General features: G+C 37.2%; 6 protein-coding genes, 1 long non-coding RNA gene and 2 pseudogenes across 8 annotated transcripts; 3 read left to right on the top strand and 6 right to left on the bottom strand.

Moving 5' to 3' along the window:
- Positions 1-2,462: 2,462 nt before the first annotated feature.
- LOC143580233 (IQ domain-containing protein IQM2-like) lies at positions 2,463-5,053 on the bottom strand. Its single transcript, XM_077063325.1, has 8 exons — positions 4,536-5,053; positions 4,326-4,440; positions 4,176-4,241; positions 4,001-4,089; positions 3,823-3,913; positions 3,499-3,738; positions 3,308-3,409; positions 2,463-3,231 (listed from the first exon to the last, which is right to left on the bottom strand). Exons 1-8 carry the CDS (start codon positions 4,826-4,828, stop codon positions 2,701-2,703), a joined length of 1,527 nt encoding a protein of 508 aa, XP_076919440.1. The 5' UTR covers positions 4,829-5,053; the 3' UTR covers positions 2,463-2,700.
- Positions 5,054-10,791: 5,738 nt separating this feature from the next.
- LOC143580224 (uncharacterized) lies at positions 10,792-12,501 on the bottom strand. The gene is made up of 3 exons (XM_077063320.1): positions 12,382-12,501; positions 11,985-12,094; positions 10,792-11,144 (listed from the first exon to the last, which is right to left on the bottom strand). The coding sequence occupies exons 1-3, from the start codon at positions 12,499-12,501 to the stop codon at positions 11,000-11,002; spliced, it is 375 nt and encodes a 124-aa protein (XP_076919435.1). The 3' UTR covers positions 10,792-10,999.
- Positions 12,502-14,985: 2,484 nt separating this feature from the next.
- LOC143580231 (dirigent protein 22 pseudogene) lies at positions 14,986-15,672 on the top strand (annotated as a pseudogene).
- Positions 15,673-17,082: 1,410 nt separating this feature from the next.
- LOC143580232 (dirigent protein 22 pseudogene) lies at positions 17,083-17,720 on the top strand (annotated as a pseudogene).
- A 25,571-nt stretch (positions 17,721-43,291) lies between these two features.
- Positions 43,292-49,092, top strand: LOC143580223 (casein kinase 1-like protein HD16). 2 transcript variants are annotated; one of them, XM_077063318.1, is made up of 16 exons: positions 43,292-43,688; positions 45,287-45,415; positions 45,507-45,580; positions 45,681-45,750; positions 45,816-45,871; positions 45,956-46,027; positions 46,100-46,194; positions 46,288-46,348; positions 46,385-46,544; positions 46,621-46,839; positions 46,915-47,057; positions 47,454-47,628; positions 48,173-48,263; positions 48,345-48,502; positions 48,572-48,760; positions 48,848-49,092. In XM_077063318.1, exons 1-16 carry the CDS (start codon positions 43,380-43,382, stop codon positions 48,905-48,907), a joined length of 2,061 nt encoding a protein of 686 aa, XP_076919433.1. In that variant the 5' UTR covers positions 43,292-43,379; the 3' UTR covers positions 48,908-49,092. The 2 variants fall into 2 exon arrangements, with proteins under 2 accessions (XP_076919433.1, XP_076919434.1); XM_077063319.1 differs by having other exon boundaries at positions 46,288-46,354; positions 46,415-46,544.
- A 1,064-nt stretch (positions 49,093-50,156) lies between these two features.
- LOC143580221 (GTP-binding protein BRASSINAZOLE INSENSITIVE PALE GREEN 2, chloroplastic-like) lies at positions 50,157-53,690 on the bottom strand. The gene is made up of 3 exons (XM_077063317.1): positions 52,388-53,690; positions 51,424-51,591; positions 50,157-50,669 (listed from the first exon to the last, which is right to left on the bottom strand). The coding sequence occupies exons 1-3, from the start codon at positions 53,594-53,596 to the stop codon at positions 50,310-50,312; spliced, it is 1,737 nt and encodes a 578-aa protein (XP_076919432.1). The 5' UTR covers positions 53,597-53,690; the 3' UTR covers positions 50,157-50,309.
- A 1,010-nt stretch (positions 53,691-54,700) lies between these two features.
- Positions 54,701-58,896, bottom strand: LOC143580220 (E3 ubiquitin-protein ligase SINAT2-like). The gene is made up of 4 exons (XM_077063316.1): positions 58,604-58,896; positions 57,924-58,173; positions 57,444-57,830; positions 54,701-55,266 (listed from the first exon to the last, which is right to left on the bottom strand). The coding sequence occupies exons 2-4, from the start codon at positions 58,125-58,127 to the stop codon at positions 54,943-54,945; spliced, it is 915 nt and encodes a 304-aa protein (XP_076919431.1). The 5' UTR covers positions 58,128-58,173; positions 58,604-58,896; the 3' UTR covers positions 54,701-54,942.
- A 1,485-nt stretch (positions 58,897-60,381) lies between these two features.
- LOC143580230 (uncharacterized) lies at positions 60,382-63,064 on the bottom strand. The gene is made up of 6 exons (XM_077063324.1): positions 62,882-63,064; positions 61,949-62,145; positions 61,584-61,664; positions 61,276-61,494; positions 61,108-61,185; positions 60,382-61,032 (listed from the first exon to the last, which is right to left on the bottom strand). The coding sequence occupies exons 1-6, from the start codon at positions 62,994-62,996 to the stop codon at positions 60,766-60,768; spliced, it is 957 nt and encodes a 318-aa protein (XP_076919439.1). The 5' UTR covers positions 62,997-63,064; the 3' UTR covers positions 60,382-60,765.
- Positions 63,065-65,350: 2,286 nt separating this feature from the next.
- Positions 65,351-66,580, bottom strand: LOC143580229 (uncharacterized). Its single transcript, XR_013143605.1, has 3 exons — positions 66,465-66,580; positions 66,131-66,172; positions 65,351-66,037 (listed from the first exon to the last, which is right to left on the bottom strand). It is a non-coding gene; the product is annotated as an uncharacterized LOC143580229 (long non-coding RNA).
- Positions 66,581-70,895: the final 4,315 nt, after the last annotated feature.

Genomic DNA, 70,895 nt, shown 5'->3' with positions numbered 1-70,895 from the left:
GAAACCGTGAAACCGTCCAAACCAGCCATAGGTTTGGTTTCACGGTAGGTTTTTTCCTTTTACTTTCGGTCGGTCGGTCGGTTTCAAAATTTTCAAACCGTAATGAACGGTTTGGTTTACGTTTATATAAAAAACCGGCCGTATAAAACCGGACCGAACCGTGAGAATTGGTGTATATTAATTTCTTTTAAAGATGTCTTATTAAGTATTATTAATTGTCTGGTTTGAAACATATATGTATAGTTTTGAAGCACTTGGATGGATCTTCACATAAATAGATTAGATGTTTGGATTTGATTAATTCTCTTAACTTTTGTTTTCATTTTTTACTCCTCTTGTTCTTTTGTTTTCATTTGACACATCGTGTTTTATGAGCATATCGTTTTCAGGTAGCTTGTTATGTGTATTTTTAGATAACATTTTTTAATATATGATGCACTTTTAAAAAGAAGCCTAACAAAGCCCAAACCGTGAAACCAAACCGAAACCAAACTGCTAGTGACAGTTCGGTTTGGTTCGGTTTCATTTCTCAACAGTTTGGTTTTGGTTTTGATTACTAAAAACCGTTAGTAACGGTTTGGTTCACGGTTTGATCTAAAAACCGTGAAAACCGGACCGTAAACACCCCTACATATAACCATATGGGGTTTTGCAGTACGTTCATGCAATTTGCCATAACACTAGGTGTGTTGTCAATCCAACTATTCAAGGTATATTTTTCAAAGAATCACTTTTTTTGCTACCATTCTGGTCAATAGCGGGCTATTGACCGACCTGATCTTCTTTATTCCATCCTTATGTGGAAACTCACCATAGTTAAGAAGACGCTCTTGCCCAACCCGAAACCCCTTATTTATTTATTTATTTATTTTCACATATGAAACTTGAACCCAAGACCATATTAAATTGAAGTCTTTAGGTACCTCATCTTAACTCCCCAATCACTTGAGTTACGAATAATTAGCAATCACTTTAGTTGGAAGTTGGAACGTTTTTAAGCACAGAGAATTTTCAAAATAACTTATTTTATAACATTTGGACTTAAGAAATCTCGTATGTTTGAGATGTAACAGGAAATTTGACAAGTAACCTGAGACTTGTCATTTAATATATTAGTATCACTTTAGAAATATATTATTAACGTTCTCCGTAGACTAATCTAGAAAGGTGGTGGCATTGTAATTCTGGGTGACTTAATTAAATAGTATCCTCTTAAGAATACAATCTTTATATTTTTTTTAAAGAAAACAATATATTTTATCTCTTTTAATAGGAATCAGCTTACTAGCTTAGCAATGTAGTACTTAATTTTTATATAAGGGGATTATTGTTTAATTAGTTATGATATCATCTAATTGTTAAGTGTGGTCTAATTAGTGAAACAATAGTATGTGTGATTCGATAATCGATCTGGTTTACAAAACATCATTGCCGGCTTTGAAGAGGGAGGGGGACGCTCCCGCCTCGATAACCCATGTAGGCCCAAAATTCTGTTTACAAATTTTTATATATATATTCTTTTTAATGTTTAAATGCAATTACTCACTTCATTTAAACTAATTTTTATATATACAAAGTTCAAATTATACTCGATAAGACAACTTAAAATTTTAATTGTTTAAATTAAAGAAAGAAAATCTTTTTTACTTAAGTCTCAAATCTTTTTCTCGTATTCGGCCCAAAAGTTTTTAATGATTTTGGGGGACGTACATGAAAAGCATCATATAAAATTTTCATATTACATAATCTATGCCATATACTTATATAGTCATATATCTTATCTATTCATATTACTTACTAAACAAATAATGCCGCCCAAACTTGTTAAATTAGGTGAACAAAAGGTCAACAATATATAAATAACAAAAATGATTCAAATATATAAATTGATCTCTCACAGTCACACGGTTTCCACATACTGGTGAAACCAGCATTTCCAAATCAATTACAGACAATTATAAGGTCAACCCACAAGCAAACTTAATCCAATTTCCATGAATATTTCATGAAAGTCCACTGCAATTACTTGGCTCATGATGATCTCATTGATCTCAAGTGTAGATTCAACCACATTTGTTTAGTAAAATTTACGACAACCCGACAAACTTTATAAATATAATATCAAAACACCGACATTTTTATAATAAAAAGTATGTGCCCGTCAAACTTTATTAATAAAAGAATACAAAATTAAAATTTATTAGTAAGGGGAGATATGATACAACCATACTTGCATAGCGTACAACCATAATTGCCTACATTACAACTTCAACTGGACTACAATCTTTGCACATGTTCTTTCCTTTGAATTCTTGCATAAAGCTTCCAACTTTTTGGTTAAAAGATTGTTCATGTTATAAACATAAGAAAAATGGCTTGTGCAGGGTACAACAACACTAGCATAGAGTACAAGCCCGGTTTACTTAGGAACATAAATCACAATCAAAGAAAAACCACAAAATTTGAATCTTTTTTCATTTAATGGTAAAAATAGAGTATTTGAAATAAATACTCATTTGCATAATTGCATCTACAACTTCTATACAAATTTGTATCTATACACTATACAGAACTCTTACCTCTATAATCTATATATGATTTAAATAATTTAAACTTCAAAAGAATGCCTAAAATACCTAAGTTAACTTACTATAAACACTATTAATTAACAGATCAATTAAACAAATCTGTTAAGCCACCTTATACAGTAGCCAAATTCATCGGTCTCACGCTCAAAGGAGACGGTTGTGTTCTATATTTCCAACTGTTTCTTCTGTTTAAAGACTCTAAGCTTCTTGGAGACAGATTAGCATGTTCTAATGCATGTGATTGCAGCTCAGAAGGGTAATCTCGTAAACAACCGATTCTCGGTCCAGCTCCTGTGCTCCATTTGCATGAAATCTGTCTTCCCAGATTAAAAGATTCCGTTTCTTTATGTGAATCTTTAGAAACTTTATCTTTAGCCTCTAATTCGTGTTCTTCGTCTGAGTAAAAATCTAACATGGGTTCTGTTGTGTGGTTCTCTGTCTTGAAATTCACAAACAAATCGTTGTTTTTCGGTATTTCAAGAGCGCTTAACTTCCTAGTGGAACTACTTAACGCTTTCGACTTCGTTTTTTCCTCAACGGGCTTTTCTGAGCTATCATTTTCTTCCGATGAGGGAATTCTTATACGGTTTATACTATTTTGTTTGCCATAATAGTCTTTATCATCATCATCGATTGAATCCATCTGAGATCATAAAAGAAATGTAAGAATCAAGAATAAAAAATCAAGAATCAAGAATCGACTAAGATGTCGGTTTTACCTTAACACTAGATGTATCCACATCATTTTCATGGAGAAATGCAATAAAATCTTGAAAGTTTTCTTCTGTGGGCCGATAATGACCGCTGTGAGGCCAAACTGCCTGTTCAACAAATCATTTGATTCATTATTTTCACATTGGATACTTTCTTGAAATAAAGAAAAGGCATCATTTTTTATATAAAAACATACCTTTAGAACACCTTTCTCAGCAATAATTCTCCCAGCAGCCAATGCAGCCCCACCGGACAAAAAACTTGAATGTTGAAAGTAGCCTTTTTTCTTGATCCCCACATATAATGTCTTGGTTGTGCTAAGAACAAAGATCCACTTAGCACCTTTTGTTTGACCGGTTGTATCGATCAACTCACCGGTTTGTTTGTATAAAAGTTTCCCGTTTTCGATCGCTACTTCATAATCTTTCCTTTCCACCTACAAATAGTTTTATAAATTCTTAAAAAAAATTGAACCTTGGTAAAAAAAAGAATCAATCAAGAAAGCGGGAAAGACATATACCGGTCCGAGGTATTTGATGCATTGTTGTTGAAGTTTTGATCTTGGACACTTATCAACAAGATTCACTTCTTTACCTTCTCCTATATCCAACCTGGTTTTATAAAATAATAAAAATTCGGTTCATAAGTTATGAATATAATTCTTCGCTAAACACATAAGCTTTGTAATATGTCCTTACCAGTAAAAGAAAGGTTCTTTGCTTTGAGAATGCAGCCATTTTAGGTAGTAAAAGTGAAGATTATGCCCGTAACGATGTCGTGGATCGATCTGCATAAGTGCAAGATAAATATTATAAGAAAACTCGAATTTACGATAATGATGTTATATTAATTTATCATTCTAATTTCACTTACTGCTTCAAGCCAATGCTGCAATGCAAGCTTCTGAGCTTTACAATTCTTTGACAATCCTTTTCCAACCTGCAAAAGTTTTTAAAAAAAATTATTAGTAATCTTATTTTATATAATTATAAATATTAATTTGTTTAATGGTATTGAATGTACCCTGGCAGCTCTTGTTCTTGCTCTAGCCCAACGCGAAATAGCGGATTCGTGTTTATCAATATCAAAATATGATATGGAACTCCTTCTAAGCTCTGCAGAATCCAACACTTCCCACCTAAAACAAACACATAAAAACTGGATTAGCAAAATTAAAAATCCTAATATAAAAGTTAAACAAATCAAATAACTCAAACAGGTCAAAACACCAACCAGATTTGTTCAATAAGAACTGCACAATCAGCCAGTTTTCGTCTAGTTCGAAAGCTTTTATAAACTTTTTGCAACTTGATAGCCGCCTCATGTTTCGGACTCAATTCGGGTTGGTATTCTTCTTCTGATGATGATAATTTAAAAGATTCTTGAACCCTCATTTTCTGAGGGGTCACAGAGTATACCACATCTGATTTAATCAAACTTTTATCAGCTTCTTGAAAACCAATGGATGACAAAATGGTTTCCAAATCTGTGCAGGCGGCAAACGGGCACGAAATCGATAAACCCATGCAAGTTCAACACAGCCTATGAGTCTTTAAATCCTGTTAGTTAAACCAATTCATTAGTCAAATAAAAAAACCCATTTGAACAAATGACACAAATTAGCAAAATTAAAGTTTTAAACCCACTTGGGCATTTCATCGAACACCTTATATGCATGATCAAAGATTGCTAAAACTTTATGAAATTGACATGAAAAAATGGGGAAAATGAAGGGAAAGAAGTGGGAATGTTACCCTTTTGATGAATTGGTGAGTAAAGATTGAGAAAGTTGATTACTTGGTTGTTTTTTGTTGGTTTCTTGTATAATAAAATGTTGATAAAAACAGAGGAAGTTGGTTTGCTACAGAAATGGTAAGAGTACTCTTATATAGAAGGTGTTGGTGTATGCGTGTGAAAGGGGTAACGCAGGAAGAGTTGATACGTGGGTCGAGTGACTGACTTTTGGAGTTTAAAATTTTATATAATATAATATTATTATGTGTGTAGGCCGGCAATTCGTGTCTTAACAGGTTTAACAGGTAACAGGCGACGCACGTGACACAATTATAAAACTTGGATACGACTCGTTTAACTACTTTATATGCCATACTATAAGACAGTTTTAAGTTTTGTGTACCAATAAGGGATAATGAGGGTGTTTAGCCTACTAATTTCAATTATTTAATAAAATAAAAAAATCACATAACGCACTTTTTTCAATTAACAATTCTCACTGTGATTATTTTGGTATTTTAAATAGGATGGAATTTAGTATGTATTTTACAAGAATGCAATGTTAATTATGTATCTTAGTTGTTTGTGACGATCTAATCACATAGGATTTGTTTAATAACACTTGAAATTAGGAGGATAGAACGGTGATTACTTTAACTACAAGCTAATGGCTTAAACATAAATGAAATAACAGTGAAATCAAAAGAAAACTGACTGATAATCATTAACTTTTGGTCATCTTTTTTTGTTGGTGGATTGATGTTTGAGACTATGTCAGCGTGTTCTTGCACGTATTGATCTAGTGAAATGTCAAGGCTTCTAGTTTGACGGTCTTTATGAATTTAAAATATTAGGTTTAGTGTCTCACATATTAATATTCTATACGTATAAGTAATTTTTCTTTTAAATTTATTAAATGATCTCAATGGAACCTTTCACATATAGATGTTAGGTAGGCGCTTCGAGGCATGACCATAAGAATGTGCACTACCTCATCATTCCTTCTTTTATAGACTCCGTCCATAGATGCTTGTACCCACATATGAGGCTTGTCCCTCTTTTTACCATGTCGTCACATTCTTCACAGTCCTTTCTATGTTTTTTCATGTGAGCTTATAGACAGCTCCAATAAGCAATCGTTGATGATGTTCTTATGCACATATAAGATTTTAAACGTCTTTTCTAAATAAGTAAACAACGTTCTAGAAATAACAATAACCCAATTTTTTAATCATGTGTCTACAAGAATCAATATTTTATTTACATTTAAAACTTTTTAGAAACATAAGAATTAAAAAATAACAAGAAGCAAAAAAAGGCAATGCGATTGCCATAGAATAGGAAGTGGTCAAAGTAAAAGTCAAAATTGTCCAAGTAATGTGCAAACAAAGGGACCCTTTGAATTGACCGTTTCGACCATCGCCACTGCTTATGTCAATTCCGGTTGTACTTTTCAATGCCTTATTTTGCCTTAACTCCCAAGATTACTTATCCATGTTACATCTACTATTTAGGTTTTAAATAGAAAAAAAAAATCATTATCATAGATATTTTAATTTTGATTTTTTAGATAAGAAGTAGCTAAATGTAGCATATTATATTTTTAGTAAGATTCGGTTTCAGGAATCTCTACCAACACGTGACTACGGAGCATATGAAATGCATTACATGTGAGAAAGCTATTGTGCGTTGTGGAGGAAACGTGGTGGAAAATCGGTCGGCATTGGTTCGATTCATTATGGTAAAATTTTTGTGGCAAAATTTCATTACCAAAGTTGAGGAGCCAAAGATTAAATATGTGAAACTAAAGTTGATGAGCTAAATATTGTATGTGAAACTTTTATGGCATAAATCCAATTAACAAAGTTTGTAAATAAATGTAAGGGGTCAAAATACAAATGTTCAAAACTTATGTGGTAAAACTATAAGAAACTAAACTTTTGAAGCTGCATTTTCAATTTATATAACTATTCATGATTTTCGTCTAGAACGAAGATAGTATCATAAAAGTTATTTTTTGTGTTATTCATAGGACGACCGATGATATGTTTTCTTTGTGATCATTAAATATGTGAACAACTTTCACTTATCCGTTCAGATATAGTAAAAACTATCGCATAATTTACAAACATGATGCAATATTTTAAAGTTGTTTCCTTTTTTTAATAAATCATATTTATAAAAAAATGTAGTAATCTGAGCACATTTATAAAATTATGAGACATATTTTATGATATATGAATAAAGATAATACGTGAAATCATTTATTTGTATTACAACTACACGAATAAAAACATGTTACTCACAACATTTAACTTATAAACATAAAACAGAGAAAATAAAATGTCAAACAAATCTGTTTATATTAATGAATTTAATGGCATTTTAGACCAGCCATGTAATCTACTTCTAGTCAAACATGATGCATATTTACTAATATAACCCTTTCAGTGTTAGATACGACACTACTAAACTTGTGGTTGTTTGAGTGATATAAGTGATGACGTTAAAATTCTTATAATTGACTCATAAACATATATTAATTTAATATTATTGGTTCTAGATTAATGTAAATTATATTGTTATTAGTTTAGGTTAGCAATATATTATAAAAAAAGTAATAGTGCATTATGGCCTTTTCCATTTTGAGGACAAGTGATTAGAGTGCGAATATGAGATCAAGACAATCTCTTTAAATTGTAACATTTAGCTATTAAATAAATATAACTTTATAATTGTAAGGAAATCTAATTTAGCTATTAAATAAATATAACTTTATAATTGTAAGGAAATCTAACTTGACATATATTATTAATGATGTTCTGTTAACGATCGATTTCTTGTGTAAACTAGTGACCAAAGTCTATATTACAATACTAGTTTTAGAGCTCGTGTAGCACACGAGATAATCAAAATAATTAAGTTTCAAATAAAACTTACATAATGTATATGAAAAAATGTATTACATCTATGCTTGTATCATTATACATAAATTGATTTTATTTATATCACAAAATGATTTTTTTCAAAAAAATAATAAACTTAATAAAAAAAATAATACACCTGCAAAAACATACCAAATAACACTCCATCTATTGAAAATTTATTTTCAGTGTCATATATGTATAATTGAAAGAAATTTGGTTAAGAATCGATTTCGAAGAATACTTCTCATATAATAATATTTTTGAGTTACACTATGAAAAAGATTTTGATAAGTTTAAAGGGTTTCTCGACCTTGCCAATTGACAAAAAAAAAAGTTCACATATTCAATTTTGTGAATGTCTTGCTTCAATTGAGCATATTTGTACGACATGTTTCACATACAACATGTTAATCGCTATTCAAGGAAAAGTCAATGCTGATACAGATGTTTATAATTTGATAAAAGTTAGAAGCATTGATAGGTCTAGAGGTGACATGCCGGAAGGGTTTGTCATTTTTTCTTAAATTTTAATATTAATGGGAAAAATTCTCAATGTGCAAAATCCAGAATCTTTTAACTATTTTCAAAAAGGTCTTTAAAAATAAATTTGAAACCCAATCACAATTAAAATTCTAACTTTCATTTGTTTTACATTTTTAAGTCAAAATTTTAAACTCGTAAAAAGTTTGACGAAAAATCTATTTGCACTCTCAAATTTTTAAAAATATTCACATTACCCCTGTTTTACCTGTAACAAATTTTAGCCAAATGTAGTTAATTTGTATCAAACGATATATTTACCAACTTTTAACCCGTAACATCAAATTTAAGTTTCAGGAAAAACCCTAAGCAATCCTTGATAAAAAATCTAAGAAACTAAATATGATAAACTTTATTGTATTTGAAAGTGATTGATATATACTATCATTACAATTTAACACATATTTTATTATATTTGAAAGTGATTGGTATATACTATCTTTATTATTTAAAACATATATGTATAGTTTACTAAATTAACCGAAAAAAATAAATAGATGGATTTAAATCATATATTTATAAATATAATATAAATGGAGTGTAAAAGAAAAGTGAATAATTATTGATATATGACATATATTAGTTTTAAAGGGAAAAAAATTGTAAGGATTAATCATAAACTGACACGTGTTACAATTATTTTATTTTATTATAATAGAAGATATATATAAAAAAATTTAAATATTTATTTAGAAAAACCATAAAAATAAGAAAATGAAAAAAAAAAAAGTATAGTTTATTGTCAAAACATATTGTAAATTTGTAATATATTAAAGAAACTCACTTATTTATAAAAAGAATCGTTATGAAGTAATATTTAGTGATTGGTGCATTATTAAAAGGTTTGTCTTCCAAACTGAAAAGGACAGACACAGACATTTAAATTGCAACTTGCAGGCTCCAGAATGTAATGGTTTTAGGATACAACTTATATTATTTAATCAATATTTTATTATTAATTATTATTATTTTATATATAAATCATTATAAATTAATATGTGTTTTAGCAGTATTTGATGCCAACTATTTGCCACTAAACGGTCACGGCGGCACCGACGACAGATCGCTTGTCTCCTCGTACGACTTCATCTTTCTAAGTTCAATGTCGTCAAATAATTGGCACCAAACATACATAAAGCATTCCAACATATCAAATAAATATTTACATTTTTTTTATTCGTAAGTATGCATTTGCCTTAATATCGTCAAAGATCTTTTATCGACTCGATGCTGAAAAAATTGTCGTTCATAGCCTTCCTTATGAATCACATTGTATAATAGCTTATATCACATTGTAAATTTTGAATTCACATCTAACGACAGTTAATGACGGACCTAAAATTATTTTTTCTCATAGGGACAATTGGGAAATTTTTAGTAAAAATAACACTATTTTTTTTATGCATGGCTGCATGTGGGTATGCCATTGCCCACAACCACTATGTTAATATTGTTTCAAACTCTTGGGACCGACACAAGTTTGTGCATCCTTTTTTTATCGACTTCTTCTTCTGTCATTTATATATCAATCTGAGGCTTGTCTCACTTAATATATGAGACGAAATTATAGTTTTCTTCAAATTTTTGTAGCTATGGTATTTCTAACCACACAACTCCGACCATCACTATCTCATTATCTTAGATAGGTTTTGGACGCAATTTGATTAGTTGCAAAATCCTCACATAGTAGAATGCCACTGATATTTCCAAAAATAAATCATTTGCATGTACTTAATTTTTTTATAAACCAAACACATCTCAGTATTTAACTCATTTACAAAAGATTTTATCCGCTGCTTGATAACGGTTATATTTCAAGGTGGCCCACACGGATCATCCGTCACGTGACGGCGTACCTTTGAGAGCCCACGTCACTTCTAGCCCGGATTCTAACTTAAACGTCGTAATCTTAAACTTGAACATAAACAAATAAAACATATTTTTTAATCTATAATTAGAGGTGAATTTATCAATATTTTTTCCGGTCCCATTTAAAAACAAAGATCACATATATTATTACATAAACACATCTCATGATTCAGTGATACGTTTCGTATCCAATATTGGTCGCTGTTACAATTATTTTATTATTTATAAAAATATATTTCCGGTCAACTCGAAAGATAAAACAACCGTAAAATAAACATCGGTTGTCACAACTCACAACACGTGACGGCAGTAATGGGTTTTCATCACAATACATAGTGGGCCCAATAATACCCATTCACATCTACTAACCGCGTTTAGAGCTTGTTGAACAAGCTTTAGATATAGCAAATATTGCAAATATAAGAACTTGTCAAACAAGTTAGTACTTGTTAATTTCATCACATTTTCTACAAAAGTTCTTTTATCTGCAAGAAACTTATAGCATTAATAAATAATAATATTTATCTCAAAATCACAAAATATATTACATAATTTTATTTAAGTTTGTTTCATTTGTTTTACATCTTACATATGTTTTAAGTTTTCTACCGAGGAATAATATTATTATTACATTGAGTCATCGGAGTCGTCTGAGTCACTTCCTTCAGGCTCTCCAGCATTTGGTACAGCCTCTGAAACACTCGGTTTTGCAACGGGTGCGGGCACAGGCTTTTTCCCAGCGTTTTCCGCATGTAAAAACATGTCAAGGAATAAACAGGGCCGAGAATATCACATAATTATTTTATGAATGAGTCAAGTCGTGTTATATGTTATCTCTAATGGGTCAAATAGGTAACATAAAAATAATAACTAAAAAAGAAATTAGTCACAGTTAAACAGGTTGAAATTTGCGAATGTGTATTTATAACACACCAAACCTACGGTAAATGCTTTTATTCGAAAATCTTGTTATAATGGTCTTGTGGTAATTCTATAACTTTTTAATCATGTCTAACGCAATGTATGTATCCAGTTTCAAGCATGCCGAATAAAGAAAAACATGTTTAATGAAGAAAGTACCCATAAACAAACATTTGAGTTCCATTTAGTTTCATAACAAACATTTTAAACAAGTATCAATCATGCATTTTATTAATAGGTACTAGGGGTTTAAACGAGCCAACCCAGCTAGTGAGCTACTTGAGATCGGCTCGTTGAAAGCTCAAATCAAGCCGAGCTTAAACGAGTTCGAGCCTTAAAATCGCTCGTTCTAATAAACGAGCCCAAGATTCACTTATCAAGCTCGAGCCGGCTCGCAAGCCAATTATTTATACAACTTTTATCTAATATATTAAATATATATTAATATAATTATAATCATTATAAATAAAATTATTATAAAAAATAACTAGGTAATACATATTATTTAACTTATGTTATATATAACAGTTATGTAAAAATAATTACAAATGCATATAAATTAATATTAATAAATAATAATATAAGAGGCCAGCTCGAGCTTGAAAAAACTACTCACGAGCTGAACTCGAGCTCTCATAGGTCAGAGGAGTCGAGCTCAAGTTCATCTCGTTTACACCCCTAAATTATGTACCTTGTGGAAAAGTAAGCAAATAACCAACATGAAAGGATATCATACTTTTCAGCTGTTCCACCATTCATGATATTCAGCAGATCTTTCTCTACCCGCCGGACAAGCTCAGGCTGCAACCGACATCATAATCAAATGGTCAAAAAAACTGTTTGTACATAAGTGATAAGACCAAAACGTGAAAATAAATTTCATTTTTTTGTGTAAATGTGTAATAAGTTCGAAAACTAAAGTAACATAATTTTATTATTAGAATCATATCTGACACACAAATTATTTACAGAAAATAAAAGTTCCATACACATTAAGCGTTTCTGGTCAACCCAACATGAATCATTTCATGTTTTGACCGGTTACCCAACCCGCCCATTCAAACAAAAGTGATAATCTTTAACCATACATTTAAATCAGGTTCCCTGCGAAATCTACGCCTTCGAGCGTCTCTCATTGGTGGGGTAAGACCATGGCGATACTCCACCACCTCTGGAGCGGGATCACCCTCTTCTCTCACCATAATCATCTGTCATGATAATATATATCAATCAATCAATCATACCCAGTAAAATCCCACCGACAGCAAAGCTATAAGTAGGGTCTGGGGAGGGTGGGATGTAGGCACACCGTACCTCTATCCAAAGGAATAAAGAGGTGGCTTCCAGAGAGACCCTCGGCTCTAAGTACATGTGTATGAAGCAAAATAAAGGAAATCAAAGTTTAACAGCTATATAAAAACTACTACTAATTATAATAATATTAATAATAATATTAATAATAAGATCACAGTTTAACAGCTATATAAAAGCTAATAATAATTATAATAATAATAATATATGTAAGGGAAATACCATTATGGTATATGACCTAAATAAGTTAAGTCTAAGCCCTAAGGTATTCAATTCTCTCTAAAAATCCTTAACTTTAATTCTACTTCTCCACGAATTCCTATCCTCAACCATGTACTCGGAGAGGTTTAGGTCTATCAAATCATGCCTAATCCCCTCATCCCAATTCAATTTCGGTCGTCCTCTACCCCTCCTCCCCTCTATAGTAATGTTGTCTACGGATCTAACAGGATTCGTCGTCAGTTTTCTCTTTACATGTCCAAACCATCTCAATCTCCACTCTCTTATCTTGTCTGCTATGTTCGCCACCCCTAATCTCTCGCGAAACACAACGTTTCTTATTCGGTCTAGCCTTGTGTGCACACACATCCAACGTAGCATTCTCATTTCTGCTACCTCCATCTTCCGCACTTGTGCCTTCTTGATGGCCCAACAATCTGTTCCATATAGCATTGCAGGTCTAACTGCCACCCTATAGAATTTTCCCTTTAGTTTAGTCGGGAAACTCTTGTCGCACAATATACCTGTGGCTGCTTTCCATCTACACCATCCTACCTGAACTCGGTGGGTCACATCACTGTCTAATTCCCCATCGCTCTGTACAAAAGATCCTAAATACTTGAACTTCGTTACCTGCGGAACCACCTGCCCTTCAATTGTGATCTGTGCGTCTTCATTGTCGTTTATCCCACCAAAATCACAGTGGAGATACTTCGTCTTAGATCGGCTAATCTTTAAACCTTTTGTCTCTAAGGTTGTTCGCCACTCCTCAAGCCTCATGTTTAGATCTTGTTTTTTCTCAGGAAGTAACACAATATCGTCTGCGAACATCATGCACCACGGGAGAGTCCCCTGAATCGACTTTGACAGCTCATCCAAGACTACTGCAAAGAGAAACGGGCTCAACGCTGACCCCTGGTGAAGACCTACCTCTACAGGAAAGAAATCAGTATCCCCCACTGGCGCACGGACACTTGTTTCACTCCTGGTATACATATCCATAATTATCTCTATGTATTTCCTGGGCACTCTTCTACTCTCCAAGCACTCCCAGAGCACCTGTCGTGGCACACTGTCGTAGGCCTTTTCTAGGTCAATAAACACCATATGTAGATCACGCTTCTTCTCCCTATACTTTTCCATTAATCTTCTTATAAGGTGTATTGCCTCTGTGGTGGAACGCCCCGGCATGAAGCCAAATTGGTTGACCGTAACCTGAGTTTCTCGTCTAAGTCTAACCTCAATCACTCTTTCCCATAGCTTCATAGTATGACTTAGTAGTTTGATTCCTCGGTAGTTACCACAACATCGGGCGTCTCCTTTGTTCTTATAGATAGGAACTACAACGCTGCTCCTCCACTGGTCTGGCATCTTACCTGATTTGAGAATACTATTGAACAGAGTAGTTAACCACATGACACCTTCCTCCCTCAGACACTTCCACACCTCGATGGGTATGTTGTCTGGGCCAACCGCCTTAGACCTTCCCATCCTCCTCAGTGCATCCTTCACCTGTTCTCGTGTGATCCGTCGGCAGTAGCAGTTATTCGATTGTTGTCGTTGAAAGTTTGTGTTGTCATGTTCTTCTTGGTAAGCTCTCCCATTGTTAAAAAGATTGTGGAAGTAGGTTTGCCATCTTAGCTTGATGTCCTGCTCCTTGACCAGTACATGCCCATCTGTATCCTTTATGAACTTCACCGGTCCTAGATCGTGCCTTCTACGCTCCCTGGCTTTGGCAATCTTAAACATAGCTTGTTCCCCCTCTTTTGTTTGTAGACTTTCATACATCCGTTTAAAGGCCGCCTTCTTTGCTTCCGCCTTTCAACATATCTAATTTCATTATACTTAAATTTGATATTTGTTTTAAACAATGTTTATTTTTATATTTTTCTAAAATAAAACTTTTTAAAATTTCTCAATTTATTTTTAATCTTATTTAATAACTTTATCTACCATTAATTTTGCTTGAGTTTATAGTCATACACATACTCTTACTTCACAAATCGAAAAAATAGTTTGCCAAAATTTTGTCACTAAAACTTATACTACTATATTATAGTGTTAATGGGTAGGTATAATTTACTATTTTCCTTAGTTTTCTTGCTATATTATTATATGTTTAACGTCTAATATGGGGTCACATAAAATGATAAAAGTATTCGTTATGAAAATAATGGGTGGAGCCTGCATTATAAATTATGTAACCCCTCAAGTCACAACACACATCTTTTGTCACATCCTTCAACTCAAGTACTCTTCCAATATGGCCGGAAAATCAATGTGCTTGCTCTTCACACTCCTCACAATGTTCACCAACACTTTCCCTACAGCCGGAGAAGATCACGCCTTTCTAAAATCCGTAAAACGAAACCCGATGAAGTTCCAAACCGAAAAACTAAGCCACTTTCGGTTCTACTGGCACGATACCCTTAGTGGTCCCAACCCGACCGTTGTAAACATTGTTAGACCACCAAATAACAATATATCAGCCACAGGGTTCGGTATAATTAACATGATCGATGATGCATTGACTGAAAAACCCGAAGCGGGGTCAAAGTTACTAGGGAGGGCACAAGGGTTTTATGGTGTGGCATCACTAGAGGAAATTGGGTTGTTGATGGCTATGAACTTTGTGTTTTGCACTGGGAAGTATAATGGGAGTACGTTGACGGTTTTGGGGCGGAATTCAGTGTTTGAGAAGGTGCGGGAGATGCCGGTGATTGGTGGGAGCGGGCTGTTTCGGTTTGCTAGAGGGTATGTTGAGGCAAGTACACATAGTTTGGATCTTAAGACAGGAGATGCGGTAGTTGAGTATAATGTTCATGTTTTGCATTATTGATGATGTTGGTGTTTTTGTTGTGTTTTGGAATGTGACGAGTCAAACATTTGGTTTTTGTCTTGTCTTTAAATTATAGTGGCGTCAGGCGTGTACTTCTTTAAATCATGGTGTCTCTTGTATGACTCATAAATTTGAAGTTATTTCTTTTTATTTAATAAAACAAGTCTTGGATGGTTAGACTTAAAATGCAACTAGGGAGGAGAGTAGTGAAGTTTCTGTGTTGCGGATGGTCTTATATTAATTTTCATGATAATTTAAACTTCTAATAGTATGCAATTTTAGCAAATTGTTATTTCTATCTAGAAAGTTTACATTGTTGTTGTAAATGAGTTGAGCTGACTAGCCAATTAACAAGTGAACTTATCTTGGCTCGAGGCTCTGTTCGCTTACAAACGATTTTTCTTTTTATCAAACGAGACTTGAGCCATGAACTTTTTGAATAACCCTAACCTAGTGGAATGAAGTACTAAAGTTACATTTCACTTTTAGGTTTCTTCCAAATGTTTGCTCGACCATGACGTGTTTGACCATTTTTACCAAGTGACATTAAAGTATTACTCAAAATCCTACAATATGGAGTGTGGGATTTTAGGAGAATGTTTAGAGATGTTAACAAAGTGGATGAATGATCTGGAGATGAATTTTTAAACAAAAGGTGTTGAAGACTAGTACGAAGGACGCGCGAAACACTTGGTAAGGTTCACGTCAAAATTTGGCATATTTGATCTGGCATCAATAGGTCCATCATATGATCCGTATGGATGGTACCATTGGCATCAATAGGTCCATCATACGATCTGTATGGATAGTACCATGGGCGTTAAACCACTGATTCATCTTAAACGACGAACAACTTACAATACTGACCATATCAAACCTTACACGGTCTGTCGGTCTGTATGGTCATCTTTCCAGAAATTATAATTTAGATTATGGATTTTTATACATTGTAGCTTTTGCAATCTTAATCCCTCAACTTTCAAAAGTGCATTTTATCATAATAGTTAACTGTCTTTATTAAGCATATAAGCCTTTCATAATTTCGATTATATAATCATTCTCCTCGAAACCGACTGAGTTAACCTATAACACGTGCAATATTGATCCCTTCTAAACAACTATATTTTTTAGGTTTTCTTTTTGACCGACTAAATTCTCACCCACCACATGGCACGAGATTAATCCCACTAGTTACTAATAAATATGTCACAAATTAAAAAAATAATATACTTCATAATACCCAAGTGTTAAAATACTTTAAAAGAAAAACAAAAGAAACTTAATATAGTCTAGCCTTGTTAAGACAAACATAGTCTAGTTAGAGTGGTCAGGCTCTTCAAATTCAAAGAGTACAGTAGATTAAATACAATAAAGTAGTCGTAAAAAAAACTTAATATATAGTTGGTAGATGTTGCATTATAAATTAGGTGGCCTGGTGCCTCCTAAAACGCACCACTTCTAGCACACACCTCACCCTCCATGGCCAAAAATGTCCTATGTCTACTTCTCACACTCCTCACCATCTTCACACAAACTTTTCCGGCAGCCGGAGAAGACACCACCTTTCTAAAATCCGTAAAACCAAACCCAATGAACCACCAAACCGAAAAACTTAGCCACTTCCGGTTCTACTGGCACGATATCCTTAGCGGATCCAACCCAAGCGCATATAAAATCGTACCACCATTGGCAAACAACAAAACCGCAGCCACTGCCTTCGGTCAAGTCAACATGATCGATGATGCATTGACCGAAAAACCCGAGGTAGGGTCAAAGTTACTAGGGAGAGCACAAGGGTTTTATGCATTGTCATCACTAGAGGAAGTTGGGTTGTTGATGGCCATGAACTTTGTGTTTTCAACTGGGAAGTATAATGGGAGCACGTTGACGGTTTTGGGGCGGAATCAGGTGTTTGAGAAGGTGCGGGAGATGCCGGTGATCGGTGGGAGCGGGTTGTTCCGGTTTGCTAGAGGGTATGTTAAGGCAAGTACACATAGTTATGATAATAAGACTGGGAATGCGGTTGTTGAGTATAATGTTTATGTTTTACCCTTTTGATCTTGTTGTTTAATTATGTGTTACTTGAATTATTATTGGTCATCCCAAATAATGATCTATAGTTCTATACGTTCCACTTTTGTTATGTTTATCTTTTGTTAGTTTTTATTTCATGTATAGTTGGTGGCAAATGATAATCGTGGTGTCATGTCATGATTCATGATGTGGCCTTACTTTATTAACAAACAAATAGAAAAAAGTTTCTTTAAACATTTGCAAATGTTTATTTGAATTTCAGGTTTTCAATACGGGTATACACTTACTATGATAAAATCTGGTTGTAATCGAATTTTAACTTAAGATTTTACGGCTGTCTTCTCAAATTTACACTTTCACACTCTAATAACATTTAAGATAATTTCATATTATTATGTTAAAAGTTTGTGTATTGAAAGATGGAGTAAGTAATTACGTAATGACAAGATTTTTGAGAACAAACCGATCTTGGTGGATGAAATAAAAACTACTTCTTTCTTTTGGGTGTGAAGAATATGAATCTTGACCGGAAGGATTTGTGCATGTTTATTTTTGTTAATTTTTCTTTGTAATTGTTCGGTTATTTTGTTTGGACTTCTTTTCTTGTATGTTTTGGGCTTTTTGCATCTTGCAAAGTGTCTCGGTTTTTCGTTTCTATATATTTGACCTTTTTAAAAAATAAGTATTTATTCAAAGATTTAGAATTTTCGTTAATAAAAAAATTAGAACAACAAACTCATACTATCTAATTTTATTTATAAAAATCATTAAATAAAATCATCACTAGGTGTGAAAATAATCAAAATATTAAAATAAAAATATTTTATAAAGATAATAAGAATTACTATATAACAACATCATCATCGTATTCAGTAAATTTCACTAATAGCAAAACTATGATAGGGTCTGAGGAGGGTAAGATGTAGACAGTCTTACCTATACCCTGTAGGAATAGAGAGACTGCTTCCGGTGAGACCATCGGCTCGGTAACAACATTAATGTTATAATCCCCTAAGTTTAGTTAACATTGTCTTTGTTAAGTTAATAGTTGTCTTGCAAACGAAGACAGCTTAATTATTTCACTTTAAGGAAAATAAAGGATCATATGAAACCGATTAAAAACATCTAAAATATGACCGGGTTTTAATTTTAAGTTTCTATTGACATGTTTATAAAGTTTTATTTTTTGAATGACGCGCATGTGTCTTTTAAAATCTACTCCTAAATCCATCTACAATCTACCTTTTTGTTTACTCAAACCCATCCAATTTTGATAAAGATAAACGTCTTATTATGTCACTAGGTGAAGAAACGTGGATCGACTCACTGGTAGACGATCTACTTTCCTCGGGTGTGATTATGCTATTTCACCGATGTTCTCTGGGATCTGGGTTCTTCCACCTACAAAATGAACAGCACCGTAAACTTACCCCTCAGAAAGGGACAAAGGGGTCCTCTTTGGGGTAACCCTCCGGTGTGAGAATAAGTGCTTGTAGGAGAAGATAATAATATGAGAGTAAGGAATTTGGAGTGTATTGCTTAAAGTAGCTGAATACTCTGTAATTGGATGATATTGGATCATCTCTCCTTGTGGAGTTGATGTGGTATTTATAGTGCTAGGGTTTCCCATGATTGGGCTCAGACCTAATTAGGGCCTTGTTGGCCTCCTCCAATTGCTTTGCGCCACGTGTCCTTGGGACACCTGGTGCTTTTTCATTGGTTATAATCACGTGGTAGCACATGGGTTTTGCTGAGTTGTCCACCTTTCATTGGCAGCTGTCAACATCAGCATATTCTTATTCCTTAAAAAGATACATTCTGGAAGGTTGTCTGACGTGCACAATCAAGGTTGCCCTAATCCTGATTTGGATAAGGACGAGGTTGATTATGTGCATGTGTGATATGCGCTTATCCTGAGGATGCGCGAGGTCTTCTCTTTATTCTCACGCGTAGATGTTTCATGCGCAGATGTGATATGCACAAGCATGTGATATGCGCCACGCGCGGATGCGCCACGCGCAGATGTGATATGCGTGAGCATGTGATATGCGTGAGCATATGTGATGCGTGAGCATATGTGATGCATGAGCATATGTGATGCCTGAGCATGTGATGCCTGAGCATATGTGATATGCGTGAGCATATGTGATATGCGCCATGCGCATATGTTTTGGCTTCGTGCCTTCATAATATCTTGATTTCAAGCCTCTTGTCTATATTTTGTGGGTTGACCCGCCTCGCTCGGTGTTGAGGCGGGTACATACCTCTTCAAGCCCCCCAGTCTAATGTGTGTCTTGTCTCGCGCGAGCGAGGTAAGATAGATATTAGACTTAATATGTTGCTCTTTTAGTAGGGGTTTGTCTTTTTCTTCTTATTATTCATTGTTGCGTGAAATTCTATCCTTTTGGTTGAAAACGAATCGTCCCTGTACGTGGTTGGTTGTTGCTGACATGCGTCAGTGATGGAGACGTGTCAGACCTTTCGTGTGCTCGAGGTGCTACAGTTGCCTTTCGTGTCCCCTCACATAGTGTCAGGGACACGTGTCGCTCTCGCGTTGGTCCGTTCCTGCGAGTGGTGGCGCGTGAACTCTGGCAGCACCTGTATAGTTTCTTTTCGTGTCCCCTCACACAGTGTCAGGGACACGTGTCGCGCTCGCGTTGGTTTACACCTGCGAGTGAGGGCGCGTGAAGTCCGATCTGCACCATTTTTTCTCTCTCCTGGGCCTATAAAAGCCAGCCCTTAGAGTTTTTATTTTCATCTTCTTTGTTGATTATTCGAAGCTTTCCTTTCTTTCATTCTATTCCGATTACGTGTCTTCTGCTTCCAGATCTCTGTTCTTTAGGAGCATCCCTTGTTCGATTTTACAGTTGTATGTCTGATAGCTCAGACAACACAATCTCCCCTACCCATCGCCGTGTGAAATCGTTAGTGATGTCTACGTTGAAGAAGACCGGCAAGGGGAAGAGGGCTGCTGAGGCCTCATCGGAGGAGGTAGGGAGGAGTAAGGCAGTGAAGAAGTGGGATGAGATCCCCTGCAAACTGAGGCAGGCCGATCTTGACAGCCTTATCGCCTCTCAGGGTTTTCTCCCTGAGTATGGCTGCATGTTGCCGGGTCCCGGGCAAACGGCGGCGGACCCGCCTACCGGCTATATATCCCTTTACTGCCATTTTTTCACCCACTGCAACCTTCGTCTCCCGATGACAAGGTTTGTGGGTGCGGTGCTTAGGTTTTATGGGATTCATATATCCCAAGTCCATCCGTTTGGACTCGTGCGCATGACTCACTTTGAGTTCATGTGCAAATCTCAGCGCGAGGAGCCCACCCATCGGCGCTTTCAGTTTTTTTATAAGCCCAAGATCCAAGATTCTTGGTTCTCGTTTATTCCTCGCAGTCACAAGATCAAGTGCTGCACTGTTTCATTCAAGAGCCTTCATGACTGGTCTGAGAGGTTTTTTTACATCAGGGCTGGTGTGATCCCCATCCGCATGACCATGCGCGCGATCTCTTCTGCGCCTGCGGATGTGGGTGTCTTCAAGAACCCAACTGGCGCCTGGGTTAAAAGTTGACTGCCGAACCATCCCCCGCCAAGAACATTTGTGAGGAGGCGCTGGTGGGGGTTGGTATGAGCAGGAGGTGGGCCGACAGCGCGACTGAGCCCGTTATCCAAGTTGACGGTTTGTGTAAGTTAATTCAATGCCTTACTTCTGCGCGAATATAATTCGTTTTGCTGATATCATTTGACTTGTTTTTGCGCAGTCAGCAAGGAGTATGTCCACGCCGCCTATGATGAGCATATGGAGGGTGGCTCCGTCGCGCTGGGCGCTGGGGAGGTTGGCTTCCCCGATCGCTTCGATGACATGTTCATCCCTGTTGATCTGGAATTTCTCTTTGACAGCGATGCGCCTGGTAAGCCTTTGTACTTATACATTTGCCTTTATAATACCAAATTTGGCTAACACTTCTTTTGCACGTATTGTAGACGCGCTTGAGAACTACGAGCTGGAGCTCGCGGAAGAGGAGGAGGAGGAGGAGGCGCCCCAACTAAAGCGTAAAGCTAAGGGGAAAACTGGCGCAGGGGCCAGTAAGAAACAAAAGAAAGATGTTGCCCCTGTTGCTCAGGATCCTCCTACTCAGGCGAGGGGATTTGAGAAAACCCAGGAATTTCCCCCCAAGTTTTCCTTGTCTTCCCTGCCTCAAAAAGTGGGCAGACCTCCTGTCCACACGAGGTATGGTGCCACTACCTCCTCCCTTCGCGCGGTGGAAAAGGGAAGCGGCGTTGCGCCTTCGACAGGTATACTTTGCTTATCCTTTGCTTAGCTTTTATGGTTCTATGAGCGCGATTCTGATAGAATTACTAATGAATATTTGCTCACTCAAATGTTTGTAGAGCCGGCGACCTTGGTGGATCAACCTCAAGCGCAACAAGATGCCGAGGCTGCGCCGGAGGTCGCTTCGAAGTCCCCTGTTTTACCCTCGAAAAAGGGTAGAATGGACTTCATGGCGATGTTTGCCTCGCGAACGGAGTTGCGCCAAGGTACGTATTGTGCTTTTATTTTCTGACTTTTTTCTTTTATATCAAGTCATGAACCATTTCTTTTTGTTGATTTTTTCATAGGAGTCATAGCTGGCGTACAAGCTGCTGGCGGCACTCTTGGCGCAGGTGCCAGCGCCGTTGGTTCTGCTCCTGCTCCTGCAAGGGCCGAATCTCCCCTCATCGGGATTACTAAGGAGCAGGAGGCCGTTTTATGCGCCGACCTGGCGGCGTCGAGACCTCCCTCACCTCCTCCTGCGCACAGCCCTCCTCGCGAGACTGATTTTGGTTCTATGTCGCAGGAGAAAAGGCCTGTTTCAGAGGAGGATGAGGAGTTTGAAGTTGAAGACTCCGACGCCGGCCGCGCCGGCCCTGCAGCGCCACGAGATTTTCCGACGCAGTCTTCTTGTGGGGCTGGCGCTGACTTTTTTGCTTCATCCACGCAGGTATATGTTCTTGTTTTCTCCGCTGCGCGGACTTCCATATTAGTGTTTTGATGACTTAGATCATTACTTTGTGTTTGCAGGAAGCCGATCACATTTACTGCCCGAGATGGAACATTACTGAGGACAGCTCATTTCAGTCCATGGGTGTGTGTGAGGACTTCTGGGCTCATTCTGTGCCTCCAGCTGAAAGGAGGTTTCAGGAGGGCCGCGCTCGCGATGACTTGCTCAAAGATCATCTGTTTGCTGGGTCGGCTTTCTTTGTTGCCTCCCAAGAGCTTCGCTATGATTACGTAAAGGTACGTGATGCTCTTGCGGAAGCCAAGCAAGAGGCTAAAGTGTCCGCTTGGCATATTTCTGATGCTCGAGAGAGAGCTGAGAAGCTCCAAGCAGAGCTCAGTGAGAACAGAGCAAGTGCCAACACGGCGTTCGTGAAGCGCGGGCACGAGCTACAGGCTGCGCGGGAGAAGCTACAGGCGGCCGAGGCGGACGCGGCCAAGTACGTACGTAGAGTGCGCGACTTGGAGCTTGATGCGGAGGCGCGTGACCAAGCTCTTGTCCAGTCTATAACTGACAAATCATCACTGGAGAGTGAGGTTGCCCGCCTGAAGAAGGAGCTGGCGGCCGCGCAGGCCGAGAAAGATGAAGCCTTTGGCGACGGCAGCGTCTAGCCAGGAAGCACTTGATGCTGCGCGGGCGGAAAAGGAAGAAGCCTTGGCGGCAGCAGCGTCCGAAAAAGAGGAGCTGAAACAGACTAAGGAAACTGTTGAGTTGTTAAACTCTCAGATTCCTTCCTTCGAGACGTCTGTTGCTTCCCTCGCGCAGGATCGCCAATGGCTAATCTCACAGGGCATGACTCGTTGTGCTTACGCGATGAAATACTCAGACGAGTTTCAGGCCCTTGTGATGGATTGCAACGCTGCCGCGCGCTTGGTTGGTCGAGCTGAAGGGTTTACGGATGGCTATGAATATGGCATGTTGAAGAAGAACCCATCCGAGTACCCTTATCAGAGCGACGTTGCTTGCGCGGACATGGCCGCGATGGGGGAGAAGTATTTGAATACTCCCATTCCCATCCTTGCGCAGGTATTTTAATCTTAATGAGATAACCTTGACTTATTTTCCAAGTCTTTTTGTACTCATATTTTTCCTTATGATTTGCAGATATCCGCGCTTGCTGACCAGCCCGATCTCGGCGCGCTAAAGAAATTACTTGACGAGTGCGAAGGGGCTGGTGGCGGCGATGATGGCGCGGGGAATGCTGCTCCTGCTAGCGTCTCTGGCGTGGCCAAAGGATCCGCTCCTGACACTATTGTGATAGAAGACTCCATTCAGGATGAACAACTTGACTATGGTCAGTTTGGAGATGACGAGGAGCGGGTTGTGCCAGATGCTGAGGGCGGTGATGAGGACTATGAAGAGGCTGACGTCGACATGGAGACTTGAGAAGCCCTTCATGTTTTTTATTTTTATTTGTAGTTTGTATCTTATCATCTTGTAAACTTGTAAATTTCAGTGCTTTGGAATGAAATTCTGTTTTTCCCTTCTTCGCATCTTGCGCATTCCCCATTCATCTCTTTATATTGCATGTTTGCTTGGTGAATATAAGATATGCTTGCACGTTGAAATAAGAACAAGGTTGTAAGGAAATTATTATACTTAATCCTTGTCATATTGTAAGTGATTTTGCCCTATCTTGATTATGTTGACACGTGCCTAGGCGTTTTCATTATTCCTCTTTTGCGCGACGTTATCGCGCATTTATTATATGGAATTATGAGTTTTTTAGCCTTTACGTATCAATATGTGTTGCTCAGATATCCATTACAATTGCATGCGCGACCTCGACCTGAGACCTTAACAACTATGTTTTGGCATTTGTTTTGCCTTAGTTGTGTTTAGGTATTTTTATGGTCAGTCTGCGCAGTATGTAGGATGGATGTTGTGAGTGATTTGAGCTAAGGCTCACATTATTGGGCTAAGGCCCTGAGCTAAGGCTCACATTATTGGGCTAAGGCCCTGACGTTTTAGAGTTAAGACTCGTTAACGCGTTTGAGCTTGAAGCTCGCGCATGTATGTTTTACTTCGTTTTATTTCGTTTTGATGTCAATACAATGTTGTCATATTGCTCAAAATTAATAAAGGGAAGTGTGAAACATGTATGCAAAAGGTAATAGAATTGGGCTAAGGCCCTGACGTTTTAGAGTTAAGACTCGTTAACGCGTTTGAGCTTGAAGCTCGCGCATGTATGTTTTACTTCGTTTTTATTTCGTTTTGATGTCAATACAATGTTGTCATATTGCTCAAAATTAATAAAGGGAAGTGTGAAACATGTATGCAAAAGGTAATAGAATCCACATTAAGAGAAGATAGCGCGTATCATTATTCATAATGGCTTAAAAAGCCTTGATTACAAACTTGACATTTTTTACATGAAACATTTTCTAAGCTGAGCTGCGTTCCATGCGCGTGGGATCTTCTTTCCATTCAAATCTTTTAAAGCATATGCGCCTTTTCCCAATTCTTCCGAGACTTGATAAGGTCCCTCCCAATTGGGGGACATTTTTCCCGGGGGTATAGCGCGGCTAGCTTCGTTGTTTCGAATGACAAAATCATTTTTCTTGAAGTGGCATTCTTTCACGCGCTGGTTGTAATATTTTTCCAGTTTTTTCTTGTATTTGGTTTCACTGATGATAGCCGCCTCTCTGTGCCCTTCAAGTAAGTTGAGATCCAACCTTCTTTCGCGCTCGTTATCAATCTTGCTCATCATGAGCACTCTATGGGATGGGCATCCAATTTCTGCTGGAATCATTGCCTCTGTTCCATAGGTTAGGCTGAACGGGGATTCGCCATTGCTGGTTTTGCTTAATGTCCTGTGCGCCCACAGGACATTAGGTAGCTCGTCAACCCAAGAATGGGATTCTCCCTCTAACCTTTTCTTCAGCCCATTCAACAAGCTTTGGTTCGCGCGTTCCACTTGGCCATTCCCCTGAGGGTGGTATACTGAAGTGAAAGTTTGGTTGATGCGCAATTCCTTGAGCCAGTTGGATATCTTCCTGTCAGTGAATTGTTTGCCATTATCGCTCACAATTTCCATGGGCAAGCCAAAACGGCATATGATGTGGCTCCAGATAAACTGCTTCATCGCTTCGGCTGTGATTTTTGCTAGTGGCTTGGCTTCAACCCATTTTGTAAAATAGTCTACCGCCACTACCAAAAATTTTACTCGCCCTTGCGCTTGCGGTAGGGGACCCACAATATCGATTGCCCATTTGTGGAAAGGCCATGCGGAGGTCACCGGAATTAAGTTGTTTTTTGGCCGCATGGTGTTTGGCGCATAGCTCTGACATGCTTTGCACCTTTGGATCTCTTTTAAAGCGTCCAAGTACATGCCTGACCAATAGTAACCTGCGCTCATTGCCTTGGCAACCACCATGCGCGGCCCAGCATGTATTCCACAAATTCCTTCGTGTATCTCTCTGATCACATAGCTTGCTTCCTCAGCATCTAGGCATTTCATGAGCGATCCAAGATAAGAGCGTCGATATAATGTACCATCAAGCAGTTCATAGTTTTGCGACTTGTGTCTTATCTTCCTCGCCTGTGCGCGATCGTCTGGTACTTTTCCCTCCTTCAAGAATTCCATTATCGGAGTTATCCATGATGAAGGGGTTGTATGAGTTACAAGGACAGACTTCGCTCCCACCGACGGGTTGCTCATTACTTCTACTCTGACATCTTTGCCAAAGTGATCGAAGCTGGTTGATGCCATCTTGCTCAGCGCGTCGGCAGATTTGTTTTCACTGCGCGGAATATGAACGATTCTGAAGCAGTCAAATTGCTCGATGAGCTTTTTCGCCTGCTCTAGATACAGAGGCATGGTGTTCTCCTTGGCATCATAAAGGCCATTGACCTGTGCTGCTACCAAGTATGAATCAACATGGGCCTCTAGCTTTTTAACTCCGAATTTGTGCGCGATGCGCAGGCCAGCCAGCAGGGCTTCATACTCAGCTTCATTGTTGGTGCTCTTGAAGTCCAACCTGATGGCGTAAGTATATTCCTGATTCTCTGGATCCACCAGCTTGAGGCCTGCGCCGGATCCTTCGTTGTTTGAAGCTCCGTCGGTGAATAATCTCCAAACATTTTCTTCATCATTGGCTCGCGGAGGGTCTACCTCGCGCTGAGCCTCTTCAATTTTTCCTTCGGGGATTTCTGCAATGAAATCAGCCAAGACTTGTCCCTTTATCGCTGGACGGGGCTTATAGGCGATCGTGTGTTCTCCTAATTCCAGCGCCCATTTTGTCAGCCTTCCTGAGAGCGCGGGACGCCGCAAGACTTGCTGGATGTTGTAACCAGTCAGAACTTCAATAGGATGACCATTGAAGTATCTATGAAGCTTGCGCGACGCGTGTGTTAGTGACAAAACTAACTTTTCCATGATGGAGTAGCGCGTCTCAGGATCTGTCAGCACCCGACTCACATAGTATATTGGCGTTTGGATTCCCTTGCGATCCACCAACAATACTGCGCCGATGGCGCGCTCTCCTGCTGATAGGTACAATGTCAAAGTTTCACCAGGAAGTGGAGCTGTGAGCGCGGGCAGATTTATCAAACATTCTTTTATCTCACTGAAAGCTTGCTCGGCCTCAGGAGTCCACTTGAATTGGCTTTTCTTTAAGCAATTCTTCAATGTGTTGACAAATGGGGTAGATTTGCTTGCATGGTTCGCTAGGAACCTGTTGATTGAAACCAATCTACCATTCAGCTTCTGGACTTCCTTCATGGTGGATGGCGAGGGCATGTCAAGGATGGCCTCCACCTTTTCTGGGTTCACCTTGAAACCATCCTTGGTGACCATTACACCTAGAAACTTTCCCTCTTGTACGCCGAAAGTGCATTTGCTCGGATTGAGCTTCATGTTAACTTCCTTTAGGCGCGCAAGGGTTTCTTCGATGTCTTTGAGCATTTGTTTTTCCTTTCTGCTTTTGATCACCAAATCATCCACGTAGACTTCTAGGTTTCTTCCAATTTGCTCGCTGAAAACGGCATCCATAAGTCTTTGGTAGGTGGCTCCCGCATTTTTCAAACCAAAGGGCATTTTTGTGTAACAAAAAACACCCTTGTCGGTTCTGAAGGCGGTCTTGTCCTCGTCTTGTGGTGCCATTTGAATCTGGTGATAGCCCTTGTAGGCATCTAGGAAACATTTGAGCTTGAATGGCGCCACGGAGTCTACCTTTGCGTCGATGTTTGGGAGGGGGTAACAATCTTTTGGGCACGCTTTGTTGAGGTCCTTGAAGTCAATGCACATCCTCCATGACCCGTTACTTTTCTTTGCCATCACAGGATTGGCTACCCATGTCTGGTATCGTATCGGGCGGATGATGTTTGCGCGCAATAGATCCTCAACCTGTTCATTCATGGCCCTCGCCTTCTCATCCCCCATGACTCTCTTCTTTTGAGCAATTGGCTCTACAAACTTGAAGGTGTTGAGAGAATGTTGCGCCAGGTCTCGCGGAACCCCAGTCATATCAGAGTGTTGCCACGCGAAGACCGACATATATGCTGTGAGCAATCTTTTCATTCTCAACCTCGTGTCGTCTGATATCGTAGCGCCAATTGTGATTTTTTGCTCCGGGAATTTTGGGTTGAGAATCCATTCCTCTGGCGCGTTGTTTGCCATTGGAAGTTTCATTCTCCCTTCCCGCGGAGTACTTGTCACTGCACACAAATGATCTCGGTATACAAAAGTTACACCTGTTGGTGTTGGGAACCCTAACGCGCCGTGCGCTGGCGACGGTATGGCGTTGAATTGGGCAATCGTTCCCCTACCCAAGATCATATTGTGGCAAGAAGTGGTGGTCAAGACCAAGAAGTTGACAACTTCGGCTCGCTTGTGTTTTTCATCCCCCATTGTTAGTTCAAATTGTATTTGACCTAGGGGATGAATGATTTCATTCGAAACACCAGAGATTGGTGCATTCACAATTTCAAGCCTTGCTTGGTCTGCAGGATCCAGTTTTCTGAAACATTGCTCATACATGATGTCTGATTCGCTGCCAGTGTCCACCAGGACTTTTGACACTTCATAATGAGCAATGTGTGTAGTGATGACAAGAGGACTGCTGATGGAAGGGCCTCCCCTGATTCTTGGGAAGATTACTTGTTGCTCGCGCCAATCTCCTTGGATTTGCGCGCTTCTCTTTCTTGATGTTTGCCCTTGCCTTCCTCCCTCGGCTACACAGATTCTTTTGTACTTTTTGCTGGCTGAGGCTCCTTCTGATTGTTCATTTTCTGGTCTCGTGTTTTTCACCAGGTGAGCCAGCTTGCCTGATTTCACATCTTTTTCAATTGCATCATTCAAGTGGTGGCATGCATCAGTGTTGTGTCCTGTGGATTTGTGAAACTCACAGTATTTGCCACTGTTTGATGGTCCCTTGTAGTGTAGTGGCTTGGGGCTTTTGAATTGGACATTCTCAGTGCTTAACACCTGTGAAGGCGTTTTAGTGAGGGGAGTCTATATTCTTGGCAGAGGCCTGTTAGAATCTCTGCCGCCTTCCCTCTTGTCACCCTCCCCGCGATTACCAACATCTTCTTGGGGCTGGGGTGAGCTTGGTTGCGCCTGCTTTTCTGCGGAAGAAAAACTGGTTGGTTGCAACCTGGAATTAACTTACACAAACTGTCAACTTGGATAACGGGCTCAGTCGAGCTGTCGGCCCACCTCCTGCTCATACCAACCCCCACCAGCGCCTCCTCACAAATGTTCTTGGCGGGGGATGGTTCGGCAGTCAACTTTTTAACCCAGGCGCCAGTTGGGTTCTTGAAGACACCCACATCCGCAGGCGCAGAAGAGATCGCGCGCATGGTCATGCGGATGGGGATCACACCAGCCCTGATGTAAAAAAACCTCTCAGACCAGTCATGAAGGCTCTTGAATGAAACAGTGCAGCACTTGACCTTCTGACTGCGAGGAATAAACGAGAACCAAGTTCGGGTCCCACGGATGGCGCCAATGAAGAAACGTGGATCGACTCACTGGTAGACGATCTACTTTCCTCGGGTGTGATTATGCTATTTCACCGATGTTCTCTGGGATCTGGGTTCTTCCACCTACAAAATGAACAGCACCGTAAACTTACCCCTCAGAAAGGGACAGAGGGGTCCTCTTTGGGGTAACCCTCCGGTGTGAGAATAAGTGTTTGTAGGAGAAGATAATAATATGAGAGTAAGGAATTTGGAGTGTATTGCTTAAAGTAGCTGAATACTCTGTAATTGGATGATATTGGATCATCTCTCCTTGTGGAGTTGATGTGGTATTTATAGTGCTAGGGTTTCCCATGATTGGGCTCAGACCTAATTAGGGCCTTGTTGGCCTCCTCCAATTGCTTTGCGCCACGTGTCATTGGGACACCTGGTGCTTTTTCATTGGTTATAATCACGTGGTAGCACATGGGTTTTGCTGAGTTGTCCACCTTTCATTGGCAGCTGTCAACATCAGCATATTCTTATTCCTTAAAAAGATACCTTCTGGAAGGTTGTCTGACGTGCACAATCAAGGTTGCCCTAATCCTGATTTGGATAAGGACGAGGTTGATTATGTGCATGTGTGATATGCGCTTATCCTGAGGATGCGCGAGGTCTTCTCTTTATTCTCACGCGCAGATGTTTCATGCGCAGATGTGATATGCACAAGCATGTGATATGCGCCACGCGCGGATGCGCCACGCGCAGATGTGATATGCGTGAGCATGTGATATGCGTGAGCATATGTGATGCGTGAGCATATGTGATGCCTGAGCATGTGATGCCTGAGCATATGTGATATGCGCCATGCGAATATGTTTTGGCTTTGTGCCTTCATAATATCTTGATTTCAAGCCTCTTGTCTATATTTTGTGGGTTGACCTGCCTCGCTCGGTGTTGAGGCGGGTACATACCTCTTCCCTAGGCGAAGAAATCATCTCCAATTCATATCATTTAAGGTAAATTATATAATTTAGGGTAAATTTTGAGAAAACCATCAAAATCACATCTCCAATTCATTCTCTATTATACGGATGAGTTATATTATACGACAACTAAAGTAAAACCCTAAATAAAAGGTCTCACTTTTGATCCATACCATATAATATATTAACTATCTTCCAATCATCATATACTATATAACAAGACAAAAGAGAAAAAATTAATAAAAAAAGAATTTATGGATATGAACAAGGAATAAAATATAGAAGATATTTGAAAATTGATAGATAAATATATATAATGATGTTTTTTAGCTAAATTATACGAAAATATATATTTAATGAGCTGGGAATGCTCTAAAGCTCACTAAAGTTTTACATTCGACAAACTAAAACCTTTGTATGCTCATAGAAATCCAAGTCAAGTACAAAAATTATTCAAAAATAAAATATTCTTCCTACCCTTGTTAGATATAATATATTAGTTAGGCTTGATTGTAACCATCTTTTTAATTATAGATAAGATAAATGACTTTTTTAAGATTTATTTATCAGGTTTTATTAACATTTTTTATCTTATTTTTGTATGTTGTCGTATCTTCATAGTTATAGCTCTCGTGCCACCCACTCGTGTTGTCACAATCAATGCTTTTATTGACAAAACCTTTTTGTTTGCCTTTTGCCGTCGTTATGACCTTAGATTCGTCAGTGCCATTTTCCGAAAAAGAGGCTTCTTATAGTTTAAGTTTTATAAGGTTTTTCCTTATATCTTTTAAAGTTGTACATTCTTATCGTACCAAATATTAATTGTTTTTCACTTCGGTCTAAACACCTTATATACTCCACTCTGACTGCGGATGGAGTATTCCATGTGTATATTCGTTAAGGTCGATCGTAATTATATTTATCATAATTATGTGAAATGATTTCATTATATTTATAGTATGACTATTACAGCTGTATCAATGTATGTAGTAGATTAAAAATATATAACTTGTTAAGAGTTTTCGTTATATTGTAATTGAATCGATTGAAAAGATAAGGATGTGGATGTATGCCAACATTTAAAGATCACCCAAAACGTATTAAACCCCCCCCCCCCCCCCCCCCCTAATTTCTCTATATTCACTCACAAATCAAAACCACACTTTAAGTTTCTATGTAACTTCACCTGTGTATCAACACTTTTACATTCAAAATCATTTTTCTTTCTTTCTTTTTCTTCTTTTTTTTTACTTTAAGCATTTTAACTTAACACTTATAAAGAAAATGATTGTATTCTTCTGGAGTGCAATTTTAGTATGCTTAAGTTTTGTATTGATTAGTTAAAGCATTTCCAACTCATTCCCATCCTTTATCTTTACAATTTAAGAAAATCACACAAAAACATCACTTGATCCTAGGGGATGAGATTTGTTTTTCCTGAATATCCATACTCGTCTATTCGGTACGTGTATGAGTACTCAGATTTACTGATTTTAGGTACGGGTACTTTCGGGTATAGGTACATGTACGAGTATTACGGGTACTTGATACCCGTTTGGGATATGTAAGGGGTTTTACTGAGATTTTCAAAACTCATAAGTCTAGCCATGTTTTTATTGGGATCTTGTAACACCCCGACCGATGGCGGATTATACATCAGGGCGCCACGTATTGTTTCATTACTCGCGACACTATTTGGGTGTCAATATTTAATAAAGACATTTCATTGCGCACGCGCAGAACACGACATAAAGTAACATAAATCATATTATAACTTAAAATATTCAAATAACATAAACTTGTCTTGTTACATTTTAAACTAGGTCCAAAAGAAAAGTAAACATCCTATGTGTCCTCAAGCTTCCAGAAACAGCTACAGCAAACCTGAACATGTGTTAAAATAAAACGTCAACACTTGCGTGTCGGTGAGAAATCAAGTTTAATACATATAAATAGATAACAATATCTGCGCGCATCATGTGTATAACTGGTGTTCAACAAGGGTGTAATCAGATTGTGATCAAGCCTTAGATCATAGCTCATAGTTCAATCCGTGCTCCCAATTGAGCACAAAAACAAGAAAACTGTGCAAGTGTAAACAAAAGAGAAATCATAAATGATAGTTCTCCCGTGTTCATCTAATGGATCCATGAAAACTGCGGAATAGGCCGACAAGACGGTTAATGATCCACACATACAAATAAACAGCCAAGTCTACGTCTATAACACATGGGGTTTTGCGCGACAAAAGTTCATAAACAAGTTTAAGACTCAAGTTTGTACGAACACATGAACATCCCAAAACATTAAAAATAAAAAGGGATTAGGTACGAGATTACTCACCTGAAAGAGGTATGTGGAAAGATAATGCAAGAACCAACTTTTAAACAAGCACAAGTTAACCTATAAATAAGAGGTTATTGGTTTAATGATTTGTTTTATGCCTTGAATATATGTTAGCATAGTAATATGTATCTTTAACAAATTATTATATATTATATATTACCGGAAATCTGGGCAGGACAAGGGAAAAGACGAAGGCAGAGAGAGGAGGCGGCTGAGGAACAACGGCAGAGGGCAAGGAGAAGAGAGTTCAAGTGTTTGTGTGTGTAGTGTTAAATAACAAGAAAATAGTATTATATATAGGGAAACCCTAGGGAACACAATCCCTTAAAAAGAGGAAAAGATCTTCTCAAATCAGACAAAAGATATTAAAAAGCATAAGAAGCCAAAAGCAAAAGATATCAACAGATATGGCTGCCGGGGAACAGGAAAAAGGGCTGACAGGTTACAGAATAAAGCATGGGAGGAGTCAGAAAAACACTGTTCAAGGCATGCAAAAGAAAGATTTCAAAAGATTTATGTCAGTCACTTTTTCTGTCAACCAATAGGATTGGTGCGCATGCTGCGCCGAAAGTGGCTTTTCGGACAGATGTCGGAACTGACCTAAAGCTCAAACAAAAGATAAGATATCAAAAGATACAGGCTGACCTAAACAGAAGAAAAGACTTAAGGTCTAGCGCGAGAAGATTCGAGCGCACGCGCGAGGGCGAAGGCAGACAGAACAATCCTTAGCGCGCCGCGGGAAGAACTAAAATCCTTAGCGCGCCGCGGGAAGAACTACCATTCTTAGCGCGTCGCGGGAAGAACTACCGTTCTTAGCGCGCTGCGAGAAGAACTACAATTCTTAGCGCGCTGCGAGAACAGTCCGCCTCGCGTATCGCAGGAACAACTGGTCTTCACGCAGGCTTCCTTGTAAGGAGTCTGGCGCGTGGAGCTGCGCAGACATCCTTAGGCGGGAAGAACCAAAGGACAAGCAAAGAGTTAAAAGAGAAAAAGGGGTTCAAGGCGTAAAGGGTTAAGCAGAATGGCGGGACGGCGACAAAAAGAGAGAAAAGAGGCGGGACGGCGACAAGAAAGAAAAAGGGGGGCAGGACAGCGACAAGAGAGAAAAGGGCGGGACGGCGAAAAGGAATTATTATTATTAGTAAGTAATATAAAATATATATATAATTTATTTAATGTTAAATTTTACAAAGATTAAATAATAAAATTTTAAATCATAAAAAGAATCGGATTCGAAAACGGGTACCTGGGTCGGGTCGGATTGGGCAGTTGTCACAGTCTCCCCTACTTTAAGAAATTTCGTCCCGAAATTTATCTCGAAGTAGGTTGCGCAGAGAAAAGGTGCGGGTACTTGATCTTCATCTGATCTTCCCTTTCCCAAGTGAACTCGGCTCCGCGCTTGGACTGCCAACGAACTTTGACAATAGGGATGCGACTGCGCTTGGTTTGCTTTACCTCGCGATCCATAATCTCAACAGGCTTCTCAACGAAATGCATAGATTCATAAACTTGAACTTCATCAAGTGGTATGTGGAGGTTCTCGTCAGCTAAACATTTCTTGAGATTGGATACATGGAACGTTGGATGCACATTGCTGAGCGCGGGCGGCAGGTCAAGCTTGTAGGCAACTTTTCCCACCCTCGCGAGAATCTTGAATGGACCAACATAACGAGGCGCAAGCTTACCTTTCTTCCCAAAGCGAACAACACCCTTCCAGGGCGACACTTTGAGGAGAACAAGATCACCAACTAGAAATTCGAGAGGCTTCCGCCTGCGATCTGCGTAACTCTTCTGTCGGCTTCTGGCAGTCAGCAGATGATCACTGATCTTGGCGATTTTATCGGTTGTCTCTTGAACTAGTTCGGGTCCTGTGATTTGAACTTCACCCACTTCGTTCCAACAAATCGGTGAGCGGCACTTTCGACCGTAAAGTGCTTCAAATGGGGCCATACCGATACTGGAATGATAGCTGTTATTATAAGAGAACTCGATCAGAGGTAGGTGTGAATCCCAATTACCTCCAAAATCAAGAACACAAGATCGAAGCATATCCTCAAGGGTTTGGATGGTTCGCTCAGACTGTCCGTCAGTCTGAGGATGATATGCAGTACTCATGTCCAAACGAGTTCCTAACGCAGATTGGAGAGATTTCCAAAATCGAGATATAAAACGGCCATCGCGATCGGATATGATGCTCAAGGGAGTACCATGACGGCAGACAATTTCCTTGACATAAAGATGCGCAAGTTGTTCAACACGGTAGGTTTCACGAATGGGCAGAAAGTGGGCAGACTTGGTCAATCGATCCACTATTACACAAATGCTATCATGTTTGCTTGCGGTCAAGGGTAACTTGGTGATAAAGTCCATTGCTATACTTTCCCATTTCCACGTAGGAATTTCAGGTTGTTCGAGCAAACCAGATGGGCGTTGATGTTCAGCTTTTACCTTAGAACAAGTTAGGCATTTAGCTACGAACACAGCAATATCCTTTTTCATACCAGGCCACCAATAAGAAATGCGCAAATCTTTGTACATTTTGTCAGCACCAGGATGAACAGAATACCGAGATTTGTGCGCTTCACTTAGTATGACAGAGCGAAGATTCTCATCGTTGGGGATCCAAATGCGATTGAGATAACAGAGAATTCCACTCAGATTAGGGACAAAATGCGCTTCCGCGCCACACGCTAACTCGGCGCGAAGGTTGCCATTGCTGATCGATGCGCGCTGCGCGTCACGAATGCGCGATTCAAGATCGTTTTGGATCGGCGCGAAACGAAGCTGCAGGCGCGGCAAGATACAGTTAAGCTGGCTGGGTTTTCGGCTGAGCGCATCGGCTACCACATTAGCCTTTCCAGGGTGATATCGGATTTCACAATCGTAATCGCTGATGAGTTCGTTCCATCGGCGTTGTCTCATGTTAAGTTCCTTTTGATCAAAAATGTGCTGAAGGCTTTTATGGTCTGTGTAAATGATACACTTAGTCCCATAGAGGTAGTGTCTCCAGATTTTCAAGGCAAATACAACTGCACCAAGTTCGAGGTCGTGAGTCGTATAATTCTTTTCATGAATTTTAAGTTGCCTTGATGCGTAAGCGATAACCTTGCCTCGTTGCATAAGTACACAACCGAGACCTTGGTTGGAGGCATCACAATAAACAACAAAATCATCAGTACCCTCAGGTAACGCTAGAACAGGAGCTTCGCACAACAATCGCTTGAGCTTCAGAAAGGCTTCTTCTTGCTTCGAGCCCCAAATATACGGTTTGCCTTTGTGCGTTAAAGCTGTTAAAGGCAAGGCGATCTTTGAGAAGTTCGAAATAAATCGCCAGTAGTAACCAGCTAAGCCCAAAAAGGAACGGATTTCGGTAGGAGTGGACGGTGTAATCCAGTTCTTGATTGCTTCAATCTTGGATGGGTCGACATGAATACCCATCTTGTTTACAACATGACCAAGAAACTGTACTTCATCCGACCAAAACTCACACTTGGAGAGTTTGGCAAAGAGTTGCTCGGTTCGAAGCTTTTGCAACACCAACCGAAGATGTTGCTCATGCTCGGCCTTGGTTTTAGAATAAACCAGAACGTCATCGATGAACACGATCACGAATCGGTCCAAGAAAGGTCTACACACCCGGTTCATTAGATCCATGAAAACGGCGGGTGCGTTGGTTAAACCGAAGGGCATGACCAAGAATTCAAAATGACCGTAACGGGTTCGAAAGGCAGTCTTGGGAATATCCTCATCGCGGATACGCAACTGGTGGTAGCCAGAACGGAGATCGATCTTGGAGAAACAAGAGGCACCTTGGAGTTGATCAAAGAGGTCGTCAATACGCGGTAAGGGATACCGGTTCTTAATGGTGAGCTTGTTCAGCTCGCGGTAATCAATACACATGCGAAACGTACCATCTTTCTTTTTAACGAACAACACCGGAGCACCCCAGGGCGAAGAGCTAGGGCGAATGAATCCTTTATCGGTCAACTCTTGGAGTTGACTTGCCAATTCTTGCATTTCAGCGGGTGCAAGTCGATAGGGAGATTTGGCTACGGGGGAAGCACCAGGGACAAGATCAATACGAAACTCGACTTCCCGAGCAGGAGGTAAACCAGAAAGATCATCGGGAAAGACTTCAGGAAAGTCACGCACGATGGGGATTTCAGAAAGTTTCTTCTTTCCTTCATCGGGTTTGACCACATGGGCTAAGAATGCAACACATTTCTTCCGAAAAAGTCTTCGGGCTTCAGTGCATGACATTAGTTTAAGACCGTTAGATGGTTTCTCGCCGTAGATATGCGGATCACCATTTTCTCGAAGAATGCGAATCATCTTTTTGGCGCAAATAACTTCGGCGCGATTTTGCGAGAGCCAGTCCATACCGATAATAACATCAAAGCTTCCAAGAGGCATGGGAATGAGGTCGGTTAGAAAATCGTGTTCATTAAGGTTAAGGGTGCAATCTTTGATTACGGAGTTTATTAAAATAGTTTCACCATTAGCCAATTCAACTAAAAAGTTTTCGTTTAAGTTTACTCGTGGTCGCGCGAGTTTCTGCTCAAATGCGCGAGAAATAAAGCTTCTATCGGCGCCAGTATCAAAAAGTATGGATGCATATTGTCCGTTAAGTAAAAATGTACCATTAACTACGTTATTATTCGCTTGCGCTTGGTGCGTGGTTATATTAAAAGCTCGGCCGCGCGTCACTTGGTTCGAAATTTGGTTAACTGGGTTCGCTTGCGTAATCTGAACTTGTAGTCTCGGGCACGCGTTCCGGAAATGACTGGGATCACCGCAGTTATAGCACGACCTGGGTCGTGGATTAGGGTATGTTGGTTGTGGGTTTAGCGGGTAAGTTGGCGGTGTTTGCGCAATTGGGTTGGAGGGAAGGACTCTACAGTTCTCAGCAGTGTGACCAGTACGACCACATCGGTTACATTGTCGACACGGGACTTGAGTTGGGTGGTGAAGTCTACAGGTTGGGCAAAAGGGTTGGTTTCCTGTGTAGGGTTTCTTAGTTGACGGGGTAGGGAGTGCTGGATTGGTTAAGGCATAGTTGTGAACTACAGGAGGTGTTGGGTAGGTCGGCAGTGGGTTAGGCGCGTAAACTGGAGGTTGGTAGGTGGGTTGCTGGACAATGGGCGGGCTGGTAAGCGCATAGGCTTTGCGCCTGCGCTTGAGGTTGTTACGGTTAGAGGGTTCTGGCTTGGTTTCTGTTGGTTCAGGGACAGTCTTGGTGGGTTTGGTCTTTTCGGCTCCCCGCAGGAACAGAGTTCCTGCCCTGACATGGTTGTCGCTGAGCACAGCGGCCAACTCGATGGCGTCAGAGAGGGTTAGTGGGTTCCTGGCCCATACAGAATCTTGAATTTCCATGGGGAGACCCCCAAGGAACTTCTCGATGGCTCGGCGGGAAGGGGTAACTAGGTGCGGGACAAGCAAGCTTAATTCATGGAAGCGCGTCGCGTACTCGCGCGCTTCGCCACTGTACTGTTTCAGGTTCCAAAACTCTTCCTCCAGGCGCTTTACTTCGTTGGGAGGGCAGAACTCTCGCGTCAAGATTTCCTTGAATTCCTCCCAGAGCATGCTAGAAGCAGCCTCTGCGCCACGCCCATGAGCTACTCCGTTCCACCAAGTAAGCGCCCTTGATTCCAGGACACTAGAGGCATATAAGGTTCGTCGGTCTGGAGGGCATTGGGTATGGAGGAAAGTGTTTTCAATTTTCTCGAGCCACTGGAGCATTACGGTGGCTCCTTCAAGTCCGGTGAATTTCGGAGGGTTACCCGCATTGAAGGACTTAATACTGTATCCGGAGGGGTTGGTATTAGTTTGGTTTAAAGCTTGGGCTATTGCGGCGGCCATTTCCTGGGAACGTTGCTGCCTACGTCTGCGCGAGGCTTCTCTCCTCTGATGACGGCGAGATAGCGGAGGCATTCTATAAAAGTTTTAATTTTTGTTAATATCTTGGTATGGGAAATCGTTTTAGCGCAAAGTATATCGTCATAAAGCTTGTTTCACGGAGTTAAATGCTATCAAATTTCGAAGTAAAATATGAATTTAAATGCAAACTTAATGCAGGTAATAAATTCGAATTGAAAATCGACAATTCATGCATCACCATGACTTTCCGAGTTCTCAATTTAAAATATCGAGTAAACGAGCATTGAAGGTTGACAATTCATGTATCACCATGACTTTTCAAATCTTCAATTTAAAATATCGAGCAAATGAATATTGGAGATTGACAATTCATGTATCACCATGACTTTTCAAATCTTCAATTTAAAACATAAAGTTAATGGTAATTGAAAATCAACTATTCATGTACCACCATGACTTCTCGGATTTTCAATCCCCACAACAAACGAATACGTAAGTAAAGAAATAAATTGAAATTTAACAATAAGAATCGAAAGATCGCGAAATATAACATGAAATCATGCGCTGCATATACGCAAGCATATCTTATAAATATCGAGTAATTAACAATTAGCGCGCATACATGAGATATTTCTCATGCGCGAGAAGGGACTCTTAGGTATTCTAGGTCGTTACGTCTAACCACCTATCCTAAAGTCACGGAGCTCTGATACCAATCTGTAACACCCCGACCGATGGCGGATTATACATCGGGGCGCCACGTATTGTTTCATTACTCGCGACACTATTTGGGTGTCAATATTTAATAAAGACATTTCATTGCGCACGCGCAGAACACGACATAAAGTAACATAAATCATATTATAACTTAAAATATTCAAATAACATAAACTTGTCTTGTTACATTTTAAACTAGGTCCAAAAGAAAAGTAAACATCCTATGTGTCCTCAAGCTTCCAGAAACAGCTACAGCAAACCTGAACATGTGTTAAAATAAAACGTCAACACTTGCGTGTCGGTGAGAAATCAAGTTTAATACATATAAATAGATAACAATATCTGCGCGCATCATGTGTATAACTGGTGTTCAACAAGGGTGTAATCAGATTGTGATCAAGCCTTAGATCATAGCTCATAGTTCAATCCGTGCTCCCAATTGAGCACAAAAACAAGAAAACTGTGCAAGTGTAAACAAAAGAGAAATCATAAACGATAGTTCTCCCGTGTTCATCTAATGGATCCATGAAAACTGCGGAATAGGCCGACAAGACGGTTAATGATCCACACATACAAATAAACAGCCAAGTCTACGTCCATAACACATGGGGTTTTGCGCGACAAAAGTTCATAAACAAGTTTAAGACTCAAGTTTGTACGAACACATGAACATCCCAAAACATTAAAAATAAAAAGGGATTAGGTACGAGATTACTCACCTGAAAGAGGTATGTGGAAAGATAATGCAAGAACCAACTTTTAAACAAGCACAAGTTAACCTATAAATAAGAGGTTATTGGTTTAATGATTTGTTTTATGCCTTGAATATATGTTAGCATAGTAATATGTATCTTTAACAAATTATTATATATTATATATTACCGGAAATCTGGGCAGGACAAGGGAAAAGACGAAGGCAGAGAGAGGAGGCGGCTGAGGAACAACGGCAGAGGGCAAGGAGAAGAGAGTTCAAGTGTTTGTGTGTGTAGTGTTAAATAACAAGAAAATAGTATTATATATAGGGAAACCCTAGGGAACACAATCCCTTAAAAAGAGGAAAAGATCTTCTCAAATCAGACAAAAGATATTAAAAAGCATAAGAAGCCAAAAGCAAAAGATATCAACAGATATGGCAGCCGGGGAACAGGAAAAAGGGCTGACAGGTTACAGAATAAAGCATGGGAGGAGTCAGAAAAACACTGTTCAAGGCATGCAAAAGAAAGATTTCAAAAGATTTATGTCAGTCACTTTTTCTGTCAACCAATAGGATTGGTGCGCATGCTGCGCCGAAAGTGGCTTTTCGGACAAATGTCGGAACTGACCTAAAGCTCAAACAAAAGATAAGATATCAAAAGATACAGGCTGACCTAAACAGAAGAAAAGACTTAAGGTCTAGCGCGAGAAGATTCGAGCGCACGCGCGAGGGCGAAGGCAGACAGAACAATCCTTAGCGCGCCGCGGGAAGAACTAAAATCCTTAGCGCGCCGCGGGAAGAACTACCATTCTTAGCGCGCCGCAAGAAGAACTACAATTCTTAGCGCATCGCGGGAAGAACTACCGTTCTTAGCGCGCTGCGAGAAGAACTACAATTCTTAGCGCGCTGCGAGAACAGTTCGCCTCGCGTATCACAGGAACAACTGGTCTTCACGCAGGCTTCCTTGTAAGGAGTCTGGCGCGTGGAGCTGCGCAGACATCCTTAGGCGGGAAGAACCAAAGGACAAGCAAAGAGTTAAAAGAGAAAAAGGGGTTCAAGGCGTAAAGGGTTAAGCAGAAGGGCGGGACGGCGACAAAAAGAGAGAAAAGAGGCGGGACGGCGACAAGAAAGAAAAAGGGGGGCAGGACAGCGACAAGAGAGAAAAGGGCGGGACGGTGAAAAGGAATTATTATTATTAGTAAGTAATATAAAATATATATATAATTTATTTAATGTTAAATTTTACAAAGATTAAATAATAAAATTTTAAATCATAAAAAGAATCGGATTCGAAAACGGGTACCTGGGTCGGGTCGGGTCGGATTGGGCAGTTGTCACAGATCTCCTCAAGGTTGCAAACGGGTTTTTCAAAATCATTGATAGTCAAAATATTAAGTACTAACAATTCTAATAAAACCAATCAGACCCTGGTTCTCTTCTTCTTCTTCTTCTTCTTCCAATCAATAACTAGTAACAGCCACCATAAATGGATTTTATATTATGGTTGATTTGTTTCATTTTAATTTTGGTATTATGTTTTGGTTGTGGTATTACGGTTTTGGTATTATAGATAATTAATAGTCGGTACCGTACCTGTATCGATACCAAGTTTACTGAAGACTTTTTTTAAAAAGGATAAAAGTGGTACTAAAGCGAGTACTTTACCTAAAGTACCGTACTCGTATCATAAAATTCGGGTACGGGTATGAGTGCCCAAATATATTGACTTTAGGTACGAGTACTTTCAAATACATGTACGGGTGCGGTGCCGATCTCATCCATACTTGATCCTATTCCCCACTCCCATAATTGTAGAGAAAACTAAAGTAAATCCCTAATGGGTTCGCCATCCATCTCCCAAATTCAAAATATATGTACTTTACATAAGAGTATATGTGGTTGATAAAAAGGGCTTCCCCCAAGCCATAAATGTACCTACATCATATATTAGCTGGCACACGACACGACAAATGACCAAACAGATGATTACATACACATTAGTGAAAGTACAACCAAAGAGTGTCTACGAGTTTTTTTGCATGCATATTATCAAATTATATTCTAAAGAATTTCTTAAAAGCTTAACGAAAGTGACATCTAACGATTACTAAGAAAACACTCAATGCATCACTAGTTTCCCACAATAAAAAAACTACCATGTTACATAGAAGGGAAAATATTCTTTGAGGTGAAACCAAGGTCGTCCCACCATAACACATTGAGGTAGTTACATTGCATCAATTTCATAAATCAGTCACCGAAATATTATAGAATGTCTCTCACTAAGATTCAACTTATACATGTGAATTTCAAGTAATCATTATATTCGGTTAGAGTTGTTCAAATGGTCGCTTATGTAAACAATTAGACTCAATCTCTAAACATACAAAGTTCGAGCTTACCTAGATAGATATATTTTTCAGACTTGACATGCTTAACTTTGAATAACATAATCAAACATTGACATCAAAGCTATAAATCAGTCGTTAATTATTCAACCAATATTGTAGAATGTCTCACGAAAAATCATCATATACATGTGAACTTCATGTGATTCAAATATGTCACTTAAAAACAACTTAGCTTGTAAACAAACCAAGTTCAAGCTTACCTTTTTTTGAAAACGGTGATTTTCTTTGTGTTAGGCCACCTCTTTGGCCAAACAATGCTGTCTTAACCGGACTCACACTAGCTGCCACTTGATATTTGCTGTGTCATCACAAGAGCAGAACTTTATGGTGGGACTAAAACCCGGGTGGGGTCAGGATCTGAATTGATGATCTCGCAAGGCCTAACTTAAATCATTCATTGACAATATCCAGACCACGAGTGGGGATAAGTTCAAGCTTACCTGGACAGTTATATTTTTTAATTTTTAGTAAAAAATTTACCGTGACACAAAATAATAAAATAATAATAATATAAAGGGTATATGAAGTGAGTTAGTTAGCTATACCATTCTCCCATAAAAAACGCAACCTTAGGTTTTCATGATACATACAATACAATCAGTAATAATAATAATAATAATAATAATAATAATAATAATAATAATAATTAGCAATAGCAGCAGTTGTTTCTTTCTTGTCAGTAATATTATTATTGTTATGAATGGGTTATAAAGAAGAATGCCGGAACTGCGCAGTGGCGTCCGCCGTCGTCCTCCGGTAGTCAACAATAATCGATCGGATCATTTGGTGGGTAATTACGTCAAGACGCGTGCCGCAGCAAAAAAGGAGGCTGCTGCTGCTGTTGCTATTGCTCAGGTCAATCAGCAACAAAATAATAATAATAATAATAAGACGGTGATTGTGATATCTGAGTCTTCGTTGCCGGAGAAGAAAGAAGTAGTTATGGCTAGCGGTGGATTGAGTGGTAATAGGATTGAAGATTATGATGATGAAGTTGAAGGAAATACGCCTCCATTTCCTGATAGGGTTTGATTCTTATTATTACTTATTATTGTATATACAAATTGTTGATTGCAGTTAATTTGTTCAATTTTGCAGCAACACATGTGATTTTGTTGAATTTTTAAAATTAAATTGTGAAATTTGTTGATAATTGAGTTTAGGATGGTTAACTTGTTCAGTTTTAAAGCAAGACATGTGATTTTGTTGAATTACAAGAAATTGTTGTGAAATTTGTTGATATTTGAGTTTAGGATAATTAACTTGTTTGATTTTAAAGCAAAGCATGTGATTTTGTTGAATTTCAGAAAAAAAACATATTGTGAAATTTATTAATATTTGAGTTTAGGATGATTAGCTTGTTAATTTGGAAGCAAAACATGTGATTTTGTTGAATTTAAAATACAATAAAATAATAATAAAATAAAATATTGTGAAATTTGTTAATGTTTGAGTTTAGGATAATCAACTTGTTCATGTTCAATTTTGCAGCAAAACATGTGATTTTGTTGAATTTCAAAAAAATATTGTGAAATTTGTTGATAAATGCGTTTAGGATGATTAACATGTGATTTTGTTGAACTTTAAAATAAAATTGTGAAATTTGTTAGTATTTGAGTTTAGGATGATTAGCTTGTTCAATTTTGCAGCTAAACATGTGATTTTGTTGAATTTTAAAAAATATTGGGAAATTTGTTAATACTTAAGTTTAGGATAGTTAACTTGTTCAATTCTGTGGCAAAACATGAGATTTTGTTGAATTTCAAAACAACATTGGGAAATTTGTTGATATTTGAGTTTAGGATAATTCACATGTTCAGTTTTGCAGCAAAACATGTGATTTTGTTGAATTTAAAAATAAATAAAAATATTGTGGAATTTGTTGATAATTGAATTTAGGATAATTAACATGTTCGGTTTTGCAGCAAAACATGTGATTTTTGTTGAATTTCAAAAGAAAATTAAACATTGTGAAATTTGTTATTATTTGAGTTTAGGATAAGTAACTTGTTTAATTCTGCAGCAAAACATGTGATTTTGTTGATTTTAAAATAACATTGTGACATTTGTTGATAAGTGAGTTTAGGATAATTGCTATACGTGATTGTAGTAATGATGGATGATACTGTGCCAGTGATCCTTGCTATTGCTGTTCATCTTTTATTGTCATTTAGCTTTATGAATTAGGGATTTCACTTGTATTTCCACCATTTACAAATATAAAAGTTGGTTCAAGTGATCTGATTGTGATGTTTGTCTCTAATTTTTTGATCTTATATTTGGCAAAACATGAAAGTTTTTTTTGTGATTTAAAAGATCATTGTGAAATTAGAATTGCAATCCTTGGTTTTTATGTGAAATTTGACGGTTTCTTGTCAATAATTGAGTTTAGGATGATTATTATACATGAATGCGGTAATGATAGTTAGTGATTCATGCAATTGTTTTTCATGTATCTTATTATTGTCACTAAGCTTTATGAATTAGGGATTTTACTTGTATTCCCACTATTTACAAGCATGAAAGTTGTTTCAAGTGATATTTGTCGCATACGTGTTTCATGAATCAACTATACTTTTGGAGTCACCGACTTATTTTTTGATCTTTATTTGGTTTATTTTCAGGTTCAAGTAGGCGGATCACCTATATATACGGTTGAGGGAAAGTTAGGGAAAGGTGGATTTGGTCAGGTATTTGTAGGCCGACGTGTTAATGGTGGAACCGAACGCATATCGGGTCCTGGTGCCACTGAGGTAATGTTATTGTACCAAGCAAATAAAGTTGGATTTTATGCAAATTATTATGTTACATAAAGCTTATTTTCATTTGTTGTCGTTGTGACAGGTGGCTATTAAGTTTGAGCATAGAAATAGCAAAGGTTGCAGTTATGGTCCACCATACGAGTGGCAAGTTTACAAGTACGTGTGCTTTTTTATTTATTTACAAGTAAACACATTTAGAAAGTTAACTTTTTTTTTATAAAATTTAAAAAGTGTCATTTTGATTTTTGTTAAATAGTACTCTGGGAGGCTGTCATGGAGTGCCTAAAGTTCACTATAAAGGAAAACAAGGAGATTATTATGTGATGGTATGAAAAACGATAATATGCTGTTTCTTGTTCGTCTAACGTGACATAACATAGTATTATTACAGGTCATGGACAAGCTCGGACCTAGTTTGTGGGATGATTGGAATAATTCTGGTCAAAGGTGAGTTCCTAAACTTGTGACAAATTATTTTATCATGTTATATTCATTTATGTGTTGACTTTTTTGGGTCAAAATTATTGCTAGGATGTCATCAGAAATGGTTGCGTGCATAGCAGTGGAGTCTATATCGATTTTGGAAAAAATGCATTTAAGAGGGTATGTCATTCTATTCATTCTCTTATTATTTTTTTTACATATGACTGTATTGAATATTATTATTCAAATTAGTTACGTGCATGGTGATGTAAAGCCGGAAAACTTTCTTCTTGGTCAAAAGTCAACATCTCAAGAGAAGAAGCTATTTCTTGTTGACTTGGGGCTCGGTAAGACATTAGACATCTCATGATAGCCTTTTCATTTTTTTTCTTTTTATTAATAACGATTGTTAGTTAAATACATTTGTATATGCAATGCAGCTACCGAGTGGCGGGATGGTCCCAGTGGTGAACATGTTGACTATGATCAGAAGCCGGACATGTTTAGGTAATATTTAATTTTAATAGCATTTTTTAGCCATATGTATAATGTTTGTTTGATCTACAGAGGAACAGTTAGATATGCAAGTGTGCACGCGCATTTGGGTAGGACGGCAAGTAGACGAGACGATCTTGAGTCTCTTGCTTATACACTTGTGTTTCTTCACCGTGGTAGGCTACCTTGGCAAGGTTACCAGGTATTACTTGTTCATCAAGTTAACTTTAACGTTTGTGATTAAATATAACAATACTAATTATTGCAACATTTGTTAGGGTGATAATAAATCATTTCTGGTTTGCAAGAAGAAGATGACAACGTCTACTGAAGTATTATGCGAATACTGTCCCGCTCCATTCAGGCATTTTGTTGATATGGTTGTGAACATGAAGTTTGATGAAGAGCCCAATTATTCAAAGTTAATATCTTTGTTTGAAGGCCTGCTAAGCCCAAATCCTGTCATCAGGCCCATTAACACAGATGGTGCTCAAAAGGTGACCCGCATTATCAATTTGTGGTTTTTATGAAACAAGTGTTTACTCTTTCTGACTCCTTTTTTAAAAATTTAGATTCTATACCAAGTCGGGCAAAAACGAGGCAGATTAATTCTTGAGGAGGAAGATGACGGGCAGCCTAAAAAGAAGACCCGAATGGGCATTCCCGCAACACAATGGATTTCAGTTTACAATGCCCGACAACCTATGAAACAAAGGTATATGACGTTTTTGTCAAAAATAAGGATTTGTACCATAAAATCAATATTCTTTCTTATTTTATGAAGAGGTCCCTCTGAATTTGTAAAATACAAGAAAAAGTCATTAAACTAGTTTTTGTATATTAAAGTTTATAAAGGTGTCTACTTTCAGAGTAACAAGTCGTAATTTAAAAAATAATAAGTATGCACATTTTAGAGAAATTTAGGGACTTCGTTTATACAAAAATTAGTTTAATGACTTTCGTGTTTTTGCCAATTTGTGGGACTTTAAATACACTAAAAATAGATTGAGGGACTTTATCATGAAAAAAAAACATATTGGTGTTTTTAATGACCCTAAAAAAGGAAAGATAAATATGTTTAATAAAGGCTGTACATTATGCTTTATATTAGGTACCATTACAACGTTGCTGATGAAAGACTGGCACAGCACATTCAGAGCGGAATTGCTGATGGTTTACTCATTACTTCGGTTGCATCTTGTTCTAACTCGTGGGCCTTAACAATGGATGCTGGAACCGGTTTCTCTAGCCAAGTTTTCGAGCTGTCACCTATTTTCTTACACAAGGTATCTGTAAAGCCGTTCATTCTAATGTGTTCTAGAATAAATGTGCATAAGGTTGTAAACGGACCAAATGGAGCATGTTCGTGTCCGCCCGTTTAATTTTAACCGAACAAACGATCGAACACGAACGGGCGAGGTTTTCTTGTTTGTGTTTGTTCGTTAAGAAAATGAATATGTTCGTGTTCGTTTGTTAACAGTATAAACGAACGGTTCACAAACATAACTGAACATAGATGAACGAGCATAACTGAGCTAAAATTAGTTAAAAGTAATGTGAGAACAATGTATTGGGCCTAAAAAGTTACTGAAACTAAAATGGCCCAAAATATTTTAAATGAAGATATTAAAGAATTTAAATGAGCGAACGTAAATGGAAATAATTGAATGAATGAGGCATGTGTTTATGTTTACTCGTTTAACTAAATACAGAAACATAAGCGAACTTTCTGTCGAACAGTTCATGAACATTTCACTGAACGCTTGATTCGTCTACAGGAGTACAGGCCTAATTAACACCGTTTTAATTTTTTTTTTATTATGTTAATAGGAATGGATTATGGAACAATGGGAAGAGAATTATTACATAAGTGCCATTGCAGGTTCAAGTAATGGGAAGTCTCTTGTGGTGATGTCTAAAGGTTTGTAGAGGTGTTAATCATTATAATAAATTACTAATAATTTGTTAATGTGATGGTTAAATGACGAAGTTGCTCTTGTAGGGACGCAGTACAGTCAACAGTCTTACAAAGTAAGCGATTCGTTCCCGTTCAAGTGGATTAGCAAGAAATGGAGGGAAGGGTTCCATGTGACCTCCATGGGTACCGCTGGTACACGATGGGGTGTGGTCATGTCCCGTAATTCTGGTTTCAGTGACCAGGTTAGGGTTTGAATTTACATATCTATTTTTAAAATTACGAAATTGCCCTAGAACATTTTATATATGTAGGTGGTGGAGCTTGATTTTTTGTATCCGAGTGACGGTATACATAGACGGTGGAATAATGGTTACCGTATCACATCAACTGCTGCCACGAATGACCAGTCAGCACTCATATTAAGTAAGCCACGTTGCAAGCCGACCGATGAAACACAGGAAACGTTACGTACGTCTCAGTTTCCGAGTACACATGTCAAGGTTAGTCAACTTTGGTTCAAGAACTATATTGGCACACTTATATCTTTTTCTAGCATTAAAATTTGATTTATGGTTTGAAATATTCAGGAAAAGTGGGCAAGGAACTTGTATCTCGCTTGCATTTGTTATGGAAGAACCGTGTCTTGATAAAAGGAAGCTTGTTAGATGATTTTTTTTCATGAAATCGTGGAAGCCGTTTGTCTTGTTTTTTTATCGTTTTATTCTTTTTAACTTCTTTGGTGAGTGAAGACCGAAGTTAGACGTTGGGAATTTTACAAGTAGAACGATGTCGGTCTTGTAAAATCAGCATCATATTGGATTTTTAACCTGTATAGTTTGCTGCCTCTTTATTGTTGCACAATTTACTCCTATATGCTTGTAGAACACCAGATGAACAATAAGTTTAAGTCATGAGATACTGAATCAGGTGTGCAGTGATTCAATAACTGGCCAGAAATCGAACTGGCCCGTGTGTTGCTGGTAACGTACCACTTTTGAACTTGTTGGTCCCTGGATTCTAGCTATCTAAGTTTAATTCTCAACATAAAATAAGGTGTTATATATAAATTTCTGACTAAGTCATAAAAACAATTCAATTCTAGGATCTAAACATAGGATGTTAAACAAAACAAACATAAAACAATACTAGACCGCTAAACATGCGTGGCCATAAACCTAGTCGTGGGAGAATCATTCGAGAGCACGTCATCCTCACCCGACAATCTCTCTCCCACGGTCAGGACTTCTCTTCTGATTCATTCACATGCGGCTCGTCTACCCTGTTTCATATTCATATAGTAAAGGAGTTAGCAGCGCGTACAAGGTTTATCTTGGAAGAATGCCAGTAGACTTCTGTCAATACTCAAAAGGTAGACTTATTATCAACTGGAAGCCATTCATTTAGATACAGGGATCATGAGCATAGATGGAATTGAGTTTAGTGGGTTTGGGTTAGTTTTGAGTTAAGCATGCAAACACGTTTAGCTAAATAGGTCCTGCTCGGATGAGCGCGACATGTTCACAGGTTCACCCATCTAATCTGTTTTCTTATATCTTTAAGGAAATTATTTTTATGTTATAACTTGAAACTAAACAAATTTGTATCAAAACTTGAAATTTTAAAAGTAATTGACATTAAATATATAGTTTAAACATAGTTGCTTTTATAGATATTTGTATTTTTGGTTGTACATAACTAACTATATATCTAGATTTTTAAGTATTACATATAAATAAAAGTTTTTTTTTTTGCAGGTTAAAAATGTATGTCAACTTGTAAATATACATGTAATACTCAAGTTTTCTGTCACATTTCAGGTTGATATCTTCATGTCCAATTTTTGACATAAACCCATTTAACACCGCTAGAAACAACTGATCTTCACACACTTACAAAATAATCAATTTCAAAAAGGTGCTAAAAGAGAGAAGGTTTAATGCAATAGATAATGAATCATATTAATTTATAACCAGAGCATGTATGTCAATACACCACTTCTTCCCATTAAAAAAAAACAAATCTTTTAACCTCTAAAAGAATAAAGTTAAATCACAATGCAGCAGAGGAATTTGTGGTTTCCATTTCTGCATCAGCAGCCTTCCTCTTCTTCTCACTTTGTCTTTGCTTGTTCAAAGATTTATCAGCCTTTGACACGATTTTAGAAACAGTAAAACCAGTAACTTCAAAGTTATGGGATCGGTGCGGGATCAACGTGTTGCGAAGAGTCAAATCAATACCCTCATATGTCCAGACACCAAGCAAAGCCTCTCCTTTTAATCCAATGGCAAACCAACCGAGACCCCCAGCTGCAATGTCAACACAACTCGAGTCCCAACAGTTTCCATGCACTCGAAATTCCTTTTTTATCCATCTTCCTAACTCCTCTACTCTTTGTCTCCCTATTGGTGGCTGAAACAAAATGTAAAAATGGTCAAACGAGCCAAGACGCCAGTGAACTACTTAAGATCGGCTTGCTAAAATCTCGAATCGAGTTCGAGCCAAAAAAAGTAGCTTGTTTAATAAATGAGCACAAACTGGCTTGCGAGTCTATTATTTATATAGGTTTAATTTAAAATATTAAATATATATTTTTATAATAACTATTATACATAAAAATATGAAGAAAAATAACATAATAATATATATTATGTTATATATAAATCTATAACTTAAACACACATATATAATTATAACTATAAATGCATATAAATTAACTAATAATTAATAAATGGGCTCGAGTTTAAAAAACTGCTCACGAGCCAAGCTTCAGCAAATACAATTCGAAATGAGTCGAGCTCAAGCTAGCTTGCGAGCCTATTATTTATATAAGGTTTATTTAATATATTACACATATACTTTTTATAATAATAATAACTGTTTATATAAAATTACGTTACAAAACACAATAATATAAACTATGTTATTAATAAATCTTAATAAACAAGCCGAGCCTGAGCATGAGTTTAAAAAACTACTCACAAGCCAAGCTCAAGCTTTAGAAAAAGAGCTTGAAACGAGGCGAGCTCGAGCTCTCGTAAGTTAAGCGAGCCTAGTCAAGCTAGGGCTCAGCCGCTTACACCCCTAATCATATGTCACACCCGAATCAAGATTAGAAGTTATCAGGAACATAAATATGTAATAATGTGAGCTAGTTTTATCTCACCTGTAATTGAAGACCAAAATGATCTTCCACCATTGTAGATGCTTTTTCGGTTTTCCCCATATGAAGTGGGAGATTGGGGGATGCCCATACGGTCACGTATATGGAATCGACTGATGTTTCTTCTATGTCAAGTCTCATGAGACCCGCAATATGAATCGAGTGGCCTGCCTGATTGATAAGATAGGTCATATAAGTTGACAAAAGTCAAAAGCTTTGACTAACTATTGAGTTTCTTGATTTTTTTTAAATCTGAACAATGCAGCTAAAGAGTACAAATGAAAACATTAATATTTCATGCAAAACGGGTTGTGTTTGGTAGAGCCGTAGAGGGGTACATGAAAGTGAAATAACGAACCGAAACCGGAATAACCGAACCAAATTAAGCTGGTGACATGGTTTTATGTTTAAAAAAACAAATTTTTCGGTTCGTTTCGGCTTTGCTATCAACCAAAAACTATAAAAACTGAACCGAATCGAAAAAAATCAAGTTAAGTAATTTATTAAAAACTAATAACCGGAGTCGCCAAAAAATATAAATCCAAATGTATAATAATAATAAATTACTCATTTATAAAAAAAGAGACCCAAATCATTCCTTTGGAAAAACTGAAACGAATCGAACCCTTTTCACAACTAAAACCCGTAAAGCAGACAGTTTTAAAAAACCCAAAAACTGAATTTCCAGTTTTTGTTTGGTTTGAGCCCAAAACCGACCCCCACACACCCTTAACATTTGTTTGTATGTTGTCTAGACAGTTAGTGGTTTTAACCTACTATATGTAAAAATGAACCCTAAATATTCAAATAACCAAGATCTTTTCCTAAAAAGATTATCGAAAACTAGTTAACATGCAGATAAATTGCCAATTAGAGTCAATTTTACTATACCCATAGTCCCAAACACTACAAAACAATAAACACAATAAAGATATGATAACTTATACTTTTAAGCAAAATTACTCACTTTGATCCTATAAGTTCTCGGTCTCAACTCTTTAGTAATATGAACCAACTTCTGTTCTTCACGAGTCAACCGTGTAGTAATCTGATGTGGATGCAACAACCCCGGTGTATCAAACAACTTGGCCTGCCCAGGAAGCACGCCCTCGACCCGAACAATCCCCAACGTGGTCCCAGGAACCGGAGCCTCGGTCAACACACTCAGTTGACCACCAACACACTTCCCCATTGCATTAATCAATGTAGACTTTCCAGCATTTTGTGCACCAATCACCCAAACCCGACCCCTCGGCCCGGCTAACGACACCATATCATCAGCAAGATTCTTCAACCCCCAATTCTTAACCACGCTAACCAAATGAACTTTGGTCAACTTGTTGGCCCCACCTTCACGAGCCCGGGTTCTAACCCAGTGTTCAAAACCCGTCGGTGATATAGACGTCGGTAACAAATCAATCTTCGTAACAACCAACACGACTCTAGGCAAATTACCCGACCTCCCCTCTTTCCAAGCTCGGGAATTGATATCGATCGTGTTCGAAACCAATTCCGCAACTTTTCTTGGAAACGACCCGTCAAAGTCAACCGCATCCACAACTATAACCACCACCGTCCGGGTCCCCGAAGCCGAATTCAACCGCCTCCCAACCGTATGATCAAAGTCGAAATCCGGTAGCAAGTTTTCAACACTCTGATCTTTAACCTTTCCATAATTCCTCAAACTATGACACCTGGCACAAACCACAGGTTTATCAACAACATTAGGGTTTTGTGGGTCATCATCAAACTCAACCAAGAAACCTTTTTTAACCGAATCCGGGATACGGGTTTCGTCCGCAATCGGGTTTCGGTCAATGGGTAGTTTGTAATTTGGATCTTTAACAGACGGCGTAATAAAAAACCCGGGTTGTTTCGAATCAGAGTCTTGCATTGTGATGCCGCACCCGGGGCAAATTCGACCGGTTTTGGGGTTAATTTCATCGTAATTACCGTCTCGTGAGAGTGTTACAAGTGGGTTTGGTGTTTGATTTGAAGAAAATTGTCTGAAATTGGAGAATTTGGGTGTTAGGGTTTTAGTAGGGTTTAAAAGATTTGAGATTTTTGGTGGGTTTGTGATGATGGGGTTAGGATTAGATATATGTTTTGTGTGTGTGTAGGTGGAGAGAGTAAGTAAAGATCTGAGCTTTGATGGAGTTAGTTTTCTTGATATCATTTTTGAATGTGTTGTTCAGATTACTACTGCTTCCATGGAGGTTTTGATTGTTAATATTATTATGTTAGGGTTTGAAGATTGAAGAGACAGTGTTTTCTAATATATTGGTCAAACCATGAAACCCCTTGACCCATTCACTTTTCGATAATTATTTGACGGAAAGTTTAACCAACCTGATTCTGTCATTTATCTAAAAAATCTCGTTGGAAGCCAAAATAAAATTTCGTCGAACACGATTTTGCATCCTCAACAAAGGGTTCTCACATCCTTTGACAATGGGCATGAAATGAACTAACTCGTATATGAGTTGACTTTCGCGATATATATTTACTTCGTATGTAACTATTGTATTGGACTTGTTACTGGTGTGAGTGAGATTCTACTAAATATGGTTGTTGTATTGGTCTTCATCTTACACGCTTGTTGCATCTAACTAATATCTTTTTTATATAGTTGTTGTGAGATTCGACTAGTTTGATGTACAATCCGATTTTAAAGACATTGATTTGATTGAGTGTGAGTGGTCGTCAATTGAGGATGATTTAGAGTTTAATGGAGCTCAATTACAACATTTGTCTAGAAAGATTCTTGAATAAACATGATATTATACTCTACTTAAATTATTTATGTGTATGATGTATATATACTCTACTTAAATTGTACATGGTTTGTAAATATAAATGATATTTGAAGATGAAATTTTTAAGGCTTAAGTGTACAACCTGAGATGAAAAAAGACACAAAAGTAAGTAGGTTTTAGGTTCTAAGAGTTGGCCAATTCAATTAAACGGGTTGTATTAAGGTTGACATGTTTAACTCGTTTAATTAAATAGTTGCCCTGTCAACCTATTTAGTTGACTCGTACCGGTTTGGAACCGATTAGATGACCGGTTTGAATTCCTCTCTATTGAAACTGGTTAAACCATACCGTAACCAGTGAAAACAAGCAAAAAAACGATTATAAACCGGTTTCAATCCTAACCAAGACTGATCATAAGTTTGTTCACCAAAACAAACCGGTTTCAACCCAAACCATTTTATGGAGTGGAACCAATGGTTAGAAGTTAAATAATTCATCAGAATACAACTTAAAATGATTTTGGGAAATAAAAATTGAAGACATCCTAAATATGTAACAAAAAAGAGCATGATATATATTCTGAACAAAGTGACCTCTTGCTTAAGATCATCATACACAAAGCAAAATTGTTGTCTAAACCTTTACCACCCTTCTTTCTTTCCTATTTTACAACAAAAAAAGAAAAAAAAAACAAAAACATGGTTGTGTTGGGAGGGATGGTGGCGGTGGCGGTGGCGGGTGGCGGTGGTGACAATCATGGCTGCAGTTAAGATTGTTCTCTCCAAATCCGGCCAGCCACTTTCAGCTTCAACTGCCGTCTATCACCACCCGAAAAGAACAATGCTATATTCCTAGTTATGATCAACCCGTCTAGACTATCTCTAACCGTTTTGTGGCTGTCACGAATGCTTCGTGGGACCCCCTGCCATTTTAGCTTTCTACCGTTTGCACCTACTTCAAGACTGTAACTGAATTTGCTGGCATCGTTTTCATCACCCATGAAACGCAAAAACGCCATGTATACGGGTGCCATCCCGAGATGAAATGCCTCAAAGTGCAAACAGAATTGGTATCCATAACAGTAGAAAATCTACACTCCATAAAGAAATAAAAAGAATGCAACTTTAATTAGAATTCTATACTATTTAAAGAAATTACACTGAAAACCAAGGTATTGTTATAATGTGTGTTTTAAAAAGTGATCTTGCAACATTGAATAATCAAAGATAATATTTTGAATAGATTATGTGAGATTAAAAACTCAGTCAAATAACTACAGAAAATAGTGTATACAATAGTGTATTAAAAACTCAGACAAGATTATCAAAGATGTTTTAAGGACGATTTCTGATATTTGCAAAATTAAGGATTTCTAAAAAATATACAAAAGAGTCACTAAACTACTTTTTGTATAATGAAATCCCTAATCTTGTGAGCTTTAAACTTAATATAGCTTATTAACTTGTTAACTCTCAAATAGATCAAAACTTGATAAACTGATGTTCAACATTTTGTAAGAAAATAATGACTTAGGGGTGGCAATCTTGACCCAAACCCTTTCAAATGAGTCATTTTGAGTTGTTTTAAAAATTAAATGAGTTGGTTTGGGTAAAAGGTTTTAACTAAATGGGTCAATATGAGTCATTTGAAATTCCATCATTTTATTTTTGGGTCAAAATGAGTCGACATGTTCAAAGAAATGAGTCGATGTGGGTTAGTGTCCTAAGGAAATGTGGCAGGTTTCGGATCGGAACGGGTTTCGGATTGGAACGGGTTTGGTTCAGGTTTCAAACCAACATGAGTTTTCACCCGTGACTGGTTGAGTTTTGGTTTCTTTTTGGTCGATTCCAGACTCGTTTTTGTCCGTTTTTTCAGTTTCGTTTTTGTTCGGTTTGAATTCTTTTAGTTCTGTTTTGATTGTTTTTTTCGATTTCGATTGATGTGGTCCGGTTTTGGCTTTTTGTTTCATTTTCGTCGATTTTTTCGGTTTCAGTTCAATTCTCGGTGGATTTTTTTTGTTTTGTTTATGGAACACGATGACAATGTAGGAAACATTTTAGTGTTTTTACCTTTTTTGTTTATGATTTATATTTTGAGTTATAACTTTTTTATTATTATTTTTGAATATTTTTTTGAGGGTTTTTTTATCTTAATAGAAAATCCCTCAAAAAAATTTCAAAAAAAAAATAAAAAAAATCATAACTTAAAATATAAATAAAAAACAAAAAATCTAAAAAAAAACAAAATGTTTCCACCATTATTCTCGTTCATAAAAAAAATAAAAAAAATAAAAAAAAAACCTCAAAACCCGGTCCAACTCTAACCTATTCCGACCCAAACCAAAACAATCCTTTTTTTAATTGACCCGTTTTGACCCAAACTCATTCTGACCCAAACTCGTTATGACCCATGACTCATTTTAACCCATGACTCGTTCGACCCGACCCAACCCATTTGCCACCTCTAAATAATGTTATACCAACTTGGTTTAATCAAATGAAGAGTTAGCAAGTAATCACTATAGAAAAAAAGGGAGGGGGGGGGAATTAAGTGCCATTTTCATCCTTGAGGTTTGGTCAACCGTCAACTACGCAACATCAGTCCACTTTTCTTATCTTTCTTTTTTTTTGCAACTGAACACTTACGTTTCAAGAATCATGGCATTTAAGTCCGTTTCACTAGCCCGTCTATTTGGCTCGTTAGGTCCGTTTTACCCTGACTTAACAAGCAAAATAGACGGGGTTAGTGAAACGGATGTAAATGGCATGGATCTTGAAACGTCAAGTGTTCGTTTTATAACAAAAAAAAGGTGTATTGAAGTTGCGTAGTTGATCATACCTCATGGTCAAAAATGGCACTTAACTCAAAAAGAATATGTACATTTTAGACAAGTTTAGGAACTTTGATATATCACATATAAAAATGAATAGATCAAATTGAACACAAAACCATTTTTGTAGAAAAAGAAAACACACTCTTGAAATAGGTTAAAACTTAAACAAGAATTAAAAATGGCACAAATAAATAATTTTATTTTTAGCATTGATTATAGGTGTGTTACCAATCATTTTAAAACCAGTATCTGTTTATCCAATATCAAAAAAAAAGGAAAAGAAAAACTATTGCAATTTGCGATCACAATAATCACATAATGAAAATCCAAACACCTCCAATAAAAATTACAATTTTATACTATTTGAAGTAGTAACAATAACAAAAAAAACAATTAAGGTTTTAACAACAATAAGAGCAAAAAAGAGATCTTACAGTCAACATCCACGTAGCATTTTCGATTTCATGAGGATTCGGTTTCACATAACGGTGGTTGAAAGTGGACCCATCATGCATGTCAACATTATGATCCGCCTTAAGATGTGCAACAAGAAACGGAATATCACCCGTGACAAAGCATTCTGTGCCTGCATATGGACAATTATACCCCCGAAACTTGCAATTTTCCTCATGCCTTAATCTACTTTGATAAGGGAAAATATCTTGGCATCCCAAATAATGATATTTGCACGGTAACTCTATCGACTCTGCAACTTTCTCCAACGCTAAACACCGTATGTTTCCAAGCTCTTGCCGACATATCGGGCAAACATTTTGCACTTTTGATTTACAAACAACACATATAGTGTGACCATTTGGACACTTCATTATATAATAACACACATATTAGAATATATTTATAAATTTATATTCATGTATATTAATGATTATATAAGAAGTTATAAAAGAGCATACTTGATGAATTGGAGGGTGCATCATGCTTAGACACACCGGACACTCGAGTAACTCATGAACCGCACTATTCGAAGTCATCCCATGTCTTCCGCCAGCCGATACACATAATCTTAAGCAACTTCGGCCTTCAATGTTTGTAGATTTAACACCATATTCACCACCCGATTCAATAACATCTTGATAAATATTACCATTAGATCCCATAATTTATGATCTTATAATTTCACCTTTTACCGCCCTTAAATCCCGTCTGCAAATCACAACCAAATTAGCAACAATATTTCCAGTGAATCTACCAATCTCTAAACACAGTAATTTAAAAACATGTAATTTTTCACCAAATTGATTATAAACCCAGGTTAAGCTATTTTACACAAATCTAGCATACATACACAAAAACTGCTAACCCTAATTCACAAGCACATGATAAACAAAACCCACAAATTTCACAAAATTAAAACATACCCGGACGCTAAAACACTATGAATGGATCATAAAGCACAACAATTATGAAATCGGTAGCAAAATACACAAAAATTACTAACCCTAATTCACAAGCAAATGATCAACAAAACCCATAAATTCACAGAATTAAAACATACCCAGAAGCTAAAACACTATGAATCGATCACAAAACACAACAATTACAAAATCGGAAGCAAATTAGCGAAAAAACTGACCAGAAATCGCAAACCCTAGAATCCGAAATTGATCAATAATTGGGGGAGAGTATGAAATTGATGTAAGGAGTGAGTGTTGTGATGAGTGGATTGACGTGTTGAAAACGGAGTTGGGTATAAATATAAAGAATGAATTGAATTAAATTGAATATTGATTGAAGATGATGAAGCAGAAAGTCAAAAATTTGGGTTTGGGTGATTAATAAATAATAATCAATGGAACAGTAAAGTAAATAATATTATTTGTAGCAGTAGTAGATCGGAATGAAATGAAAAATAAAGGTTTGAATGATAATATGATTGTGTGTACAGCTAATAATAGTAAGAGGATTTGGGAAACCAACTTGTTGATTTGTTTTGTTTTGTTTTTTGTTGTCATTTTCTTATTTATCAAGTTTTTGAATTATTATTGGATCGGGTTTACGGTCTGATTCAATCCGTTCTAAAGCTGGAATATGTCAATTCCAAGATATGTCATAAAAAGCTGCAGCACAAATTTAAATACTTGAAGTTGGAGATGAAGGTATAAAAGATTAAATAAAGGTAAACACGCAAACATATAAGGTTTGGGTCGTTGTAACTATAATTGGAAGGTCGGTCAATCAGATTCACTTATTCATGATAGTCAATTTTGATTTTTTTCGGTTATAGTTAATTTCAGTTAACGTCTCGCTTTGTGGTTATTGTTTGGTTTTGTTCAACCTCGGTGGAAATATGTGAGTGATTTGTTATAATTTATATATTTTGTTTGTATGTACTTAATAACCTCACATGAAAAATGAAAGACAAATATTTCATCCTCTCTTGTATGATCTTTTGGATTTTTTTTTCACATCAATGTCGTAATGAGTATTCAAGACACGAAAATGAAATGTTCGTCTAGACACAAGACAAAAATATAAATGGATAAACAAGGACCACATTAGGAAAATAAAATATATAATGGTCGCAGACTCGCAGTCAATTAAAAAAATAAAAATAAAAACACTACAATTTCATATGTATATGGTAAAAAAACATAATATATTTAGCAATTAGAATCATCTAACTGATACCATATGTTTAAAACTAATAGCAATTCACAAAAGTTTCTTGAGGCTTGAGCAAAGACACATGGCTCCGTTGTAAAAGTTTGTGTCTATATGAGGCACAATGATCTTAATTAAGTGTTTATTAAGCTTTTAAATACTGCAAATTTTGAATTTTTAATAGATAAGTGTCATAACTTGTAGTTTTTTTGTAACAATAGTGTTCCTATAAATTGACATGATTGATTCACATGTATTCAAAACTTCTTTTTTGTACTATAGAAAAGTTTTAGAATATTTAAAAAATAATTACACTTAGGGTGGTTAAATTAATAATGTGTTTTACTGTTTTAGCACCACTCAATGATTAATGGTAAGACTAAGTGATTAGGATTGCTAATTTTTTAATTAGAATTTGCATCATACTCATCCCATGATGTATATAAAAAGTACACCCAATCAATCACTTACACCATGTCACCATGGTGACCATGTTACACATGATTCATAAATCCATTAAAATTTAACATATTGAATTTAATTATTTGATTATATCTATATTTGATATTTGCAAAACACAAGACCAGATATGTTAATATGATTTAACTTTAAAACACTACCATAGCATTGCTATTGGTGGGATATACTGAGTACGATGATGATGATGATTTAACTTTAAAACACTAAACACAAAGTAGTCCATTGTGTTCCTAACACACAACAATTATATTCTTAACATGTGACTCTTTTAACACTTCACACAAAACAGCCCATGTGCTTTCTTTAATCTTAGCAATTATAACCTTAAAAGACAGCAACTAGACATACCAATCTAATCCTGTACCTAAACAAACATCAATTGAACATTTTCCACTAATTTACAACCATCATTCCAATCACTACATAGATTTTAACAAACTTCTCTAAACAAAAAAATACTAGTTTTGACATGTTGAAATCGTTGCCAACAGATGTACAAAATAACCATTCACAGTCGATAACTAACTGGCTTAGTTTCTAATACAAAATAATATTCTATTTATCACTTACTTAACGGTGTAATCGAGTTGAAGTTCGGGTCGCCCTCCTTGTCGATGGGCCCGGTGCAGCATTGTCAACGTCGGCAGTCGTTACCTATTCAAGCTTCGCTTTACGAGTGGCCTGTGTTGATTGTTGACTCTGGTTTTGACTGGTTAAATCTTGATCCTCATTGTTTCCAGATCTGTTTACCCTTCTACGCGAGGGTTCACTTGGCCCCTCCTCTTGAACTTGTTTTGAACCCCTCGACCTCTTTCGCCTTAAGGGTTCCGGATGGACCTCTGTATCCTCTTCTTCAACAGCTTCGGCTTTTGTCATCACATATGGCCATTGTGTACCACAACCAGGGCAGACTTTTTCATTCTACATTTATTAATATAATCAGCAATAAGTACAAAATTTAATATTATTTAATTAAAAACCAGTAAGGAAATATACCCTAGCTTGAGAGAATTTCGCTTTTAGACAGTACTTATGAATCCGAACACTACAGCTTTCATTCGGGCATAAATCTGCCTGATAATAATGCACACGAAAGACGCAAATTAGTCTAACTACATAATATACTGTTTTTAAAAAATGGACGGTCTTAAGTTATGAAAGAACCTTAATTCCAGCTTCATTGCAGACATCACATGGAGGAACTTCGTTATTATGAAACCAACTCCTGAGATCCAAGAATGATCTCACACCAAGTCCAATATTACCATCTGATGTGGCACACAACCATTGGTCCTGGATAAACTCATGTATAGCTTTCTCTTTTTGAGACATCGAAAAATTCCTGAGTGCTGCAGGGATTTCAGTTGAACTACTACCCTGAAACTGTGATACATAAACTCAAATTTGATTGCTATAATTACTTTTCTTGCAGAAATGTAGAAAATTAAAATTAAAAAAAAAAAGTAAAAAACCTGGTTTTCTAGCCGAATATTTAGAGCTTCAGTGTTAGAAATAGTGCCCTGAGCTGAAGTATCTTGAACTATGGCTTCAATCTGTTGCAAATCATTCATTATATTCAAACATCAATAATAAGATTTTAAAAACCGAGTTTTCCTGATTATACTTATCAGTCACAAGTTTAAGCTTAAAACTTTTGTCTCAAACGATATTCTGACATAAGAACCTCGATGACATTTACAGAACTATATGCAATTACACATACTTAATGAAATCCTTACTTTAAAAAACATCATGCAGCTAACGAAACTGAATATATATAATATATAACATTTAGCAACGCAAAGTTGGTTGATTTGAAAATGCAAAGGTAACTTACAATGCCCTTATAGAATGCAATCTGAGGTACAGTATACTTTGTTCCAAGCTTTGATTGTTCATCTGCAACAGTGTTGATTACTCCATAATATACAGAACCATCATACTGATTTCTGCACGCCCGTAACTCAAACTGAACGTATGACAGTTCCATGTTTATCTTTCCCAGATACTCGTTGAATAACTGTTTATGAGAATCTGAAAAATAGCTGACAGTTATTACAGAGACCGGATGGTTAACAATTCAAAGCCACAGTCTAGTCTAAACAGCCACAAGAACTTGTATTTTGGGAAAATATAAAAATTTGTCATTAGAGCCGTTTACAATTGGTAGTTCTTAGAATTAAAATTTTGAAAAGTGCCTAGGATAATCTCTATTCTATTATGTATAAATACATAACTAAAACCTAGGGGTGTGCACGATTCAGTTTAGACCGGATTTGGGCTAAAACAGAACCAAAAACCGAAACTTTTTGGCATTTTGAACATGTTCGGTTTCGGTTTTGCCATTTGAGCTTGAGAATTTGGGCATAAATCATTTCGTTAATTAATAACTTATTGATTATCAAACATTTGGGCTAGAATATACGAGTTACATATTTATTAAATTCTTACAAGTTACTTCCAAAAAAAAAAGGCAAAAATCAATAAACTAGGTTCGATTCTTTTGTCTTTTATTAATGCAACACCTAAACCGAACCGTAACTCCGGTTTTCACAAAAACATAAAACAAAACATACAAATTAAAAAAACAATTCAAATAAAGACACATAGTGTTAATTTCAGCTACTAATAATAACATATTAGCATCAATGACACGTATCCTTTAAGGAACAAAAAACCCATACATATTGAGTTTCAACTAGACAATTTCAAGCACTAAAACCATACAGATGGTGTATTAAGGGATAATAAGAGTTTAATAAATAATAACCTAAGCTTTTGCCGGTGACGTCAGAGAAGATGGATTGAAACTCGTTCTCCTTCAGTGGGCCACGAGATATTACGGCCTGAATCAGCGTATGGTGTCTCCATGATAACGGCGGCATGTTTCCGACGAAGGAAAACGAAACCCTAGTTTTGTGTTTTTGGTAAATTTGGGGGTAATTGATGATTTTAGAAAAGTGTTGGCGGGAAAAAATAAGATAGTGTATGTTTGATTATATGCTAAAAATGAAAATTAGAGTTTAGTGATGTGAGTTATAATCTTTTGATAATAATTTGTGATGAAAATAATGGACTTGTAATACTGTTATTTAAAAAGTCGGTTTAGTTTTAACAGATAAGTAATATGTGTCTTTTGATTAGATTTGTTATGCACAAGTCATCTTCTATTTAATATCTTCAATTTAATAGCGTGTTATTTTTCACACAATCCTTTAAGAATTAATCAAACGGTTGTTTACATGTTAAGATGTTAACGTATAGTCGTTGATCGACTATTTGGAGGGTAGAGTGTCAAATCATGCTATCATAGCCACCTACTTTTCAAACGGCCATTTGAGATTTCGTTGAATGATGGTTTGATTTTGAGGTGGAGTATGAATAACACTAGCATAGCCCTTCTAAAGTTATAAACATGAAACATCAATCAATTATTTGTAAGGGAACATATAAATACTTTTTTTGTTATAATAAAATCGTATATAATTCCATAGACGATTCGCTTTCTGATTCTTTTGTACTTAATTCAAATAAATTTTTATCGGTGAACATTTTCATTTTCTTAAGTAAATGATTCTCTTTTAAAACTTGAAATTCCTTGAGCGATTATGAATTTGTTTTAGCTTTATTCCCATCTATATAATATATTATTTAAAGGGAAAAAACAAATAATCAATTAATAATTAAAATAAATATATCAAATAAACATAATCGAATCACTTTGAGAAACCTATGTTTTAGTTAGAACTTTTCTATCAATTGGTGTTTTTAGATAGGTTATGATTGTACGTGTATAATTAATCGAATCAATATTACGGAGTACTTTTTTTATTCTTCTAACTAATATGTTAGGCCAAGTGTAGTGGGGCTACAATTTGGGCGAGAAGGGGGGCGAAGGGGCGTGAACACTGAACACCGCCCCCCTGGGCGATTGGGCGAGAAGGGGGCGAAGGGGCGCGGGCGAGGAGAAGAAGTCGCCTGGAAGAAGGGGGTGGTGGGGCCGGCATGTATGGATGTGTGTAGCCCCTACACCATTACACCCCAAAAACAAATTCTCACCCCTTGCTGACTGGGCGCCACACGGCGCAAAACGCCCCAAATTGTAGCCACTCCACCACGTATAGCCTTATATGTAACAAAAGTTTGTTGTACTTCTTTTCTATAAATAACTAGATTTTTACCCGGCGCGTCAGGTTTGTTTTCTTAACGCGGATTCAGGTCTGTTTTCGTTTCAGATTTGGTTAGGTAATAAACATGAGTAGGTAAGATTGCTGTAGGGTAACATACATAATGTTCACGGAAACAACAAACACCAAGTTCATAGAAACAATAACATACACTAAGTTTACATTAACAGTTAAGTTTATAACTTTATATAGTTACAGGGTAGCGTTTTTCATGATTCAAGCCATGGCATTTTGTTATCATGTCTTGAACTACTGGGCTGTTCAAAATGATGTATGTTTCTGTTGCTGTTACGTCATGCGTTGTCTTCAAAAGTTGTTTTGACAAAATTGCAGCGCCATGGCATGTTGTCTTACATGGTCAAATTATGGATCATGCTCCCTGGCAAGTCATGTGCTTTGGCTACTCATACCTGCAATACGTGTGGTTATGACTGTTCAAATGTGTGTGCGTATAAATTTATTGTTTTGTGTTTACTACCTTAAGTTACCCAAGCGGTGTGTGATCTGTGCCTAGCCTCCTATGTTGGTGGCCTTTCATGTCATGTCATTAGCAGAGCACCCAACCTGGCTTAGCTCAGCCGAATTGCATCCCGAATGGCAGTCAAGAGTCAAAAGACTTACTGTCATGGTTTCAACTGATTAACCACCACGATAAACAAAAATCTCCCATAAATAAGTAATTACTATTCAGGCTCTATAAAAAGAAAAATAATAGTAGTAAAAGTATACTAAACAAAATTTAAATAAGTCTAGAATGATAGTATTAATAAATTATAATAACAAAAACAATGGAAATGCGTCATTCCTCTGATGATTCTGCAAGATCATGTAATTGGCCATTAATATCACAAAGGTTTAAACATAATGGACATAAATGGGAAAAAAAAGGTTTGTGCATTTTTTTTAATTAAAAACTTCTACCTATACTTATGACTACAATTAAAGAGTAATAATATAACTGTAAATTGTTTGTTTTTTCTGAGCCTTCTCACATAAAACCCAAACCCGCTATAACATGTTATCTATGAAAAACCAGTTAGTTGTCAATGACTCTATATGTCACCACCTAATCCAGATGCAAACAATTTAGATGTGGTTGAGCTTGAACAATTGTTTTTTTCTTCCAAATATTCTAAAAAAATTATATAAAGTGTTCAAGAAACAAATTCTCTTAAAACACTCAAAAGGTTTTCAAAAATTATGGATAACAAAAACTTGCCTTTAAGAAAAAAAATAAGATAAACATCCTAGTATCAGTAGACTATTTTCCGATTAACTCTTTCAAATTCAAAATTCGTATGTAGTTTAGACCCCATTCACAATGTAAGATCTTAAGTACCCAACAAATCATTACTTAGCATTTGAAGAGTACAGACTCTGGTATTTATGCTCTTTTCAAAGTGGATTCTTTCAAGTGAACCCTCCATCCATGACTCTTAAAACCCAAGAGAAGAAAAGTAACAGTAAAACCACATAAACAGGGGACAAACAATCTTAATGGCAAATTTATTACCTCGAGGGATTTTCCCCTAGATCCTGCAAAATAAACTAAAACGATACCAGGTTGTCAATCATGTTGAGCCAAGACTTCTCGGTATTAATGTAACGGATGCCAGACTTCATAATAGCGAGAAGGAAATAAGCATGATAATGTGAAGCTAGATAACAATACATTTCCAGCCAACTCCTTCGATTCTTACATGCCCCCACCCCTTGTTTACTGCTTTTAAAGTTGGAACCTGAAATATTAATATCAAACATGATCAACTTTAAGGTTAAAGTTATGGTAGGCGTCACTCAAAATTTGTAATTAAAACCGAATAAACAAATACCAGTTGATGTAGTTATCTCAGCAGCTTCCACTTAACTCCACCCTGCTTAGCAACATGTAATGAACACCGAGGCCTAAACCAATTCACACATTCAGCAAATATTTATTAGTCTTAATTTCCAGATTTAGCACATGAGCAACTACATATCTTAAGGCACATCATGTTAATGATATAAACCCATTCACACATTCTATACTCCTTTTGAGGTCTTAAGCCTAGCACAACATAAACTGTCAAGATACTTGTTCTTATCTTAAACTCTATACCTTACAAACCATGAAGCATATAAAACTTATGATTTAAAGTTGTGTAAAAAAACTAAAGATTATATTACCTTTGCTTGATTGAGATCCTACTAATTCATTTCCTTTCAAATTATGATGCAAAACATGACTAAGAAAACTAACTTCTGCCTGCACGAAAACACACATAAACAAAAGTCAAAACAATTTAAAGACATCGCCGCCACCTAGGTGCTAACCCGGCAGCAACGGTCAACGATGATGGAGAAGGAGCGGCTAACTGTATAACATCGGGATTTAGGAGGTGAGATGAAACGTGGCTGTTAAGATGCAGCAGTAAATGGACAATGGTTATTGGCTAAACAAACGGTCCAATCAAATCTTTGTGACGCCAAACTTGTTCTTTATACTAATTAGTAATACATAAGTTCTCACTTACCATCTTATATAAATTAAAAGAGAAAATTCCCAAAATAAACGTTTATGAATATGTTTTTCAGGTTTTATGTGTTATTTCCAACAAATTTTCAAACTAGGTATTATAAACTAGTCGTTACGAATAGTTTATGATTAACCATTTGTAGTTTGTATAAACAATTAAAATTTGTCACGTGTCTATAAACTAATCGTAACGACTAGTTTCACTGATGATCTACTCGTAAAGATTAAATAAGTTTAAAGCCTCGTAATCAACACCCATGAGCAAATAAGATATTATTTAGTCGCAACGAGTAGATTCTAAAACTTTACGAGTCACGAGTAGTTTATCAAACTAACCACGACGATGCGTTTGATTACCAAATGCATAGAACCGGTTAGTTTTACAAAATTCTAACCGGAATGGTTAGTTTGAGTGGTCAACTATGAGTAGATATTGGTCAACGACTACTTTACATTTACCATACGAGTATTTTATTAGAAATTTACTCGTCTCGATAAGTTACCTGGTAAACATTACGCATACGAGTAGTTTATATGTAGTTAACTCGCCGTGACTACTTTACCTTGTTTACATTCCCGATACGAGTATTTTATTAGTAATTAACTCGTTCTGATAAGTTTACCTGATTTACATTACCCATACGAGTAGTTTATAGGTAGTTAACTCGTCGTGTCTAGTTTACATTCCAATACGAGTAGTTAATTAACTAACTCGTCTTGGCTAGTTTAACATAACAATCTACTCTTCTCATTACTTTATAGTCTAACCTATTAGTTACAATGTTGTTTTGAAGTTGTTGGATTTATATAAACGTCATGTTCTTGTTGTTTTGAACCCGCACATCAATGGATGGGGAAATTGATAATATTGTAGTTTGTTACGACGGAAAGTGGGAAGAAACAAAAGGAGCTACCGAGTATGTTCCGTTTGATGGTGAACGACAAGGTATATCTCTATCTTTGAGGTTTGGTTATTGTGAGTTTATAGATTTTGTTACTAGTCGTTAGGTCATGTTAAACGATTATCTTATAAGTTATGTAATTACTCATATTCGGTGGATATATACGAAGACTATGACATAAAGCTTTTTCTAAAACGTGCTAAAGGAAGACCAAATGAAGTCGTTTATGTCTACGTTGTTGAGGATGACTATGGAGAATTTGCTAGATATTAGACACGACGAGTTAACTACCTACAAACTACTCGTATGGGTAATGTAAATCAGGTAAACTTATCAGAACGAGTTAAATACTAATAAAATATTCGTATCGAGAATGTAAACAAGGTAAAGTAGTCACGAAGAGTTAACTACATACAAACTACTCGTATGCGTAATGTTTACCAGGTAAACTTATAGAGACGAGTTAATTACTAATAAAATACTCTTATGGTGAATGTAAAGTAGTCGTTGACCAATATCTACTCGTAAAGACTAGTTGACCAATCAAACTAACCATTCCGGTTAGTATTTTGTAAAACTAACTGGTTCGATGCATTTGGTAATTAAACGCATCGTCGTGGTTAGTTTGATAAACTACTCGTGACTCGTGAAATTTTAAAATTTACTCGTCGCGACTAAAGGATATCTTATTTGCTCGTGGGCGTTGATTACGAGGTTTTAACGAGTAGATCATTAGTAAAATTGGTCGTTATTGTTAGTTTATAAATACGTGACAAGTTTTAATTGGTTATTCAAAATACTCGTGGTTAATCATAAACTATTCGTCACGACTAGTTTATAATACATGTTTTTGAAATTTGTTGGAAATGACACATAAAACCTGAAAAACGTATTCATAAACGTTTAGTTTGAGAATCTTTCCAAATTAAAATTATTGTTAATATTCTAGTTGAATAAGATGTGACTTGATTGATTAACTGAAATCTATTTATGTGCAAATCAAGAGGATAACATACTATTAATTGAATTAACCGAATCATCGTGTCCAATAACCAAATTCACTAAACCTTTTATAACTAAAACTGACCGGTTATGAAAATCAAAACATCAGTTATAGCTTCGGTTTTAATCCCTATATACCAAATTGAACCATCCATGTTCACTTGTATTGTTTTACACAAAATTAACAAATAATGAAGTATTTAAAATACTGCCTTCCAAATTATTACACAAACAAAGATTAATTGTGTATAACAAGAAATTCAATACTGAAATTTTGATACAAGAAAAACCAACCTTATAATAATAATATATTATTATATTGTCTTACAAAAATTCAACCAGTAAAAACCTAATCCACATCCAAATCTAGAGGAAATTAAAATTCAACAATGCCTCAATATTATGATACATATTTTCATAATCATTTCCTTTTGATTGTCGTCTAATAAACATTATAAATTAAGAAATATGTTCATCAAATATATATTCATTATTCATTTTCTTACAAGAAAAATAATGGTTTATGAAGACACTTAAAAGAAAATATAATTGTCCAACGTTATGGGATGTATGTAAGCTATTGAAAATCGGTTTTATCAAAGCTCGAATTGAGCATAATTTAGATGTCCTAGAACTCAACCCCTACCTAAAAAATAAACTTGGTTAATAAATATGTCTGAGCTTTGCTTCACTTTTCAAACTTGAATATGTAGATGTCTTAGTAACTTAGTTGTTTTAGAAGTTATGTCGATATTAGCATTGGCATAACCATGAAGGGTAGTTCACCTCAAACCTAGTGCGGAATCAAAAGATGAATGATGTACACAACTTTTTCTTAGGAAAAACTAAGTCAACATCTTAAACCAAAGAGAAAGTCTCAACGCTCAATAACATCTCACAAATAATACATTTGCCTCCCCACCCTAAATTGAAGGGAGAAGAACTCAAGCTTCTTGGGCCCGACTTTGGGCAGGGCCGTATCTGAGAATTCGAATATCTAAAACAAGTACTAAAAAAACGGCCCTTGTATAAAAACATTTTCTTTTTCAAAAGATCAATGATAATTATAATACGAATAAACAAAACAAAATTATTCACTTATTGTGGCAATAGCACATACAAAATAAAGTTAAGCGCTAAACAAAACAAGGTTAAAGACTCAAGAGACCCTCCTAACAATTATATATATACAACTTTTTTATAAAAAAACAAGTTTATGCCCTTATTGAGATCATGCCCTAGACGCCAGACGAGTGTTGTATGACGTCAACACACCTTGAACACTTCTCAAGTATTCATCCCTATTCACATCGTTCTTTCTAACATGACTGAGGCTGATCGCATGAGATTATTCGATGACACGTTGAAGCAATTGTTAACATTAAAAATCCTAAAAATATTAATATATTAATTTTAATTGTGTATGACATTACCCATACATATCTGAAGAGGTAGGTCCCAGCAGAGCCCAGTTGGTCCCGCAAGACTCACCTTGAACAGGGACGTCTGCGCAAAGGCCATCTGCTCCCGCAGGACCCACCATGCTCAGAGAACCTTACGCGCAGTACGCAAGCTGTACACGCAGGGAAAGCCTCCCAATGGTGAAGTACCCCGCCTGTTCCCGCAGTTGCGGGTACAAACCATCAGGGAAGGCTACCCGCAGACAGCAGGGCTACACGCACAAGACAATAGATACTTCAGTAGTCACATGAAGGAATGAGCAAGGCGGGAACAATCCCGCCAAAGTGAGCCAGTCCGTATGATTCTGAAAGATCTTTTGTACTATACCTACCAAGGTATGGATAGGATAGACAATCTGACCAGAACAGCCCATGAGCCAATCACAGGGTGACAGCTCACCGACAACAGTACGAGGAGGAACACCCTCTAGTACTGTTTGTCACTATTAGCCGCTGCCTACTCACCAACTCTTACTGAGGGGCGTGCGCAGCCTACAGTTGGTGAAATAGTGTTACTATTGGCCGTAACCTATTCACCAACCAGCATGGCCTGTGTATAATCCACAGTAGGTGGGACGTGCATAATCTACAGTTGGTGGAATAGTACAGCCGACTTTGTTACTGTTGGCCGTAACCTATCCACCAACCAGTATGGCCTGTGCATAGTCCACTGTTGGTAGAACAGGAATACTATTCAGCCGGCTGTACCTTCTAGGAA

The sequence above is a fragment of the Bidens hawaiensis genome, unplaced genomic scaffold, assembly GCF_021521415.1.
Source record: "Bidens hawaiensis isolate Kalapana, Puna unplaced genomic scaffold, B.hawaiensis_p1.1 tig00030283_1, whole genome shotgun sequence".
Classification (NCBI taxonomy): domain Eukaryota; kingdom Viridiplantae; phylum Streptophyta; class Magnoliopsida; order Asterales; family Asteraceae; genus Bidens; species Bidens hawaiensis.
The sequence above is the reverse complement of the archived record's forward strand: the minus strand, read 5'-3'. Positions and strand labels throughout refer to the sequence as shown.

Coding starts and splice junctions, on each gene's coding strand:
- LOC143580233 (XM_077063325.1), bottom strand. CDS start 4,828: ATGGGTTTATCGATTTCGTGCCCGTTTGCCGCCTGCACAGATTTGGAA. Junction 4,090..4,175: donor TGCAGCATTGGCTTGAAGCA/GTAAGTGAAATT, acceptor GCACTTATGCAG/ATCGATCCACGACATCGTTA. Junction 3,410..3,498: donor CTGAGAAAGGTGTTCTAAAG/GTATGTTTTTAT, acceptor TTTGTTGAACAG/GCAGTTTGGCCTCACAGCGG.
- LOC143580224 (XM_077063320.1), bottom strand. CDS start 12,501: ATGATTATGGTGAGAGAAGAGGGTGATCCCGCTCCAGAGGTGGTGGAG. Junction 12,095..12,381: donor GCAGGGAACCTGATTTAAAT/GTATGGTTAAAG, acceptor TGTCGGTTGCAG/CCTGAGCTTGTCCGGCGGGT. Junction 11,145..11,984: donor TTTGCTTACTTTTCCACAAG/GTACATAATTTA, acceptor TCGGCCCTGTTT/ATTCCTTGACATGTTTTTAC.
- LOC143580223 (XM_077063318.1), top strand. CDS start 43,380: ATGCCGGAACTGCGCAGTGGCGTCCGCCGTCGTCCTCCGGTAGTCAAC. Junction 47,058..47,453: donor CGACAACCTATGAAACAAAG/GTATATGACGTT, acceptor GCTTTATATTAG/GTACCATTACAACGTTGCTG. Junction 47,629..48,172: donor CACCTATTTTCTTACACAAG/GTATCTGTAAAG, acceptor TTATGTTAATAG/GAATGGATTATGGAACAATG.
- LOC143580221 (XM_077063317.1), bottom strand. CDS start 53,596: ATGATATCAAGAAAACTAACTCCATCAAAGCTCAGATCTTTACTTACT. Junction 51,592..52,387: donor CGAGAACTTATAGGATCAAA/GTGAGTAATTTT, acceptor CTTATCAATCAG/GCAGGCCACTCGATTCATAT. Junction 50,670..51,423: donor ATTTTGGTCTTCAATTACAG/GTGAGATAAAAC, acceptor ATTTTGTTTCAG/CCACCAATAGGGAGACAAAG.
- LOC143580220 (XM_077063316.1), bottom strand. CDS start 58,127: ATGGGATCTAATGGTAATATTTATCAAGATGTTATTGAATCGGGTGGT. Junction 57,831..57,923: donor TGCACCCTCCAATTCATCAA/GTATGCTCTTTT, acceptor TATATAATGAAG/TGTCCAAATGGTCACACTAT. Junction 55,267..57,443: donor ATGCTACGTGGATGTTGACT/GTAAGATCTCTT, acceptor TATGGAGTGTAG/ATTTTCTACTGTTATGGATA.
- LOC143580230 (XM_077063324.1), bottom strand. CDS start 62,996: ATGCCGCCGTTATCATGGAGACACCATACGCTGATTCAGGCCGTAATA. Junction 61,495..61,583: donor ATATTCGGCTAGAAAACCAG/GTTTTTTACTTT, acceptor TATGTATCACAG/TTTCAGGGTAGTAGTTCAAC. Junction 61,033..61,107: donor CGAAATTCTCTCAAGCTAGG/GTATATTTCCTT, acceptor TAATAAATGTAG/AATGAAAAAGTCTGCCCTGG.